The 57,056-nt window shown below is 32.7% G+C and overlaps 4 protein-coding genes and 1 long non-coding RNA gene across 5 annotated transcripts; 1 reads left to right on the forward strand and 4 right to left on the reverse strand.

Annotated features, from left to right (window-relative positions):
• Positions 1 to 2,078: 2,078 nt before the first annotated feature.
• On the forward strand, positions 2,079 to 3,586 carry LOC135142528 (uncharacterized). The gene is made up of 2 exons (XM_064074245.1): positions 2,079 to 2,137; positions 2,185 to 3,586. Exons 1-2 carry the CDS (start codon positions 2,079 to 2,081, stop codon positions 3,584 to 3,586), a joined length of 1,461 nt encoding a protein of 486 aa, XP_063930315.1.
• A 1,946-nt stretch (positions 3,587 to 5,532) lies between these two features.
• Positions 5,533 to 6,588, reverse strand: LOC135142597 (uncharacterized). The gene is made up of 3 exons (XR_010282565.1): positions 6,486 to 6,588; positions 6,001 to 6,434; positions 5,533 to 5,950 (listed from the first exon to the last, which is right to left on the reverse strand). It is a non-coding gene; the product is annotated as an uncharacterized LOC135142597 (long non-coding RNA).
• A 25,396-nt stretch (positions 6,589 to 31,984) lies between these two features.
• On the reverse strand, positions 31,985 to 32,981 carry LOC135142591 (protein takeout-like). Its single transcript, XM_064074327.1, has 4 exons — positions 32,871 to 32,981; positions 32,572 to 32,812; positions 32,393 to 32,526; positions 31,985 to 32,341 (listed from the first exon to the last, which is right to left on the reverse strand). Exons 1-4 carry the CDS (start codon positions 32,953 to 32,955, stop codon positions 32,037 to 32,039), a joined length of 765 nt encoding a protein of 254 aa, XP_063930397.1. The 5' UTR covers positions 32,956 to 32,981; the 3' UTR covers positions 31,985 to 32,036.
• A 9,759-nt stretch (positions 32,982 to 42,740) lies between these two features.
• LOC135142529 (uncharacterized) lies at positions 42,741 to 45,760 on the reverse strand. Its single transcript, XM_064074246.1, has 8 exons — positions 45,426 to 45,760; positions 44,527 to 44,925; positions 44,394 to 44,476; positions 44,062 to 44,207; positions 43,799 to 44,004; positions 43,529 to 43,740; positions 43,278 to 43,434; positions 42,741 to 43,222 (listed from the first exon to the last, which is right to left on the reverse strand). The coding sequence occupies exons 1-8, from the start codon at positions 45,643 to 45,645 to the stop codon at positions 42,741 to 42,743; spliced, it is 1,905 nt and encodes a 634-aa protein (XP_063930316.1). The 5' UTR covers positions 45,646 to 45,760.
• A 2,491-nt stretch (positions 45,761 to 48,251) lies between these two features.
• LOC135142699 (circadian clock-controlled protein daywake-like) lies at positions 48,252 to 49,440 on the reverse strand. The gene is made up of 4 exons (XM_064074453.1): positions 49,134 to 49,440; positions 48,845 to 49,085; positions 48,662 to 48,795; positions 48,252 to 48,615 (listed from the first exon to the last, which is right to left on the reverse strand). Exons 1-4 carry the CDS (start codon positions 49,189 to 49,191, stop codon positions 48,317 to 48,319), a joined length of 732 nt encoding a protein of 243 aa, XP_063930523.1. The 5' UTR covers positions 49,192 to 49,440; the 3' UTR covers positions 48,252 to 48,316.
• Between the last annotated feature and the right edge of the window lie 7,616 nt (positions 49,441 to 57,056).

The following is a 57,056-nucleotide window of genomic DNA, read 5'->3' on the forward strand; positions in this document are numbered from 1 at the left end:
TTAAAAAATTCTATTTATTTAACGCTCGTTTATTACTATCTAAAATGCCTAATTTACCGTTAGAGACCTAAAGTGTTAATTAAACGACCTAATTGTAAATTTTAAAAGGCTTAAAATAGGATTCCACGACCAACGAAGCGGACGTGCTTGCACAATAGAGATTTTCTGTGAATTTATTGCTTTCGCAGATTGTTTACAAATGGGTTGGGAATAATTTGGACACAAATTTTCAATTTCCTTCTTCAACTAAAGACAATGAGTTATTCTGCAAAGTGTCTGGAAAAGTTGTAAGTAAACATTTAAAATACCGAAGCTTGAATTATGTTCACATTTTGTTTCCTAGTTTAAGTGCGAAAAAAAATCATACTTTGAACAACACTGCAGTGGCGATGCACATAAAAAGAACGGGAATAAATCCAGTAAACAGACTTTATTAAACATTAGTTCCGACAATGATTTTACGAAATTTTGCACCGATTTATGTTTATTTACAGCAGCAAATATTCCATGGAATAAAGTTAGTTGTCCTAGTTTAAAAATTTTATGCATAAATATACAGGAAGGCATTTACCCTCAGAAAGTACACCGAGTAAAAAATATTTACCAAAAGATTACGATATGGTGAGCACTAGAATTTTTATATAAAAACTGTTTAACATAAATTTTATAATTTACAGGTAATTAAACAAATTAGAAATTCTATTGGCAATAATAATATAAGGATTAGCGCCGATGAGACGACCGATAGATTAGGAAGATACATAGCCCATTTAGTAATTGGTAAGTTATCTTCTGAAGAAGCTGGCCGTCCATTTCTACTAGCTTTGAAGCAGCTTGATAAAACTAATAGCAACATAATCTCGAGATTTATAAACGAATCATTGGGTGTGCTGTTGATAATTTTAAGCATTGAAATTATTATAATTTATTTAATTGTATAATATGATTCATTGATTTAAATGTACAAAACATCAACAAAATTAAACAGTCGCATACGACCCCTCCTCCGTTTTGGTATTAAGGGCGTTAATGTATCACTTCCAGTCCCTTCAATAAACGGGCTGAGGTCCGCGGCGTGATAGCGTCCAATTCTTTCCATCGATCCCGTTATTAAGTCGATTAATCGAGTAATAACGGTAATAAAAATCAAGTAAGCGAAGTCAAAGTGCGAAGTAAAGTACACAAGAAGTACTGAAGAAAAACCAAGAAGAGTAAGTAGTAAGAAAAAACCCTCCGAGATAAGGTCGTACTGCTCCGAACTGTTGAAGTGGCGGGAAGGCCTTTCCGCTCGAGAAGGTTTGTTGAAAATAACCAATGTCGGATACTGAAGGGTCACTAACAGACGACGGTAAAAGGAAAAGGGAAGACGAATTTCATAAGGTGCTCTCCAAGAAGTCGAAAAAAGCACACAAAACATCACCCAAACAACAAGCAAAAAAGGAAGCAAGTAAAGTAGATATGGCGGGAATCGAGGAAAACACGAAATTACTAAATCAGCTGATTGGGATAGTTGAACAAATAAGGAAAGACCAAACATCTTACATTTCCGAAATAAAACAATTGAAAGAGGAAAACCGGAAAATGATAACACGTATCGAGCTCTTAGAAACCAGACTCATGAGGGTAGAAAAATTGGAAAAGAAAAACAATATAGTAATCAAGGGCGCAGATATCCAGAATGATCCACCAAAACAAGAAGTAGCTGAATTCCTACAAAGTACAATTCAAGTCCAAGCTAAAATCATAGAAGCAACCAAGATAAAAACAACACTAGGAAAGGATATAATTGTTGCGAAACTGGGAAGCTGGGAGGATAAGCAAAACATTATGCAAGCCAAATCCAAGCTCAAAGGAACCAAGGTGTATATTGACAATGATTTAACCAAAGAAGAAAATAGAGTACAAGCCAACCTAAGGAAGCTGGCAAAAAACGAAAGAGACCAAGGAAAAAATGTCAAAGTAGGATATCAGAAACTGATCGTAGACAAGCAGATATGGGACTGGGATGGCAAAACGGAGAAAATAATAGAGAGGAATACCAAGACATAAATCCAGAAGCATCTAAGAAAACGGAGAAAATGACGACGAACTTGGCAAAGAATCTGGCAATGATTAATTCAGGGAATAGCAAGAAAACGTATATGAGAGTAGGAACCTGGAATATTAGAACTCTATCTGAGAAAGACAAGAACTGGTGGACGAATTTCGCAAGGCGAATGTCACACTCATTGCGCTGACCGAAACAAAACAAAAGGGGAAAGGTGAACTCACACTAGGTGAAGAAGTCATACTATACTCAGGAGTGGAAGAAAACTTAAGAGCACAAGCGGGGGTGGGTTGTATAATCAAAAAACAATTTAGAAACAAAAATGTTTTAGATTGGTCTGGGATATCTGATAGAATTATGTCATTAACACTGGAAATAAACAAAGATCGAAAATACAGTCTTATTATTTTATATGGTCCTAACGAGAATGATCCGAAACACGAAAAAGATTCATTTTGGGAGAACGTCCAAAGTGTCTGCGACGAGGCAAAATATCCTGTCATAATATTGGGCGACCTAAATGGAAGAGTTGGAAATATTACAGAAGGAACAGAAGACTCGCTGGGCAGATTTGGGGAAGTAACAAAGAATACAAACGGTGAGAGACTAATTGAATTTGCTATAAACAACAGTTTCATAATATCAAACTCTTTTTTCGAACACAAAGATGAACACAAATATACAAGAGAAGTTAAAAGTAGGAACGAAAAATCAATCATCGATTATGTACTAATAGAAAAAAAGCACAGAAAATTAATAAAAGATGTAAAAGTAAATAGAAATGCTGAACTCGGTTCGGACCACTACCTAGTAATAGTGAAGTTAGGAATCCAGGAAGAGCCAAGAATGATTAGAACTTCCAAGAAAGCAAAGAAAAGCACGAAAGTATATAAACTAGCTGAAGTAGAAGTAAGACGAGAGTACCAGAGGCAGATAAACACAATGATAATAGATTTGGAAAATAGAGATAGTGATTACGACCTAGAACAAATGTGGGGCTGCTACAAAGGGATACTACATAAAGCGGCAGAGTCAGTTTGCGGAACTGTGACAACAGGGGGAAGGAAGAAAAAGACCCACTGGTGGAACAAAAAAACACAAGAAGCAGTAAAGAAAAAGAAAGATGCTTGGAAAAAGTACCACCAAGTAGGGACTACAGAAGCACATGAGGAATATAAAACGTACAGAATCATTGCCAAAATCACAATTAAGAAAGAAAAAGCAAAGGAGTGGGAAGAATTTGGGGAAAAAATGGAGGAGAACAGAAAAAGTAACCAAAAACTTTTCTATGCGAACCTAAAGCGATTGAGACAAGAAGAAAACAAATCAATGAGTCAAATCATTAACAAAGAAGGACAGATTCTCAACAACCCCACGGAAATTCTCCACAGATGGAAGGAGTACTTCACCGAATTGCTCGAAGGAACAGAAAATAATCAAGAAGCATCAAACTACGATGGCACAACGGTATCAGAACCTATAGCTGAGATCACAGAAAACGACATCCACATAGACGAAGTAACATCGGCAATTAAATGATTGAAAAACGGCAAAGCGGCAGGTATTGACGTGATCAAACCAGAGATGATCAAATATATGGGCAGAACTTGCACTAAATATCTACACAAGATACTACAAAGAGCATGGAGATCAAGGAGAGTCCCCGAAGATTGGTCCACTGCAGCGATCATACCAGTACATAAGAAAGGAAATTATAAAAAATGCGGAAATTATAGAGGGATTTCATTATTAAGCGTGGCAGCAAAAATATACGAAAGAATTTTGGAAGTAAGGCTGAGATCAACAGTAGAAGATTCACTGAACGATGCACAAAGCGGTTTTAGGCCGGGCCACAGCGTTGAAGATCATATATTCACGATCAGACAATGCATGGAGAAAAATAGGAAGTATGACAAAGAACTTTACCTATGCTTTATTGACCTACAAAAGGCATTTGACAAAGTCCCAAGAAATCTTATATGGAGAGTTCTAGAAAAACATAACACCGACAACAACTTATTAGAAGCCATAAAATCGTTATACAGAAACAATTGGAATATAGTTAGGGCCCACAATATGAAATCAACTAGATTTGCAACTACAAAGGGTGTTAGACAAGGAGGAGTGCTAAGCCCACTACTATTCATCATCTTCATGAACGAAATCATCTGCAAATGCGAAGAAGAAACCAACAAAACCATAGTCGGGTATAAACATCTACAAAGACAGCAAATCGGAAATTGTACTTTTGTAGATGACATCACCTTAATAGCTAGTTCAGAAAAGCAACTCCAAAACTCCTTAAACAAATGGAATGAGGTCTTAGAAGAATCGAAAATAGCAATTAATACAGACAAAACCAAAGCCATGGTCGTGGCTAGAGATAATAAGCAAATAAACATACGTTTAGGGAGCTCGAGAATCCAGCAGGTAACAGAATCTAAATATTTGGGTACCATAATTGATTCAAATGGAAAACTGGATAGAGAAATTAATGCGAGAATATCGGCTGCAGCGGGAGTCTACATGAATCTTAAGAATGGTTTCATTAACAAGAGAGAAGTCAGTCGAAAAACAAAACTAGCTGTTTATAAGTCCATATACTTGCCTACTCTCCTCTACGGCAGTGAAACCTGGATATTAAGTGAAATTCCTAAGAAAAATCGCAGGAAAAACTCGACTAGACAAGATTAGGAATGAAACAATAAGACAGGAGCTAAATGTTAACAGTGCTATTAGAATTATTGAACAGTCCCAACTACGCTGGTTTGGGCATCTGAACAGGATGGGTGAAAATAGGCAGGTAAAGAAAGTCTGGGAAGCAAGAGGAACAGGAAAGAGGCGTGTAGGGAGACCCAGAGCAGATTGGAACGGTACCATAAGTAGGATTCTGGTAAGAAATAACACATCCTGGCAACAAGCATGAGTACGGTGCAGGGACAGAACAGAGTGGAAAAGTTTTATCAGGGATATAAAATAATACGTTTCAACACTGTAATAATTAGTATTTCTGAATTGTTAATTAGTTGAAATTTCTTAAGAATTATTTAAATTTTTGTTACCTCGACACCGAAAGGTACAAGAGGTCTATTGATTATATATATATATATATATATATACGTCAATAATAACTTTTGGCCTCGCGCCAGATTTAGGCAACAAGTAATGGGAGCATATGAAAACCACATCCTAGCCTCAAACCTGTCATATCAGTGTTCAAATTTGTATTTATGGTTGCATCATTTACAACAAGCGAATGCTTGACACGTTTTAAAGTAGGTAAATATTTGGAGTTATAGTTTAAACTATTTTCGAGTAAAAGAAAGAAAAAGTGGTATGAATCAGTTTATTCAGAAACAATTTTTTGGAATTAAAACAGCCACATAGAGGCTGAAGAAATTAAGATAATCAAAGAGAAAAGAAAACAACTTAAAACTAGGAAAGCTTACTTCGTAGTAAATGCAATTATATTCAATGAACATTTAATACTACTATAAAACACCAAAGTAGATTATTCATATTTCTTATGAAGTTAGAGATTGCAATTATTAACAAAGTTGACAACGTATGGATAAAGTTAAATATATATCTTTTAGTCAAAAGAGGTGTCTGCATAATTTGTTACAGTGTGTTTGCAGGTATATTTGTACAATGCAGCAGCTGCTGTATTCACTATCCAAATGTAATGTATAAATAATTTGTCTGGTGCAGTCTTAAAATTAGGTATTTTTACTATACTTCAATTGGATAAATATTTTTACACATATTTGTAAATTCTCGTGCTTTGCCAGTTTTAGACGTTGGAATTTTAATTATTAGCGTATCGTTTTTGTCTTGAATGCCGTCATTATTTTTCAATTTATCCATTCCACATGCTCCTACAACTTCTAATAAAAAATAAACCTAAAACATAATGATTTATAGACAATGTGATTGACCTTGTTTGAGATCACCTTTAACATCAGGTACATTTAATCACGGGCTTCTGTTAAAAATTTTGGTAAGTCTTCTCTTGTAAATATATTTGATTTCTTGGCAATGTAACCTATATTTTTTGCTTGAAAACTTGGTGTACTTAGATATATCTATGCTGTTTTTTATTAACAGAGTTGACTTTAACTACGACTATGCAGCCCAAAGTGTTAAAGATTTCACAGAATTTGCTTTTTCAGCGAAATACTCGTATGCAATGAGGTGTTCTCCATATATTTTGCATGGTTGTTTCTGCGCAAAAAAAAATTCATACCGCTTTTCATAAACTGTGGCTGAGTTTTTAGGTAATAAATTTGATATATTATCTGCCAGTTTTTGCAAGTTCGGTCGAATGCATGTAAACTGCTTGTTATTATTGCTATCCATCTCTATTTTGCAATTGCTACAGATCTTTCTGCAAGCAAAAATATTAAAAGTGCCGAAAAATAAGAGGTATGCTTCATACTTTCATTTAAAATGGACATGTAAGCTAATAATCTGTTCTGTAATAATAATAAAAGCTTATTATAGGTTATGTAGATACAAGAAAATTGTTCAAATTCTTCCATTCCGCATACTCCTACAACTTCAAATAAAAAATATACCTAAAACATTATGTTTTATAGACAATGTGATTGACCTTCTTTGAGATTACCTTTGACATTAGGTACATTAATCACGGGCCTCTGTTAAAAATTTTCGTAAGTTTTCTCTTGTAAATATATTTGATTTCTGGGAAACATAACCTATATTTTTTGCTTGAGAACTTGGTGTACTTAGATTATATCTATGCTGTTTTATATTAACAGAATTGACTTTAACAACGACTATGTAGCCCAAAATGTTGATTTCACAGAATTTTCTTTTTCAGCGAAATACTCGTATGCAAAATGAGATATTCTCCATATAATGTTTTCCATGGTTGTTTCTGCACCGAACAAAAACTTATTACAGGTTATGTGGATACACATTGTTCGCTGCCATAGAATGTCGCTGCACTTCAAGAAATCCGCTGTTGCCATGCAAGGTTGCGACGTTGCGAGATTACGCGCAAATTTAGTTAATAAATTATATTTATAAAATTAATAAACCGGATGTGTTTCTAATAACTAATAAAAAGGGTTAACAAAGAGTATAGAATTACTGCTAAACCGAAAAACAATTTATAACCTTGTAAAATGTAATTGTGGAGGTAGATAATACTAATATGACAACACCGCATTTAATTTCTGTGCCGATTTTTGAACATAGAAAAAGCACATTACTGCGCGATTTCGAAAAAAGAAACATTACTATTTTTTAGCAGCTTTTAACCTCTCTTTTTATATTTCTCCAAGAAAGGCGTACATGTCAATTTTAAAATACCAGTTTAAGTTGGAGTAAGAAATTTACTTTTATGGTTGTGTGTACAGGCACTTCTACAATTAGCAGTACAAGTTTTTGTTAATCTCTTAAATTATTTTTCTACTTATGGAGCTAATCTGGATATTTGCTTAAGGGTGTGCTTTAAATTTTAGGAATTAATATCTTGGAACGTCATGCATCGTTTCCATACATTTTTGAGCTTCTGTTTTATTTTCTAATCACTTGGAATTTCATTTCCAAAAACAAAAATTGTACTTGAAATGATAGATATGAAGCTCATTATTCCGAAACATGTAATTATAAGATCAAATGTTACTATGCATGAAATGTATTATTTGATATAAAGTAACTTTTGATATCGCATTCTTTAGATTTTTTTCATGGGTACTTTACAGTTAATAGTATCACCATGAAATTGTCTCTTAGATTTGTTTTTCTTTCTTCCGGTATTTGAATCACAATTTGATAATCTTAAAACAACGACAATTAATTTAACTTTAGCTTGAGTTGTGAACCTGAAAGTTGTTTTGTATGAATTTGTGTGACAAAAGTGTACTAAAGATGAAAATAATTACTTATACTCTTTTATAATCATTAATTACATTTGTAGCAATTTTTGGCCTCTCGTATTTTATATTATTTTATCCAAGAAACAAGCGAAATTTGAAAAACCAGTTTAATATTTTAATGGAGCAGTAATTATGAACCCAAATGTTGCTATGGATAAAAACTATTATTTGACTTAAATTAACTTTTGGAATCACAGTCTATGGATTTTTTTCGTAGATACTCCACAGTAAACAACATAATTATAAATCTGTCCCTTTGATTTATTAATTTCTCAATGCGCCGATATTTGAAAGACGATTTGGTATTCTTAAAACAAGGGTTACTAATTTAATGTTTCCTTGGACTGTGAGTCTGAAAGTTGTTTTGTATGAATCCATATGGGGTCAAAGTGTACTAAAGATGAAAAGAATGACTTCGTTTATAGCAACTTTTGGCTTCTCGTGTTTAATATTTCTCCAAGAATGTTTTTAATTTTGTAAGATATTGGGCCAATAAAACATACACCGACAACATTATTTGCAATTCTTCCAACCACCATTCATAAAATATCAACTTTTGCATCTTTAATTGAAATATTGTTCAATTCTAATCTAAACCATGAAAACTATAATAAAGAACTTCAGTCCATAAAACAAATTGCAATAAATAATGACTTTAAAGTAAAATTAATCCACAATCTAATTGACAAAATAAGATACAAAATTAAAAAAAAAAACAATGTTGCTCGTTGTTCAAAACGGACCATGATACTAAGGAAGACATAGGTGGATATTATTTTCTGGATTTTATTGAAACATTATCTTACAAAATTAAAAACATACTAAATAGAGTGAATAAAAATGTTAATATTTCATTTAGAAAAATTAATTCAACCAGAAATCAGTTACTGAACAACAAAGATAAAATTACTTAACTAGATAAAGCCGGAGTCTATCAATTACAATTTGAATGTTGAGATTGTGCCTTAAATTTTACGAATCCATATCGTGAAATAATACACCTCATGAATTTCACTGGCTTGTGTTGAAATTTCGGGTTTCCAATTTTAAATTTATTAATCTAGTACTTCGTTCCAAAAACAAAATTGTGCCCGGAATGATGGGTTAATTACCTGTTTTCACATATACGAAGCGCACGAGTCCGAAAGTTACCTAACATGCAATTATGAGGCTAAATGTTGCTATGGATGAAAACTATTATTTGAATTAAAGTAACTTTTGGCATCACAGTCTTTAGATCTTTTTTCATAGGTATTTTACACTTAACAACATCATTATGAATTTATTTCTTAGATTTATTTCTCAATCCACCAATATTTGTCTTAACCTCATAGAAAATGTTTCGTCTTATGGAAAAAATCTGAATCTTTACACTTGGGGGTGTGCCTGAATATATAGCACCGAATATTGCCTCACATGAATTTTACTGCCTCGATTTGACCAAATTTTGGGTTTCCGATTTTAGATTTAATCATGTACCTAGTACTTTAAGATATGTTAGCACATGAGTCCGAAATTATGAGGCCAAAAGTTTCTATGGATGAAAGCCATTATTTGATTTAAAGTAACTTTTGGCATCACAATCATTAGGTTTTTTTAATAGTTACTTCACAATTAATAACACAATTATGACTTTTTCTTGTAGGTTTATTTCTCTTATTTGTTATTAAAATAACTGCTGTTAAGTTAATTTTAGCTTGGGTTGTAAGTTTGAAAGTTGTTTTCTACGATTCTGTGAGGCCAAAGTCTACAAAAGATGAAAATAATTTTAGGTTAGATAGTTCACCACTCTGTCAATTATTTATTTTTATTTATACTATTTTCGTGTGGTATAGCAAGAATAATGGTCAACAATCAAGTATTTTAGGCTCAAAAAACGGCAGATCAAATTCCTGATAGTATTAACACTAATAAGTCTAAAAATTTAACCAAATATTGACTTTTTAAAGTGTTATAGGTTTACTGACGAGGTGGCTGAGGAAGGGGATGAACCCTGAAACTGGTATCACCAAAATAGTATAAATAAAAATAAATAATTGGTTGATTGCAGAACTACCTAACCCAACTTTATACCCGCGCTAATATGGAAACACACATACCAAAATAATTAGCTCATTTATAGCAACTTTCGAACTCTCGTATTTTATATTTGTCTAAGTAGCAAGTACTTAAAAAATTTAAATTATCACTTTAACTTTGAATAAAAAAATATTTTTATGAATGCGTCTACAGATTCTTCTACCATTCACAGTCTAATTTTGTACTAACTTCATACAAAATGTCTCGTATTATGGAAAAAATTTGAATATTTACACTTGGGGGTGTGCCTGAATATATAGCACCGAATATTGATTCACATGAATTTTACTGCCTCGATTTGACCAAATTTTGGGTTTCCGATTTTAGATTTATTCATGTACCTTGTACTTTAATGTATGTTAGCACATGAGTCCGAAAGTTATTCGTCATGTAATTATGAGCCCAAAGGTTCTATGGATGAAAGCCATTATTTGATTTAAAGTAACTTTTGGCATCACAATCTTTAGATTTTTTTAATAGTTACTTCATAATTAATAACACAATTATGACTTTTTCTTGTAGGTTTATTTCTCTTATTTGTTATTAAAATAACTGCTATTAAGTTAATTTTAGCTTGGGTTGTAAGTTTGAAAGTTGTTCTCTACGATTCTGTGAGGCCAAAGTCTACAAAAGATGAAAATAAGTTTAGGTTAGATAGTTCAACATTCAGCCAATTATTTATTTTTATTTATACTATTTTCGTGTGGTATAGCAAGAATAATGGTCAAAAATCAAGTATTTTAGGATCAAACAACGGCACATCAATTTCCAGATAATATTAACACTAATAAGTCTAAAAATCTAACCAAATATTGACTTTTTTAAAGTGTTATAAGTTTACTGACGAGGTGGCTGAGAAAGGGGATGAACCCTGAAACTGGTATCACCAAAATGGTATAAATAAAAATAAATAATTGGTTGATTGCAGAACTACCTTACCCAACTTTATACCCACGCTAATATGGAAACACACATATCAAAATAATTAGCTCATTTATAGCAACTTTCGAACTCTCGTATTTTATATTTGTCTAAGTAGCAAGTACTTAAAAAATTTAAATTATCACTTTAACTTTGAATAAAACAATATTTTTATGAATGCGTCTACAGATACTTCTACCATCCACAGTCTAATTTTGTTTTAACTTCATACAAAATGTTTCGTATTATGGAAAAAATCTGAATATTTACACTTGGGGGTGTGCCTGAATATATAACACCGAATATTGATTCGCATGAATTTTACTGCCTCGATTTGACCAAATTTTGGGTTTCCCATTTTAGATTTATTCATGTACCTTGTACTTTAATGTATGTTAGCACATGAGTCCAAAAGTTATTCGTCATGTAATTATGAGGCCAAAAGTTTCTATGGATGAAAGCCATTATTTGATTTAAAGTAACTTTTGGCATCACAATCTTTAGATTTTTTTAATAGTTACTTCATAATTAATAACACAATTATGACTTTTTCTTGTAGGTTTATTTCTCTTATTTGTTATTAAAATAACTGCTATTAAGTTAATTTTAGCTTGGGTTGTAAGTTTGAAAATTGTTCTCTACGATTCTGTGAGGCCAAAGTCTACAAAAGATGAAAATAATTTTAGGTTAGATAGTTCAACATTCAGCCAATGATTTATTTTTATTTATACTATTTTCGTGTGGTATAGCAAGAATAATGGTCAAAAATCAAGTATTTTAGGATCAAAAAACGGCAGATCAAATTCCTGATAATATTAACACTAACAAGTCTAAAAATTTAACCAAATATTGACTTTTTTAAAGTGTTATAGGTTTACTGACGAGGTGGCTGAGGAAGGGGATGAACCCTGAAACTGGTATCACCAAAATAGTATAAATAAAAATAAATAATTGGTTGATTGCAGAACTACCTAACCCAACTTTATATCCACGCTAATATGGAAACAAACATATCAAAATAATTGGCTCATTAATAGCAACTTTGGACCTGTCGTCCTTTATATTTGGCTAAGTAGCAAGTATTTAAAAAATGTAAATTATCACTTTAACTTTGAATAAAAAATATTTTTATGAATGCGTCTACAGATACTTCTACCATTCACAGTCGTAATTTTGTCTTAACCTTATAGAAAATGTTTCGTTTTATGGAAAAAATCTGAATCTTTACACTTGGGGGGTGTGCCTGAATATATAGCACCGAATATTGATTCCCATGAATTTTACTGCCTCGATTTGACCAAATTTTGGGTTTCCGATTTTAGATTTATTCATGTACCTTGTACTTTAATGTACATGAGTCCGAAAGTTATTCGTCATGTAATTATGAGGCCAAAAGTTTCTATGGATGAAAGCCATTATTTGATTTAAAGTAACTTTTGGCATCACAATCTTTAGATTTTTTTAATAGTTACTTCATAATTAATAACACAATTATGACTTTTTCTTGTAGGTTTATTTCTCTTATTTGTTATTAAAATAACTGCTGTTAAGTTAATTTTAGCTTGGGTTGTAAGTTTGAAAGTTGTTTTCTACGATTCTGTGAGGCCAAAGTCTACAAAAGATGAAAATAATTTTAGGTTAGATAGTTCAACACTCTGCCAATTATTTATTTTTATTTATACTATTTTCGTGTGGTATAGCAAGAATGATGGTCAACAATCAAGTATTTTAGGCTCAAAAAACGGCAGATCAAATTCCTGATAATATTAACACTAATAAGTCTAAAAATTTAACCAAATATTGACTTTTTAAAGTGTTATAGGTTTACTGACGAGGTGGCTGAGGAAGGGGATGAACCCTGAAACTGGTATCACCAAAATAGTATAAATAAAAATAAATAATTGGTTGATTGCAGAACTACCTAACCCAACTTTATACCCACGCTAATATGGAAACACAAATATCAAAATAATTAGCTCATTTATAGCAACTTTCGAACTCTCGTATTTTATATTTGTCTAAGTAGCAAGTACTTAAAAAATGTAAATTATCACTTTAACTTTGAATAAAAAATATTTTTATGAATGCGTCTACAGATACTTCTACCATTCACAGTCTAATTTTGTTTTAACTTCATACAAAATGTTTCGTATTATGGAAAAAATCTGAATCTTTACACTTGGGGGTGTGCCTGAATATATAGCACCGAATATTGATTCACATGAATTTTACTGCCTCGATTTGACCAAATTTTGGGTTTCCGATTTTAGATTTATTCATGTACCTTGTACTTTAATGTATGTTAGCACATGAGTCCGAAAGTTATTCGTCATGTAATTATGAGGCCAAAAGTTTCTATGGATGAAAGCCATTATTTGATTTAAAGTAACTTTTGGCATCACAATCTTTAGATTTTTTTGTAGTTACTTCACAATTAATAATACAATTATTACTTTTTCTTGTAGGTTTATTTCTCTTATTTGTTATTAAAATAACTGCTGTTAAGTTAATTTTAGCTTGGGTTGTAAGTTTGAAAGTTGTTTTCTACGATTCTGTGAGGCCAAAGTCTACAAAAGATGAAAATAATTTTAGGTTAGATAGTTCAACACTCTGCCAATTATTTATTTTTATTTATACTATTTTCGTGTGGTATAGCAAGAATAATGGTCAACAATCAAGTATTTTAGGCTCAAAAAACGGCAGATCAAATTCCTGATAATATTAACACTAATAAGTCTAAAAATTTAACCAAATATTGACTTTTTTAAAGTGTCATAAGTTTACTGACGAGGTGGCTGAGGAAGGGGATGAACCCTGAAACTGGTATCACCAAAATAGTATAAATAAAAATAAATAATTGGTTGATTGCAGAACTACATAACCCAACTTTATACCCACGCTAATATGGAAACACACATATCAAAATAATTAGCTCATTTATAGCAACTTTCGAACTCTCGTATTTTATATTTGTCTAAGTAGCAAGCACTTAAAAAATGTAAATTATCACTTTAACTTTGAATAAAAAATATTTTTATGAATGCGTCTACAGATACTTCTACCATTCACAGTCTAATTTTGTTTTAACTTCATACAAAATGTTTCGTATTATGGAAAAAATCTGAATCTTTACACTTGGGGGTGTGCCTGAATATATAGCACCGAATATTGATTCACATGAATTTTACTGCCTCGATTTGACCAAATTTTGGGTTTCCGATTTTAGATTTATTCATGTACCTTGTACTTTAATGTATGTTAGCACATGAGTCCGAAAGTTATTCGTCATGTAATTATGAGGCCAAAAGTTTCTATGGATGAAAGCCATTATTTGATTTAAAGTAACTTTTGGCATCACAATCTTTAGATTTTTTTAATAGTTACTTCATAATTAATAACACAATTATGACTTTTTCTTGTAGGTTTATTTCTCTTATTTGTTATTAAAATAACTGCTATTAAGTTAATTTTAGCTTGGGTTGTAAGTTTGAAAGTTGTTCTCTACGATTCTGTGAGGCCAAAGTCTACAAAAGATGAAAATAATTTTAGGTTAGATAGTTCAACATTCAGCCAATGATTTATTTTTATTTATACTATTTTCGTGTGGTATAGCAAGAATAATGGTCAAAAATCAAGTATTTTAGGATCAAAAAACGGCAGATCAAATTCCTGATAATATTAACACTAACAAGTCTAAAAATTTAACCAAATATTGACTTTTTTAAAGTGTTATAGGTTTACTGACGAGGTGGCTGAGGAAGGGGATGAACCCTGAAACTGGTATCACCAAAATAGTATAAATAAAAATAAATAATTGGTTGATTGCAGAACTACCTAACCCAACTTTATACCCACGCTAATATGGAAACAAACATATCAAAATAATTGGCTCATTAATAGCAACTTTGGACCTGTCGTCCTTTATATTTGGCTAAGTAGCAAGTATTTAAAAAATGTAAATTATCACTTTAACTTTGAATAAAAAATATTTTTATGAATGCGTCTACAGATACTTCTACCATCCACAGTCTAATTTTGTTTTAACTTCATACAAAATGTTTCGTATTATGGAAAAAATCTGAATCTTTACACTTGGGGGTGTGCCTGAATATATAGCACCGAATATTGATTCACATGAATTTTTCTGCCTCGATTTGACCAAATTTTGGGTTTCCGATTTTAGATTTATTCATGTACCTTATACTTTAATGTATGTTAGCACATGAGTCCGAAAGTCATTCGTCATGTAATTATGAGGCCAAAAGTTTCTATGGATGAAAGCCATTATTTGATTTAAAGTAACTTTTGGCATCACAATCTTTAGATTTTTTTAATAGTTACTTCATAATTAATAACACAATTATGACTTTTTCTTGTAGGTTTATTTCTCTTATTTGTTATTAAAATAACTGCTATTAAGTTAATTTTAGCTTGGGTTGTAAGTTTGAAAGTTGTTCTCTACGATTCTGTGAGGCCAAAGTCTACAAAAGATGAAAATAATTTTAGGTTAGATAGTTCAACATTCAGCCAATTATTTATTTTGGTTTATACTATTTTCGTGTTGTATAGCAAGAATAATGGTCAAAAATCAAGTATTTTAGGATCAAACAACGGCACATCAATTTCCAGATAATATTAACACTAATAAGTCTAAAAATCTAACCAAATATTGACTTTTTTAAAGTGTTAAAAGTTTACTGACGAGGTGGCTGAGAAAGGGGATGAACCCTGAAACTGGTATCACCAAAATAGTATAAATAAAAATAAATAATTGGTTGATTGCAGAACTACCTTACCCAACTTTATACCCACGCTAATATGGAAACACACATATCAAAATAATTAGCTCATTTATAGCAACTTTCGAACTCTCGTATTTTATATTTGTCTAAGTAGCAAGTACTTAAAAAATTTAAATTATCACTTTAACTTTGAACAAAACAATATTTTTATGAATGCGTCTACAGATTCTTCTACCATTCACAGTCTAATTTTGTCTTAACTTCATACAAAATGTTTCGTATTATGGAAAAAATCTGAATATTTACACTTGGGGGTGTGCCTGAATATATAGCACCGAATATTGATTCACATAAATTTTACTGCCTCGATTTGACCAAATTTTGGGTTTCCGATTTTAGATTTATTCATGTACCTTATACTTTAATGTATGTTAGCACATGAGTCCGAAAGTCATTCGTCATGTAATTATGAGGCCAAAACTTTCTATGGATGAAAGCCATTATTTGATTTAAAGTAACTTTTGGCATCACAATCTTTAGATTTTTTTGTAGTTACTTCACAATTAATAATACAATTATGACTTTTTCTTGTAGGTTTATTTCTCTTATTTGTTATTAAAATAACTGCTGGTAAGTTAATTTTAGCTTGGGTTGTAAGTTTGAAAGTTGTTTTCTACGATTCTGTGAGGCCAAAGTCTACAAAAGATGAAAATAATTTTAGGTTAGATAGTTCAACACTCTGCCAATGATTTATTTTTATTTATACTATTTTCGTGTGGTATAGCAAGAATAATGGTCAACAATCAAGTATTTTAGGCTCAAAAAACGGCAGATCAAATTCCTGATAATATTAACACTAATAAGTCTAAAAATTTAACCAAATATTGACTTTTTTAAAGTGTCATAGGTTTACTGACGAGGTGGCTGAGGAAGGGGATGAACCCTGAAACTGGTATCACCAAAATAGTATAAATAAAAATAAATAATTGGTTGATTGCAGAACTACATAACCCAACTTTATACCCACGCTAATATGGAAACACACATATCAAAATAATTAGCTCATTTATAGCAACTTTCGAACTCTCGTATTTTATATTTGTCTAAGTAGCAAGCACTTAAAAAATGTAAATTATCACTTTAACTTTGAATAAAAAATATTTTTATGAATGCGTCTACAGATACTTCTACCATTCACAGTCTAATTTTGTTTTAACTTCATACAAAATGTTTCGTATTATGGAAAAAATCTGAATCTTTACACTTGGGGGTGTGCCTGAATATATAGCACCGAATATTGATTCACATGAATTTTACTGCCTCGATTTGACCAAATTTTGGGTTTCCGATTTTAGATTTATTCATGTACCTTGTACTTTAATGTATGTTAGCACATGAGTCCGAAAGTTATTCGTCATGTAATTATGAGGCCAAAAGTTTCTATGGATGAAAGCCATTATTTGATTTAAAGTAACTTTTGGCATCACAATCTTTAGATTTTTTTAATAGTTACTTCATAATTAATAACACAATTATGACTTTTTCTTGTAGGTTTATTTCTCTTATTTGTTATTAAAATAACTGCTATTAAGTTAATTTTAGCTTGGGTTGTAAGTTTGAAAGTTGTTCTCTACGATTCTGTGAGGCCAAAGTCTACAAAAGATGAAAATAATTTTAGGTTAGATAGTTCAACATTCAGCCAATGATTTATTTTTATTTATACTATTTTCGTGTGGTATAGCAAGAATAATGGTCAAAAATCAAGTATTTTAGGATCAAAAAACGGCAGATCAAATTCCTGATAATATTAACACTAACAAGTCTAAAAATTTAACCAAATATTGACTTTTTTAAAGTGTTATAGGTTTACTGACGAGGTGGCTGAGGAAGGGGATGAACCCTGAAACTGGTATCACCAAAATAGTATAAATAAAAATAAATAATTGGTTGATTGCAGAACTACCTAACCCAACTTTATACCCACGCTAATATGGAAACAAACATATCAAAATAATTGGCTCATTAATAGCAACTTTGGACCTGTCGTCCTTTATATTTGGCTAAGTAGCAAGTATTTAAAAAATGTAAATTATCACTTTAACTTTGAATAAAAAATATTTTTATGAATGCGTCTACAGATACTTCTACCATCCACAGTCTAATTTTGTTTTAACTTCATACAAAATGTTTCGTATTATGGAAAAAATCTGAATCTTTACACTTGGGGGTGTGCCTGAATATATAGCACCGAATATTGATTCACATGAATTTTTCTGCCTCGATTTGACCAAATTTTGGGTTTCCGATTTTAGATTTATTCATGTACCTTATACTTTAATGTATGTTAGCACATGAGTCCGAAAGTCATTCGTCATGTAATTATGAGGCCAAAAGTTTCTATGGATGAAAGCCATTATTTGATTTAAAGTAACTTTTGGCATCACAATCTTTAGATTTTTTTAATAGTCACTTCACAATTAATAATACAATTATGACTTTTTCTTGTAGGTTTATTTCTCTTATTTGTTATTAAAATAACTGCTGTTAAGTTAATTTTAGCTTGGCTTGTAAGTTTGAAAGTTGTTTTCTACGATTCTGTGAGGCCAAAGTCTACAAAAGATGAAAATAATTTTAGGTTAGATAGTTCAACACTCTGCCAATTATTTATTTTTATTTATACTATTTTCTTGTGGTTTAGCAAGAATAATGGTCAACAATCAAGTATTTTAGGCTCAAAAAACGGCAGATCAAATTCCTGATAATATTAACACTAATAAGTCTAAAAATTTAACCAAATATTGACTTTTTTAAAGTGTCATAGGTTTACTGACGAGGTGGCTGAGGAAGGGGATGAACCCTGAAACTGGTATCACCAAAATAGTATAAATAAAAATAAATAATTGGTTGATTGCAGAACTACCTAACCCAAATTTATACCCACGCTAATATGGAAACAAACATATCAAAATAATTAGCTCATTTATAGCAACTTTGGACCTGCCGTCCTTTATATTTGGCTAAGTAGCAAGTATTTAAAAAAATCAAATTATCACTTTAACTTTGAATAAAAAATATTTTTATGAATGCGTTTACAGATACTTCTACCATTCACAGTCGTAATTTTGTCTTAACCTTATAGAAAATGTTTCGTTTTATGGAAAAAATCTGAATCTTTACACTTGGGGGGTGTGCCTGAATATATAGCACCGAATATTGATTCCCATGAATTTTACTGCCTCGATTTGACCAAATTTTGGGTTTCCGATTTTAGATTTATTCATGTACCTTGTACTTTAATGTATGTTAGCACATGAGTCCGAAAGTTATTCGTCATGTAATTATGAGGCCAAAAGTTTCTATGGATGAAAGCCATTATTTGATTTAAAGTAACTTTTGGCATCACAATCTTTAGATTTTTTTAATAGTTACTTCATAATTAATAACACAATTATGACTTTTTCTTGTAGTTTTATTTCTCTTATTTGTTATTAAAATAACTGCTGTTAAGTTAATTTTAGCTTGGGTTGTAAATTTGAAAGTTGTTTTCTACGATTCTGTGAGGCCAAAGTCTACAAAAGATGAAAATAATTTTAGGTTAGATAGTTCACCACTCTGCCAATTATTTATTTTTATTTATACTATTTTCGTGTGGTATAGCAAGAATGATGGTCAACAATCAAGTATTTTAGGCTCAAAAAACGGCAGATCAAATTCCTGATAATATTAACACTAATAAGTCTAAAAATTTAACCAAATATTGACTTTTTAAAGTGTTATAGGTTTACTGACGAGGTGGCGGAGGAAGGGGATGAACCCTGAAACTGGTATCACCAAAATAGTATAAATAAAAATAAATAATTGGTTGATTGCAGAACTACATAACCCAACTTTATACCCACGCTAATATGCAAACACAAATATCAAAATAATTAGCTCATTTATAGCAACTTTCGAACTCTCGTATTTTATATTTGTCTAAGTAGCAAGTACTTAAAAAATGTAAATTATCACTTTAACTTTGAATAAAAAATATTTTTATGAATGCGTCTACAGATACTTCTACCATTCACAGTCTAATTTTGTTTTAACTTCATACAAAATGTTTCGTATTATGGAAAAAATCTGAATCTTTACACTTGGAGGTGTGCCTGAATATATAGCACCGAATATTGATTCACATGAATTTTACTGCCTCGATTTGACCAAATTTTGGGTTTCCGATTTTAGATTTATTCATGTACCTTGTACTTTAATGTATGTTAGCACATGAGTCCGAAAGTTATTCGTCATGTAATTATGAGGCCAAAAGTTTCTATGGATGAAAGCCATTATTTGATTTAAAGTAACTTTTGGCATCACAATCTTTAGATTTTTTTAATAGTTACTTCATAATTAATAACACAATTATGACTTTTTCTTGTAGGTTTATTTCTCTTATTTGTTATTAAAATAACTGCTATTAAGTTAATTTTAGCTTGGGTTGTAAGTTTGAAAATTGTTCTCTACGATTCTGTGAGGCCAAAGTCTACAAAAGATGAAAATAATTTTAGGTTAGATAGTTCAACATTCAGCCAATTATTTATTTTTATTTATAATATTTTCGTGTGGTATAGCAAGAATAATGGTCAAAAATCAAGTATTTTAGGATCAATAAACGGCACATCAAATTCCTGATAATATTAACACTAATAAGTCTAAAAATTTAACCAAATATTGACTTTTTTAAAGTGTCATAGGTTTACTGACGAGGTGGCTGAGGAAGGGGATGAACCCTGAAACTGGTATCACCAAAATAGTATAAATAAAAATAAATAATTGGTTGATTGCAGAACTACCTAACCCAAATTTATACCCACGCTAATATGGAAACAAACATATCAAAATAATTAGCTCATTTATAGCAACTTTGGACCTGCCGTCCTTTATATTTGGCTAAGTAGCAAGTATTTAAAAAAATTAAATTATCACTTTAACTTTGAATAAAAAATATTTTTATGAATGCGTTTACAGATACTTCTACCATTCACAGTCGTAATTTTGTCTTAACCTTATAGAAAATGTTTCGTTTTATGGAAAAAATCTGAATCTTTACACTTGGGGGGTGTGCCTGAATATATAGCACCGAATATTGATTCCCATGAATTTTACTGCCTCGATTTGACCAAATTTTGGGTTTCCGATTTTAGATTTATTCATGTACCTTGTACTTTAATGTATGTTAGCACATGAGTCCGAAAGTTATTCGTCATGTAATTATGAGGCCAAAAGTTTCTATGGATGAAAGCCATTATTTGATTTAAAGTAACTTTTGGCATCACAATCTTTAGATTTTTTTAATAGTTACTTCATAATTAATAACACAATTATGACTTTTTCTTGTAGTTTTATTTCTCTTATTTGTTATTAAAATAACTGCTGTTAAGTTAATTTTAGCTTGGGTTGTAAATTTGAAAGTTGTTTTCTACGATTCTGTGAGGCCAAAGTCTACAAAAGATGAAAATAATTTTAGGTTAGATAGTTCACCACTCTGCCAATTATTTATTTTTATTTATACTATTTTCGTGTGGTATAGCAAGAATGATGGTCAACAATCAAGTATTTTAGGCTCAAAAAACGGCAGATCAAATTCCTGATAATATTAACACTAATAAGTCTAAAAATTTAACCAAATATTGACTTTTTAAAGTGTTATAGGTTTACTGACGAGGTGGCGGAGGAAGGGGATGAACCCTGAAACTGGTATCACCAAAATAGTATAAATAAAAATAAATAATTGGTTGATTGCAGAACTACCTAACCCAAATTTATACCCACGCTAATATGGAAACAAACATATCAAAATAATTAGCTCATTTATAGCAACTTTGGACCTGCCGTCCTTTATATTTGGCTAAGTAGCAAGTATTTAAAAAAATTAAATTATCACTTTAACTTTGAATAAAAAATATTTTTATGAATGCGTTTACAGATACTTCTACCATTCACAGTCGTAATTTTGTCTTAACCTTATAGAAAATGTTTCGTTTTATGGAAAAAATCTGAATCTTTACACTTGGGGGGTGTGCCTGAATATATAGCACCGAATATTGATTCCCATGAATTTTACTGCCTCGATTTGACCAAATTTTGGGTTTCCGATTTTAGATTTATTCATGTACCTTGTACTTTAATGTATGTTAGCACATGAGTCCGAAAGTTATTCGTCATGTAATTATGAGGCCAAAAGTTTCTATGGATGAAAGCCATTATTTGATTTAAAGTAACTTTTGGCATCACAATCTTTAGATTTTTTTAATAGTTACTTCATAATTAATAACACAATTATGACTTTTTCTTGTAGTTTTATTTCTCTTATTTGTTATTAAAATAACTGCTGTTAAGTTAATTTTAGCTTGGGTTGTAAATTTGAAAGTTGTTTTCTACGATTCTGTGAGGCCAAAGTCTACAAAAGATGAAAATAATTTTAGGTTAGATAGTTCACCACTCTGCCAATTATTTATTTTTATTTATACTATTTTCGTGTGGTATAGCAAGAATGATGGTCAACAATCAAGTATTTTAGGCTCAAAAAACGGCAGATCAAATTCCTGATAATATTAACACTAATAAGTCTAAAAATTTAACCAAATATTGACTTTTTAAAGTGTTATAGGTTTACTGACGAGGTGGCGGAGGAAGGGGATGAACCCTGAAACTGGTATCACCAAAATAGTATAAATAAAAATAAATAATTGGTTGATTGCAGAACTACATAACCCAACTTTATACCCACGCTAATATGCAAACACAAATATCAAAATAATTAGCTCATTTATAGCAACTTTCGAACTCTCGTATTTTATATTTGTCTAAGTAGCAAGTACTTAAAAAATGTAAATTATCACTTTAACTTTGAATAAAAAATATTTTTATGAATGCGTCTACAGATACTTCTACCATTCACAGTCTAATTTTGTTTTAACTTCATACAAAATGTTTCGTATTATGGAAAAAATCTGAATCTTTACACTTGGAGGTGTGCCTGAATATATAGCACCGAATATTGATTCACATGAATTTTACTGCCTCGATTTGACCAAATTTTGGGTTTCCGATTTTAGATTTATTCATGTACCTTGTACTTTAATGTATGTTAGCACATGAGTCCGAAAGTTATTCGTCATGTAATTATGAGGCCAAAAGTTTCTATGGATGAAAGCCATTATTTGATTTAAAGTAACTTTTGGCATCACAATCTTTAGATTTTTTTAATAGTTACTTCATAATTAATAACACAATTATGACTTTTTCTTGTAGGTTTATTTCTCTTATTTGTTATTAAAATAACTGCTATTAAGTTAATTTTAGCTTGGGTTGTAAGTTTGAAAATTGTTCTCTACGATTCTGTGAGGCCAAAGTCTACAAAAGATGAAAATAATTTTAGGTTAGATAGTTCAACATTCAGCCAATTATTTATTTTTATTTATAATATTTTCGTGTGGTATAGCAAGAATAATGGTCAAAAATCAAGTATTTTAGGATCAATAAACGGCACATCAATTTCCAGATAATATTAACACTAATAAGTCTAAAAATCTAACCAAATATTGACTTTTTTAAAGTGTTATAAGTTTACTGACGAGGTGGCTGAGAAAGGGGATGAACCCTGAAACTGGTATCACCAAAATAGTACAAATAAAAATAAATAATTGGTTGATTGCAGAACCACCTAACCCAACTTTATACCCGCGCTAATATGGAAACACACATATCAAAATAATTAGCTCATTTATAGCAACTTTCGAACTCTCGTATTTTATATTTGTCTAAGTAGGAAGTACTTAAAAAATTTAAATTATCACTTTAACTTTGAATAAAAAAATATTTATGAATGCGTCTACAGATTCTTCTACCATTCACAGTCTAATTTTGTACTAACTTCATACAAAATGTTTCGTATTATGGAAAAAATCTGAATATTTACACTTGGGGGTGTGCCTGAATATATAGCACCGAATATTGATTCACATGAATTTTACTGCCTCGATTTGACCAAATTTTGGGTTTCCGATTTTAGATTTATTCATGTACCTTGTACTTTAATGTATGTTAGCACATGAGCCCGAAAGTTATTCGTCATGTAATTATGAGGCCAAAAGTTTCTATGGATGAAAGCCATTATTTGATTTAAAGTAACTTTTGGCATCACAATCTTTAGATTTTTTTAATAGTTACTTCATAATTAATAACACAATTATGACTTTTTCTTGTAGGTTTATTTCTCTTATTTGTTATTAAAATAACTGCTATTAAGTTAATTTTAGCTTGGGTTGTAAGTTTGAAAGTTGTTCTCTGCGATTCTGTGAGGCCAAAGTCTACAAAAGATGAAAATAATTTTAGGTTAGATAGTTCAACATTCAGCCAATTATTTATTTTTATTTATACTATTTTCTTGTGGTATAGCAAGAATAATGGTCAAAAATCAAGTATTTTAGGATCAAAAAACGGCACATCAATTTCCAGATAATATTAACGCTAATAAGTCTAAAAATCTAACCAAATATTGACTTTTTTAAAGTGTCATAGGTTTACTGACGAGGTGGCTGAGAAAGGGGATGAACCCTGAAACTGGTATCACCAAAATAGTATAAGTAAAAATAAATAATTGGTTGATTGCAGAACTACCTAACCCAAATTTATACCCACGCTAATATGGAAACAAACATATCAAAATAATTAGCTCATTTATAGCAACTTTGGACCTATCTTCCTTTATATTTGGCTAAGTAGCAAGTATTTAAAAAAATTAAATTATCACTTTAACTTTGAATAAAAAATATTTTTATGAATGCGTTTACAGATACTTCTACCATTCACAGTCGTAATTTTGTCTTAACCTTATAGAAAATGTTTCGTTTTATGGAAAAAATCTGAATCTTTACACTTGGGGGTGTGCCTGAATATATAGCACCGAATATTGATTCACATGAATTTTATTGCCTCGATTTGACCAAATTTTGGGTTTTCGATTTTAGATTTATTCATGTACCTTGTGCTTTAATGTATGTTAGCACATGAGTCCGAAAGTTATTCGTCATGTAATTATGAGGCCAAAAGTTTCTATGGATGAAAGCCATTATTTGATTTAAAGTAACTTTTGGCATCACAATCTTTAGATTTTTTTAATAGTTACTTCATAATTAATAACACAATTATGACTTTTTCTTGTAGGTTTATTTCTCTTATTTGTTATTAAAATAACTGCTATTAAGTTAATTTTAGCTTGGGTTGTAAGTTTGAAAGTTGTTTTCTACGATTCTGTGAGGCCGAATTGTACAAAAGATGAAAATAATTTTAGGCTAGATAGTTCACCACTCTGCCAATTATTTATTTTTATTTATACTATTTTGGTGCGGTATAGCAATAATAATGGTCAACAATCAAGGATTTTGCAATTTACTTCCTTTATCGCATCCCCTTTGCTCCAGCCTTACTCCGCTCTTTTCCACTCCTTTCATCCACCCAGCTTCTCTTCCATCTTCATTCAATATTTCTGTTATACTTTCGTTTTTTCTTTAATTTCGCCCTAGTCTTGTAGCATGTATTCTAAAGTCTCTTGCACTTCTCCACACATCCTATATATTCTTCTGCTTTCGCTTAAGCAAAAGTTATTGTTTCTTTCTTCATGTCCACCCCTCTGTCTAGCAATTACTTTTTCTCCTTCGTTCTTTCTCTCTCTAGGTACCTTGGCGTTGTTTCTGATATTATCTTTAGACGAGTATTTAACCCCCATTGTACCTAGGTTCCTTTATACTCGCCATTGGACGTATTTGTCCTTGTCGCCACTTTCGAGGAGACCTTTACTTTTCCACATCTCATTCATTATTTCACACAGTCTTTCAATCAAATCATCCGTTCTAAACGTCCATACATCATTTACCAATCCATTCCTCCCTGGTCTTTTCCCTCTTTTCGACCCTCCAACTTGTTTCCATATTTTTTCCACTGTAATGTTCGGCCATTCTTTCTCTCTCAGCATTCTCGGTTTAACTCTTTTGCGCTACAATACTCTCATTTCCACTCATTAGTTTCATGAAATGGTACTTCCATTGTATTATTAGCATTTCTTCACTGATCATGTTTTTGTTTTTCCTTATTTTGGTTCTTGCTCTGATTTTATGGCTTTTATTTTATTTCTTCTTTCGGAATCTCTTCTTTTTTTTCTTCACACCGACCTGTTATTATTTCTTGCTGGACAGTACTCTTCTTTTTTATCTTTCCGTTTTTACACCTTCGTAAACATTTTCTTTCTTATGTTTTTAAATCTCTGCATCTATTAACCCGCCATTTGTTTCTCTTTTCTGATTTCTTCGTTATAAATCCTTTTCTTATTGCTGCTTTTTCAGTTGTTGTTTTTAATTCTTCTATTTTATTTTAGCTTACTTCTTTTGAATTCAATTTCCAACATCTTTTATAATGCTCAGTTCCCTTCTCCTTTTTATCTACTTCCTTATTTGTGACTCCGACTTTTCTACTTCTATCCCTCAATTTTACTTCTTATAGCATGTGGTCGGAATCAATTCTTTCTCCTAATTTAAATGTTTCGGCTTCTTCATCAGCCACTGGGTTACATATACAGGTAAATTCTTTGTCTTCATCCCCCTCCTTCACCCCATTCAAGACTACCAAACTCTTTCTTCAATTAATTTCCATAGAAATTTTCTGTCTTTATTTAAAATTTTATCTTTAGATTTTTCTGTGCGTTCTCCGCTATATTTCCTGCTTTTGTTGCCTATTTTGGCGTTAAAACCATCTCCTATCAGAAGAAATTCTTCGTTAGACTCTTCAATTTTTTCTTAAATTTTTTTCTTCAAATTTTTTTTAATTCCAATGCAATACAATATGCAAATTCTTTTTTTCTTTTATCTTTCTTTCCACTATGCGTTCCACTTCTATTACCCGCTCTTCGATTTGTTTTATATCTTTTGTCACCCCTGTTATGGATCCCCCACTTGCTTCACCCTCAACTTTTCCTTTTTCCTTGTTCAATTTATTCCCCTTACTCTTTAGTATCCATGTTTCTGTTAATCACACAAAATCAAAATTTTATGGACTCATTAAATAAATTCTGTTTATTTTTCTTAATAATGCAATATTTCAAACAAGCAATTTTAAATCCCATTTGTCCTCCCCGCTTTTCTTTTCCATTCCCTCTCTATTTTTTTTTATAATTACCACCCCTTCTCTTTATGCTTCCTTGCTCAGTTAATTCCAACTCTCTTTGTAAAATTTTTCATCCAAATTTCCCTGTCTTCATTCCATGTCCTCAACTTTCCGTTTCTTACATTCTATAGCTGTTGTGTATCTTTTTTTTTCTTTCTTACTCTCTAACTTCTTTCTGAATTTTTGGCTCTTCTACTGTCCAATTGTTTTCAGTTGCTTTATATTTTCTTTAATTTTAGATAAATTTCCAACATTCTTCTGGAAATTACTACCTTCAAACAACTTCCCGTATTTATATAAAACCTAGTCATAATATTAGCTTTGTTAAGTAAATCATCTATGCAACCAACTTTTATACTTAACAATCTTTTCTCAAACCAAAATTGTTAAAATTACTGTTAAAAGATGTCACTGGATGTGCGTGAGTCCAAATGTTACGTTGAATGTGTGAGTCACTTCGGCCTCAAAAGCTACGGCGAGGCCGAAACTTCCAATTTGAGCCCAAAAGTATATATACGTGAGAGAATTTGAGGTCGAAAGTTATCATTAACATATATATATATATATATATATATATATCTTTCTGGAGGATTTGTACAGCTTCCTAACTCGTAGGTTGTAGGAGAAGCAATTCGCAAGATCATGTAAGGACCATCCCTTTTTGGGGCAAGCTTTGAAGAGAATCCACTTTGGAGCTACTGAGAGTATGAGATTTCAGGAGAACCTTGTCACCCTTCTTGAATACAGCTAGTCGTCGTCTGGAATCTAGGCGGGTTTTATGGACATCTTGTTTCTTGCAATTTCTATCCATTGCCTCAGACAGAGTAGTAGCTAGCTTCTTTAAGTAAGGAGTTATTCTTGGTATGAAATTTTCTGCATCAATCACTTTGCGTAGATCATATACAGGATCATAAGGAGCTCGTATGTCCCTACGAAATGTGAGAAACGAAGGACTATATCCTGTAGAGTCGCAACATGTAGAATTTATGGCGAATCGAATGCTGCTCAGGTGATGATCCCATTCTGAGTGGTGATCTTGAACCAAAATGAGTCTTCAATTCGCGGTTCTTCCGTTCAACAGGGTTACTCTCTGCATGATACAAAGGAATGAACGGAGTTGTGATAACAAAACAATAAGTAATTTACTGCATTACGTCACTGATAAATTGTACGCCGTTATCAGAAATCATTTTCCTCGGAGTTCCAAACCGCAGGAATATTTCTTCGATGAGAATTTTTGATTCAGAGTCAGCTTTTACTAATGGGAAAAATTCTAACCATTTTGAAGCAATATCCTCAATTATTAGGATCCATCGATTCCCCCTGGGAGTTGCCGGTAGAGGGCCAAATAGATCTACAGCCACAACTTCGAAGCTCTGGGAAGGGGCTGGGGTGTGAAGTAGGCCCGCAGGTTGACGATTCTCTGGTTTATATCTCTGGCATTCCATACAACCTTTTATATGGCGAGCAATATATTTTCTCATATCTGTGAAGTAAAATTTTGAAGAGATCTTTTGCAGGGTTCTTTCGATGCCGTAGTGTCCCCTTGTAGGCGAATTATTGTTTTGGGCCAAAACATCTTCACGCAATTCTTTGGGAATCACTAACTGGGGATCTTCAGAGTCCACATATGGGTTGAAACGGAAGAGAACATCATTGTTCATCACGTATCCCCTCCCAGACCATCTAGACATCTCTAACGGATCTTCACCTTAGAGAGATAATATAATAATCTTGATCTCATCATCTTCCATTTGTTTCTGTCGCATAGATTTAGCATCGTAGGTCAACACTAACGAAGTAGCTCTGTACCTTTTCTTCTTCATCCGAGCAAAAAGGTCGAGACAACAGATCAGCTACTACGTTGATTTTATCAGGAGTATATACAACGTCCATATTCATGCCTTGAAGGCGGAGCGCCCAACGAGCTAAACGACCCGAAGGCGATTTTAAAGTCAGCAACCACCGTAATGGTTGATGATCCGACGCTATAACCACTTTCGCACCTTCTAGATAATGTCGGAATTTTTCTATAGCCCATACTACGGCGGTTTCTGGAGTAGAACTGCACCCAAGGCGTAACAACTTGCATCTGTTCTAAGGATATACGGCTTGGTCTGGTCGGCTTGAGCAAGGACTGGAGCGGTAGTCAATCTTTCTTTTAACGTCTCGAAGGCTCTTAATTCGGCTTCACCAAACTGGTAAGACGCATTTTTCTTAAGAAGATTAGTTAAGGGACGTGCAATTTCGATAAACTCTGAAACAAACTTGCGATACCAAGTACATGTCTGAATGAAACTTTTCAGCTGTTTGCGATTGCTTGGAGGTCTCAACATTTTGATAGCAGCTATTTTGTCAGGGTTAGTTTTAATTTCATCACTGGTCAGTATATGGTCGAGAAATTTGATTGAGTCACAGAAGAACGAGCACTTCTTACGTCTAGCAAGAAGACCAAAAAGTTTTAAACGCGAAAACACTGTAAGTCTATTATGTGCTCCTCAAACGTTTCTGAAAGTACCAAGATGTCGTCTATATATATGAACACTGCAGTGTCATTCAAACCGGATCTAAATCTGTCCATCAATCGAACGAATGTTGCGGCCGCGTTTTTCAACCCGAAAGGCATTCGATTGAATTTAAACGTCCCAAATGGAGTCACAAAGCAAGTTTTGTCATGATCTTCTTCAGCAACAGGAACTTGCCAGTAACCTGTTTGTAAATCAATTGTAAACATGAATGGTGTTTGTTTAGCGGTGTGAAGAATATCGTCTATTCGCGGCATTGGATAACTATCGCTTACCGTTGCTGAGTTTAGCTTACGATAATCTACGCAAAGACGATAGCTGTCTCCTTTTGGAGTTAAAACCACAGGGCTGGACCATGGTTACTCGCACTCTTCTATAATTTCTTGTGTTACTAATCGATTCAATTCTTCACGCAGGAATTGCTTCTTTGGTCCGTTCAGCGGGTACGGTGGTACGGAGATTGGTACAGCATTTTGTGTGTTAATTGGATGCGTAGCAAACGTAGTTTATCCCCCTTGTTCGAAGATGGCGCTATTCTTCTGAAGTAGGGTGTTTATTTCATCTTTTGTCGTGTCTTTAATCTTCTGAGTTTCATTTTGGCGTAGGGTTATGGGATTAATGTTTACGGAGTTTGTTTTATTTCCATATTTAAAAGTATGTTCTGGTTTATCTCTAAAAAACCAACACTCGTTTTGGAAATCTATACCAATGTTAGCCTTCTTCAAGAATTCTCGCCCTAAGAGCGTATGGTTCTGGGTTAAATACGGCATTATAACAAAACTAGTTGGAGTTATTTTGTCTTTTATCTTAACGTCTACATTTGTTACCAGTAGTTTCTTATCTCTAGGAATTCCGTCAGCTAATGTTACCACTGCATCCATTGTTTCAAACTTAACTTCCTTATCTTGTAACACCTTATGGAGGGTGTGACCAGCTATGTTCCATTTTGATCCTGAATCGGCGAGTCCAATTCCTTTTGCACCTTTCACTTCTAAGGGTAGGATTGGAGCGCCGCAGCTTGATTCATTTTCTAAAGATAGCCGTGAGAATTCAAAGAAGTTAGTTTACACGTCTGCTTTTTCTTTGCATTTCGGGCAGTTCCATCTGTAGTAGCCAGGAGTACCACAGCCATAACACTCAGGTTTTGATCTTGCTGATGTTGACTTTGACAGTTCTTTATTATCATTTTCTTTTCCCAGTTGGCGACACTAATTCTTTAAATGACCAAATTTTTTGCCATGTTCACAACGAGGTCGTACCTTCTTTATTCGCATTCCGTCCTGGTTTGTGTTTCTTCTTGTTCTATTTTGCGGGCACAATTAAGCAAATTTTCGAAAGAGTTTATTTCACTAGGCGTAAACCTCTTCCGGATATTCAGAGCCAAAAGTCCATAAACCATATCCAGCTGCATTTCTTCTGCGATACTATAGGGCAACTGAGCGATTAAAGTTCGAAATTTCGCAATGAAGATATCAGTGGCTTCGTGTTGTGTTTGCTCACGAGCAAAGAGTTCTCGGAAGACTGCATGAGGGGGTAATTTCTTCGAATACACTTCTCTGAGGATATTTACTGCACTCTGCCAGTCTTTCGTCGACGGTTTGATTCCTTGCCACCAAGTAGCAGCGCTAGACTCGAGCAACATTGAAAGACCACGCAGTGCATTTTCGTCACTGATATTGGTGCAGTCTTTATATATTATGATGTTGTCTAGAAAAGCTTCTACATCGGCGTCATTTGACCCATTCAATCTGGCACTACATTTAGCAAAACTACCTGCAGATCGAGTGTAAGAAATTGGTGATTTTTTTAAATATATATTTTTTTGATGTATGCTTTTTCGTTGAGCAAATATTTTTTCCTCCAGGTTTTTAACCGAAACTAAAATTTCTAGAACCTAATTCGTCAATTTTGGGCCCTAAAAATGTCTCCGTTTATTTATTTTTTAACGACCTAAAGTCCGAAGCCTAGTTATCATATAAGTGGTGTAATGTTTTGCCAACCGAGGGTTAACCGACAAGAGTATTAATCAAGGCTAGTAGACAAAAAATAACGTGGGCATATGTGAGGAAAACAAAATAACTTTGCCATGCCAATTTTACCTAAATTAAAAAGTTGTATGCTCTGGTGAACGAATTTGATGATAGTAATTTACAACCTGACAAAAAATCGCACTACAGATAAAAAGTTTATTATGACGGATAGATATCATGAACATCTTACATAACATCACATGGGTTTTCGTAGAATAAATTTGCGTCAATTATATCTATTAATTTAGTGCAATAAAAACTTTAACTGAAAGTTGACAAATCATGAGCATCTGACTTTTGAGCATTTTCTAGGGTATAGTGAACTCATGACTATTATGGCGACTTTATTGTTGGGTACTTCATTTGGTTTGGACTTCAAATTTTTTATAATCGATCGGGTATAAAGCACCCCCCCCCGCTTTGACTTTTTGTAGAAAATAAATTTAAAATTACCACATAACCGGAAGGAAATATGATTCACTGTTTTCCACCAAGACCTTGTCCCAGATTCTCACAACAAACCCAACAAAAACCAATTTCATCACACGTTTATTCAACAACTTAACTCATTACAGACAAAATATTCACGCATCACCAAAAAGCTCCCTCGTGGACACTTTCTTCAACACATTATCCAAAATCGAGCCGAAAATCTGTCCAAAAGCCTCCTCGTAACTCGTTTTAACGTCCGAAAACACCTCCGACCAGTTTTCGTTCAAAACTTGATTAATATTGTCACCTAGAGCTTTATCACCGTCAAACAAGTTCTCCAGATGGAACCTCATCAACTGCGGCGTCAAAACGAGCTTAGTACTAGCAACCTTATAATGTTTCTTCCCTTTCTTGTCGTGCTCTTCGAGCGCGAAACTAATTTCCAGCCTCAATTTATCTGAAAAACACATTATATTAATTTTGTGACTGTGTCACGCCATAAAGTTACCCATTTCGATGAAGCCGGGACCGTCGCCCTTAATGGGTAATACCAGAAGTTTCCCGTTGATTTCGTAGTGGAAGTCCATTCGCACTAGAGGCGTTTCGCAATCAAGGGTTAAGACTTTGGTATCGAAGTTCATGCTACAACAACCCTATTATCCACATTTTTGTAAAAAGGGAACTTACTCTGCTTTGGAACATTTGACTTTGGAAAAGCCGCTGATTTTGATGTCTCTGTAGTTCTGCTGGAAGGCGACAGCTCCTGAGCCTTCCCCGATTACCAGCGACGGTACATCCAGTGGTTCTAGCGTTCCTAAGCCGATTTCTTTCACGGGGTTTGCGGATTTTGATAGAGCATCGTCGATTGCGGACACCAGGCACTTGTCAAAATTGCCGTCTTTTCTGTTGCACTTTTGCAGAGAGCTTGCTGAAAAGTTCCCGTGTGATGATCAGTGTTAATGTAACTACTAATTAAGCGCACTTACGAATTTCTGCCGAATAACAAGTAGTGGCTAAGCAAAGAGCATAAAGTACGGTTGCGTAAGTCATGGTTTCGACTGTTTGTTCCATGAATAGGTTCTTCTCTTTATAGTTTGTTTACTTTGAAAAAAAAAAAAAAAGTTGTTACTTGTTTACCTTTCGGTTGGACCTGGCGAGAATTATCATAATTTGCGTTTTTTTGTTTATTTTGTGCGAAAAATTCAAGTTAATGAGTGCTGAGGTGAATTTTAATTTTTTGTTTATTTTTTTCTTTAATTGCCTGGAATTGTATGCCGAATGACTTCGTAGTAAAGAACTTGTTAATTGTGTTGGCACTTTTTGTTAATAGGCGGTTAGATAATTTCGGTGTTTGAATCCTGTTGTTATTTCATTATAATTATTTTACTTCTTTTGAACGTTCACTAACGTTGGGATTCGTATTGCAATCTAAATGTAAAGTGTGTAATGAAATGGGACAAAAAATCTAGTTAATTTTGCTCGTGGTTAAAGTACACTTCATATTATAGACACCAAGTTTTGCTAACGAAAATTACACTAAATAATATCTACTATACGCTTTACTATTTTACACCATTTAACTTTGTGTAAGTTAAAATTATCATGTTGGTGTTTATTACGTGTCTTCCTAAAACGAACTTTTCAATGCTCTTTCAATAAGATATTTTTACTAATCTGTGGTAATTATAAAGTAAATGTCTTCTATGTATCTACGTTTTATTTCTAATATTACAAACATTACAAACAAGTATATAACGAGTGATCAAAAAGTTTTTACATTAGAGTTGGCCATGGAAATATTTGTCATGTCTTTGATTAAAAGTGCAAATGTCATGCATAACTTCATTTGTATTTCAATAATTTGGATTATTTCCATGGCCAACTCTAACTAAAAACTTTTTGATCACCCGTTACATATAAAATACATATAGAAAACCAGAAAATCGTAGCTAGCCTTGAATATACTATCACCTGTCGTAGTTCTGGCATAGGACACTTTATTCAAAAATCATATTCGTGCCCAGTCATTGTAAAAATGATACACCTGAGGGTAGATAAACTGAAATAAAAGTACCAGCGTAATAGATTCATTTAAATGCTGTTTCCAAATATTTTATAAAATATTGTTACGAAATATACCCTTACGCCGCCCCGGTACGACGCCTATAGTCATCGAGAACTCTCTGGTCTTATTACGCCGGTGATGATTCATCCTTAATATGACCGAGAAGTCTAGAAGCGGTGACGTAGGACTGCGTACTGTTTAAATAAAGTTCACCTTTGGGGAACGGATTATTCAGCTAGTTGAGTCAAGAGCGTCCAGTGAAATTCGACGGAATAATTTCTTCTTCATCTCATATATTCAATATAAATAAGAGAGATTTGAAATATTTTATAATATTTAATTTTCAAATATTTCAAGGAATGGATTGTTTTTCCTAAGTTATTTTCTGAATTTAATAGAATCTCATTTGGGAATTTTAACATAGTCATTTGCAGTATTCAAGGTTTAACCCATTACCGCCCACTGTGATATAGGGTAGCCAAAACACTTTTTTTAGCATATATCTTAGAATTTTTTTACATGTGATTGTTTTCAAGAACTTTGTTCTTTAAGCTTTTATTAGATATTTTTAGTTTAATGTATTTTTTTCATAATTATTCAGAACCGATTTTCAAATAGAACATAACATATTTTCGTTGCATTTTTGTTATTGTCTGCTGCTCAATATTTTTCTTACTAAAAAGTATCTAATGCATTCAAGTTTGAAGTTCAACCATTTTGATTTTTTAAATTTCGCATGGATAACTATTGGATCATAAAAAAAAGAAATTTACATAATTTGAAAATATTTTTTAAATATTTGTAAACATTGATGCGCTTTGAAAAATTATTAGTTAGAAAATGTCATTGTGATTCGAAGGTAGAAAGGGATTTCATACTGATTTCGTGTTATCATTTATGTGTTATACGACTTGAATTTTGGACATTTATTACAGGGCACTGCTCTCACAGCGAAGTGTGTTTCGACCGACGTTACTGTCATTACTGTATCAATGTTTCGCGCTTTTTCGAAACCTGGAAACGGGTGTCCAAAGAAGCAATGGGGGAAACCCAGGGTACTTCTAACTGTCATTTATCACAACAACTTGGTTTGTTTGTTGGTATCTGTACTACGATTCTAGGAAAAGTTCGGTATTAACGAAGGCAGCAAGACAGAACAGTCTGTAACTAACAAACATGAACGGAAGCAAATAGTGTTTATATGTGAAAAAGTAATTGTGAAGAAGCAGAAATAAAACTAATTAAAAATATATAAAAAAAATAAGATCCAATCATGATCAGCTCGTTATAGTTCTGTTTGTCAATAAATCCTTTTTTCGACATTTTGAACCGATGCAATTATCGTTTCAATATAAAAATTAACACCAAAACAGAAAGTAGGTTAAGTCACTTGCTAAGTATGGATTATACAAGGTTATAATAAAGTAATGCACAGCATTTGTTTTTGACAAAAAATGCAAAAACATATCGGGCTTTTTATTTTACTATCCATCTTTTGACATGTGTTGAACTAATAATAAAAATATGGTTTTATAATTTTAGCGTTAATACTAATTATAACAACATTATAATGTACGAGTATAAAAGAATAAATCATTTATTTACAACTTTATAATCACGTGTTTAGCTAATTAATTAGAAATGTAGAAAACGCAAGAACGAGTCCTGTCCTGAGTATCGTTTCTAGGATTTTCTAGGTAAACAGCCCGGCGACCGGCTAAAAACGCTGGTGTCATAATTTTCGGTACGTTGTGATCCGATTAGGGTCGCCTTGTTGCTTAATTTTTATAATCTCCACTGTCCGGTGGTAGTTTGCAAAAACTTATAATTTTGATTGCATTATTTGATAAAGTTTATTTTTTGGCATACGAAAATGTAGTTTAAAAAATGAGAAAATTAGTAACCAACAAAATAAACTTCATTTTAATGATAAATATTAAAAAAAACAGAACAATACGTTGGAGGAAAAATTTATGTTACAGATAACTCAAATAAACTTGTCTTCCCACGATTCTGGGACTACGTGGGAAAATTTGATGTGGTGGGGTTAGTAGAGACATGGGTACAAATAGAAAACTGGAAGAAATTTGAAGAAACACTACCACAAGAATATGTATGGGAGTGTCAAGGGTCAACAAACGAAAAGAAAAAGGGGAGAGCAAGCGGTGGAATAGTAATGGGAATTCTAAAAGAAATGCAAGAATTGGAAAAAACGGACTAATGAAGAAAGTAATACCGCTCGAATATAATCAATGAGAAATAATAACCGTTTATAGCAAGAAAATGGAGGAAACCAAGTTGACATAGAAAAGGAAACAAAAGAAAAAGGAGAAGAAAAAATACTTATACGAGGGGATTTTAACGCAAGACTGGGCGATAAGGGGATAAGAATAATAGATAAAGAAAAGGGTGAGACAAGAGGATCAAAAGACAAAGCAAATAACAAAGAAGGGAAAATATTGTGGAAGGTAATAGAAGAAATGGGATGGGAAATTTTGAATGGAAACAAGGAAGGAGACGAAGAAGGAGAATGGACATACGTAGTGGCTAGGGGAAAATCCATTATAGGTTATGGGAAGAAATAAAGAGTTTCAAAGTGGGGGAAAGGATAGAATCAGACCACATGCCACTAGAAATAAAAATCAAAGGATAAGAGCAAGAGTACGAAAAACAAGAGAGAAGAAACGAAAGAAAAGAAATAGAAAAAAGAATATGGGATGAAGAGAGAAGATACAGGAGTAAACTAGAGAAAAAGAAAAGCGAAGTGAAAGAAGATATAGAAGCTATAATAGAAGAACTGATCAACCTAATTGTAGAAGCTACGGAAAATGGAAAGATATACATATGGCAAGGGAGGAATAATGGATGGAACGGAGATTGTGAGTTGAAGAGAGAAGGAGTATGAAAGAAGAACTGAGTGTAAGAGATAGGGATATAGATAAGCAAGAACGCAGATCGAGAATATCGGAGTCTAGATATATTGCAGAGTATAGAAATATAGTAAAGAGGAAGTACCAAAGTACACACACAGAGAGAGAATAAAAGAGAAAAGAATGATGGCGAGATTTAGATGTAAAAATGAAGAGAAAGAGAATAATTTTTGGATGGATGAAACTGACAGAAGGTGTAGGATATGTTGGAGAGAGGGAGAAATAATAGAGGATATGCTGGAAGGAGGTGGCAGACTGAGAGAATAGGAGGAAAGTAGAAAAAAGTGCTAAACCAGGATGGAAGAGCACTGGATTGGATGAAAGAAGTACGAAAGATAAGGGAACTAAGGCAAGGGGAACTCTTTCTTCGATTTGAAACCTAACTTAAGTCCAAATTCGTCTGCTTCTTCCTTTTACGATAGAATTCTTCTACTATTTTTTCGAATTCGCGTTATTTAACCTCTTTTTGACATCTTCCTGCATCCAAAACTGATTTTCTAGCTCTTCCCATTTCCGGATAGAATTTCTCTAGATTTTGTTTATAATTTTCTTCAACTTTTCTTCAACTAAAACTTTCAGATGGAATTCTTCTAGAATTTACTTGAACTCTTTCTTCAACTTCAGACCCTTCAGCTGAAGTTGGAATTCGTCTGGGGCTTCTTTGTTCAAGATCGAATTTTCTGTCAGCATTTCGAACTCATGTTTATTAATATTTTTTAACATTTTCCTTTTTTCGGTTTTCCTCGTTTCCCAATAAAATTCATCTAGATTGTTTACGGTTTTCTTGAACTTTTTCTTCAACTTCAAGCCTCAACTGAATTTGAAATTCGCCTGCTTCTTCATTTTAGAATTTCTCCAATGAACTCATGTTAATTAACATCGTAACATTTTCCCTTTTTAGTTCTTCCCCTTTTCTGAGGGAATTCACCTAGATGTTCTTTTATAATTTTCTCGAAATCTGTCTCAAACTCACTTTGAACTGCAACTGAGGTTCAATTTCATCTAGATTTTTTTCTTTAGAATTTTCTTCGATTAAAATCTCAAGCTGATGTTAAAATTCCTCTAACTCTTCTTCTCCAGCCCACGATAACATCGAAATTCTCTTCTTGAATTAACTTAAACTTTTTCTTCAACTTAAAATTCCAAGTCAAGTCCAATTTCGTCTAGTTTTTCTTTAATTAGGATACAATTGTTCTAGAATCTTCTTAAGATCGCATTGATTAATGTCTATTTAGTTATCATTTTCCTGCACCGTAATCGAAATTCTCTAGTTCATCTAGTTTCCAGGTAGATTTCGTCTAGATTTTTTTTTAGAACTTTCTTCAACCAAAATCCTAAACTGTTGTTAAAATTCCTCTAACTCGAAAGTTTCTTTTTGTTTCAAAAATAATTTTTCTAGAATTTATTTGAACATTTTCTGCAACTTCGAACGGCCAGTGAAGTCCAATTTCGTCTATTTTTTCTTTGTTTAAGATACAATTATTCTAAAATCTTTTTAAAATCACGTTAATTAACATTTAGTTGTCATCTCCCTGGTTCATCCCGTTTCCAGATAGTATGCGTCTAGATTTTCTTTTAGGACTTTCTTCAACTAGAATCCTGAACTGATATTAAATTTCCACTAACTCTTCTTCTTCAGCCCACGGCGTCATCGAAGTTTTCTTCTCGTTTCAGATAGAATTCTTCTAGAATTATACTTGAACTTTTTTCAACTTCAAACTCCAAATGAAGTCCAATTTCGTCAACTTCTTGTTTGTTTAAGATACAATAATTATTCTAGAATCTTCTCAAAATCACGTTAATTAAGTCTAGGTATCTTATCCCTACATTGTGGTCAAAATTTTCTAGTTCGTTCCGTTTCTAGATAGAATTCGTCTAGCTTTCCTTTAGAATTTTCTACCACAGTATTCTAGTGAAACTAATGGAATCTTACCTAACGGGTAGATAAAAATTTTGGTCCCATCCGGCGTTCCACAGGGCTCTGTTCTAGATCCCCTGCTTTTCATATCTACATCAACGATGTTATCAAAAACATTACTTTTCAGGTTTTAATTTACGCAGATAACCTAAAAATCTTTCGTCATATTCTTCAAGAAGATATATACACTTTTGAAAACTGGAGTAAATCTAACATGTTACCTATAAATTTTGACAGGATCTCAAAAGTTTTTTATTAATCTAATCAATCCATATCATTAATTGATTTTAGTACCCGTAATTTAATTATAGAAGTCTTGCCTGAATGCAGTGGTAGGTCTTAATAATAGAGACTGTCGTGACCGTACGTTAAAAAACTACGTATAAGATATCTCCTTCGTTTATGGACTTTTCACCTTCGGAACATTACATAATCAACAGTAATCATTTTAGCAACAAATTACGGAGACTATAATTAAAATAGAATATTAAATTGGCGTGTACTGCAAAATGTGTTGATTGTTATGTTGTATTCGTAGAAAATAATTATTATTAAGCATGAGACTTGGATTCTATTTATTGCGCGTTATTATTATATGAAGCGGAACATCGACCCACACATTAAAGTTCCATAAAACTCGGGGCAGCAGCTAAAACTGATCAAAACTATTTAATATGATTTTAATTTTTACTTCCCGAGCGTAAGCAAAGGAAGTATTGTAATCGAGTCCGTCGGCCGACTCTCTACTTTTACGTTTTCTCGATCTTTCATGACCCCTAGAAGACGAAGAAATAGGTCTCCCATTTCCGTCTGTCTGTCCGTCTGTCCGTCTGTCCGTCTGTCCGTCCGTCTGTCCGTCTGTCCGTCTGCCGTCCCGGATTTTTATTAGACAGATAATCTCCGAAAGTACTCGACCGATTGTTGTGAAATTTTGTACTTATACACGGAAAAAAAAATTAGTTCTGTCGACAATAATTCTGATTACACCAACTATGTTTTATAATTAATATAGGGACAACTAACTTTATTGTGCCGAGGACAATACTGACATATTTGGATCAAAATAGTTGTACCAACAATACAGTATAGTTGGCAAAATAACAATATCATATAGTCAACTCAACAATATAGATTAGGGTCGGTGCGACTTACTGCTTTAGTTATTTCAACTAGAATTGTAACTCATTTAATATTGTTGTGGCTAATAGAGTTTTTAGTTAATAAATAAAAAATCTGTTTTTATTAAAATGTTTTATTAAAAAATAAAAAATAAATGTAAACAGTTTACAATGTAAATGCAATTATTAATACGCTTATCATTACTTCATTTGTACAATAATAACAAACAAGTTTCTAAATAGGTACATTCATTAGAATTTATATAGGACGAACCTAATTTTCATTTGGTAGGTTTAAATATTATATTTTACATCCCATGTTTTTTATTTATGTAATACTTTCCATCAGGAAGCATGCTAAGATAATATCTGTTGTAGTTTTTAAGATCGTTAATTTTTATCAGGCTTCTTTTATCGGTTTTTTCTACAGCAAATGCATGATAATGTTCATAGACACCAGTTGTAAGGAATTCCGCATATATAAAGAAAATTTCATTTTGTATAGTTATAATATCTAATATTTTATCAAATAATGGAAGATCCAATACATCAACCACAATAATGTCATGCTTCTTGTATATTAGTCCTAAAATTTTTACCCACTTAAAGCGTTCTACATAATCTATATCATTAGTAATAAACATGTTAAATTCATACTCTGAAAGACATATAAAATCTGCTGGACCATACTTTACTGTTTTTGTAAATCCATTATTACAAATAAGTTTGTGACATAACTGAAGTTGATTTTTTATTCCTAACGTTAAGCAAATATTTTTCTTTGAACAACTAATATTAGCAGTAATTTTAAAGGGTCTGTGCTTCGATTCGAATCTCATAGACCAAATATGCACCAGAGGTCCGACCATACGTACAAGTAAAGGATAATGTATCATATTGTGGTGTTTCGGTTTAAGTGTCTGTTTTAATAAAACTGTATAAATATAGTGGTGTTCATAAACCAATGATTTTAAGAGTTGCTCATATTGAGGTTGAACTGACTTATCTAAAATTATGTCCAATATTTTACATAATGTCAAATATAACTGCCAATAGGTATTATTCTCTGGCACTAAATGGCCAACCATTAAATCAAACAGTGAAGCAAAGCACATCATTTCAGAAGCAGACATCTTTAAGTTATTCTTCTTTAGTTGATCTTCATTAATTTTAGGTGGAATATTTGTTTCTGATCCATAATCAAAAGCCGCAATTTTAGAATTTAACATTGTCAAACTAAATAATTTTATTTCATAAATAAAATGCTTTAATATTAAACTCAGGTCATAATTACACACTCCCTCTAACATATCATGCATTATGTCCATACTGTAATTTTCGGTAACATGAAAACCAATTACTTCGTTCCAAATAGATTTTTTTTTAATACCTGTTAAAATAGGATTATTTAACTGCAGATGGTTTTCGTAACTAATAACATTACGAAGCTGAGTTTGATCTTCTTCAGATTTTATTTGACACTCAGATTTTGTCATTGTGCAAAGACGGCAAAAATGAGTTGCGCTAAAACTCTCAACAAAATCTAGCATTGAGTTTAGTCCAAGATTGTCTCCAATACATAAACCGATGGTAAAATAAATGGTCCTACATTCTTGTCCGCAGTTAATATTTATTCCAACATTGTGCAGATAATTTAATTCGTCAATTACAATTTTAAAAACTTGATTACCAACCGTTTTTCTGTCAAGAGACTTAAACAATTGTACCAATAAAATGTTTTCTGTTAACGACTGAAATTCTGGGGGAAAACATGGAATCGAAGCATATACCGCCCCTAACTTATTTACGCCTGAATGTGATCCTAGTACATTTCCCGTTTCATAGTCATCGAAATATATGAACAATGGAAAAACAATTTTATTCTCAAATAGTTGAAATTTCGATTGCCAAAGCTCACACTGAATAAAATTTTCTTTAATGATGGTATTATCCATAAGAAGTTTGGTATATTCTAAAGTTTTTTGAAACACATTGGGTAATTCAAAAATTTTTTTTAAATTGTCTCTAAGTGGAATAAACGTACCTTTTGAAACGTAAGTATTTACCGTTGGACAACATTTTTTAGTTTTTGATTCGATGTCTTCACGTATAATAAATTCTTCAGGCTTTACATAAAAACCACATTTCTGAAAATATTTAAATCTTTTATATTCTGTTGACAACTCTTTGAAAGGATTTTGAAGCAAGTTAAAATAAAGATTTACCAAATCAATTAATTTATCCTCACATTTAAGTGTGGTTAACAAGTTAAAAATAAAAATTTCGAAAGTTTTTAAAAATGTTCCATTAAATAATTTTGATGTCATATTAACAACATTTTGAACTTCAACCCTAGGTATGCAATTATTGCTATACAAAGATGAAACAAATTCTAAGACATCGTTTTTAAAGCTTTCAGTATCAATTTCATTTTTAATTAAATGAGTTTGTAAAGGCGTGTCTGTATTTGAATTCTGATGAACGTTATTTAATGTGGTCGACGCTGATGGTAGCATTTGCAAGTTTTTATTTACTTTTTCGCTTGCAGAAAAATTTTGCCCTAAACTAGGTGTAATTCTATTGCTAGAAGTCAAGTGTTTGTCTTTGACATGCTTCCTGAAAGAATTTATATTACTCACTGTTCTGAAACAAGAATTTTCGCAACATATTATTGGTCCATCTTTAAAGGAATGCACGTGTTTTAAGTGCAATAACAATGTTTTTATGGAAAGAAATGATTTATTACACTGAAAACATATCATATTTGAAAATTAGGTATATCATAAACAAATTAAAAACAAAAGTAAAAAAGACAAGACAAAAATTTAACAGTTATTCAACTGACTCAAAAATGTATTGACGGAAATGTAATTTACATCATGTTTTGCATCGTGAATATTGTATATGTGCTGTTGAATTAACTGCCAAAGATGCTTACTTGGAGACGGATATTCTGCATTTAAAACGTGGAACATTTTGAAACATACATCAAAACATTTGACTACGCTCTCTACGCCATATAGATAAGAGTCTACTTGTAACATGCAACTTAAATTTTCAAAGTTACCTACCACAATGGGTAGGGGTTGAAATGTATCACACTTATTAAGAAATTTGTTCCGCTGCTGTTCTAGCACCACCTTCACTTCGTCTGCTGTTGGAACATGCAGTAAAAACGTCTCCTGGCACTCAGTTTTTGACGGTCTCCATCTTATTTTTTTTTTTGGATTTGATTGTGACGTACTTGATATGACACTTGTTTGGACAAGATGGGGTAAAATTAATAATGCAAGTGCATTAGTGGCATCTAAAACATATTTGTTACTATTGCAATTTATAAATGGATAAATCAGATTGTATACCTTCAGACTGACTTTCTGACAACTTTTCTAAGTAATGTTTTACATTTACATCTTTTGAATTTTTGGCTAAGCTCAAAATTTTCACGACAAAATCATTAATTTTTGCGTATAAATTGTATTCCTGATTCGGGAAAAGTTTTTGGAAATCCACTTCAAACTAAAAATAATTATAAATTTTATGTTCTACCATAAATGTAAATGAAATTCAATATATATTCCTACAAAATAATAATTTCATATAGCTTACGTACTAAAGTGTATCCAAGAGGTCTCTTAAGTGCAGGGAATGTTGTTAAATATTCAAATATTGTAGACTGACTCTCGTTGTACTTTTTTAGCCTGGTTTTGGACGTTTCCTTCCAATGTTCAATCACTTGTGGCCACGGTTCGTAGTTATTTTTTAACCACTGTACGATATTTTCATAGTTATCGTCTTCTGCACTCAATTCCTCTTCCGAGGTTTCTATAAACACAGTTGGTACATTATAAAATTTCTATTTTTATTAAAAAAAATAACCTACTGCTACTATTTCCTTTAGTCTCTAAAATACCAGACTGTCTTAATGTTCTTCTAGTATTGTGGTATTTATCAAATAATTTTCCACGCGCACACTTTTTGTATTTTCCATCCACGTTGACGTACGGTGTATAATATGTTTCAATTCTTTCCTTTGGAAATAACTGTTTAATATAGCGTGCGAGCTGAATAAACCGTCTTGAAGGAATTCTATAAAAAGTTTTTATTTCTCAGAAGCTAATGCTTTTAAAAAATAATCTATTTCACCTTTTGTCCAAATGGGTTCGCAATTCTTCTTCAATAATGATTGATACTAGATTGTTCTGTAGGGTAGGTGTTAATGACGTTTCAGAGGACTTCGTTTGCAACAACTGACGTCCCTTAACACTTTTCTTTAAACATTTTTTTAGGTCCTGAAATATATTTACTTTAAAATGGAATTGAATGGACATAACTATGTATAATTATACATATTTTTTTCTTAAGAAAGTATCATTTTAGTGAAAAATAATTGCATAGTAAATATATGTTACTTGCTTAACGATTTGCCATAACAAAAAATACAAAACAGAACAATGTAAGAATATAAATTAACTTACAAAATCATAGGTAATTGGTTCATCCCCTGCTGTGGGATTGCCAATGAAGGCATTTTGCCTTTTATAGGGAACAGGTACAAAATCTAGAATTATACATAATTAAACGAATTTTAAAATTCAAGCTCATACCTACCTAATGCTTTATCTTGAAAAAAATCCTCGTACTCTTTGGATATAATTTCATTTAACGGTGTAGATGACTGTGAAGGAGTCGAGCAGATAGAAGTAAAGCTAGCATCAGATAATAGTGGATTTTCATCGACAGCCAAACTGTTTAATGATGTCGTTGAAGCAGGTGACAACGAATTTTCCAAATTATAGAGAGGTCGTGAAATAAAATTCAAATCAGACACGCTATGGTTCCGTTTGCTGGTAGATGGACCATCAGAACTCTTGATATCCACAATACAGATGTCAGTTTTTAAACGTTTAAAGTGGGACAAAAACTTTGCTCTATCTCCTACTTTTGGAATAAGTTCCTTTATTAAATCCTTCGTTAGGTTAATAAAGGCTGCAAAATCTACACCCTGTTCTGAAAGATGAGAATCGTAATTACTAAATTGTGATATAATACTACTTATATGAAACAAGTTAAAAAGTTTTAAGGTTTTTCAAAAAGAAAAAAATGATCTTTTCATTTTTACTCAACAGCCGTAGAAATAAGGATGACGATTGTTGAGTAATAAAATAAATAATAAATAAATGATTGTTGAGTAACATGCATGGGTACTTCCATACCAAGTCCAGCAAAAGATAAATGCAAAAGCCGTCAATTATTTTGTGAGCAGTATTTTTTTTAGTATTTTAGACCGCAACCTGCAATAAAACCATTATGCATTAGGATGCATTCACTAAAGAACAAATACGGTTCTGGAAAGGTATATAAGGGTAGCGACTAATTTTCATTGACAGCTTAACACAGAGTACAGCTTCGAAAACTACTCGAGATTTTACAGCTGCAATACTCATAATAATTGGAGTCATTGCTTTTATCTTTTGCTGGACATTAACTGGAATTAAACAGGTATGTACCTTGAAAACTCTCCCATAAATGGGCCAGACCCCATTTGTCTAGGTAATCTTTAACTTCAACTTCCATAATTACCTTTTTGTAACTACAAATATTAAGAAAAACCACAAAAAGAACGAAAACACTGCACTTCTCTGCACTAACTGCGTCACACATGCACCCGTGACTACGTGACGGAAACTGAGACGACGAAAACACGGTGGTTCCCAGAAATAAAGGCATTGTTATTATAACAAAACTTCTCGGTTACGATTAAAATGTACCATTCGTAGTGGTTTCGAACAACTATGCAAACTGTAACAACATTTTTTTACTCTGCTGTTCGATCAAATGAACTAAATTGTACAGTTTTCATAACTATATAAGCGCAATTATTTTAATACTGTTGTCACGATTATGCGAAATTTGTCTGTATTGTTAAAACAACGAGACAATATCGTCCGAGCAACTATAAACCGGCCAACTATTGAGGTATAGTTGATTTTACTACGGACTGTTTTTAGAGTGTATTAAGAATATCATGTAGATGGTAAAACGTTAACCAAAATTTGTCTAATCATCCCCACCACTAATGCGATGACGTCACTTCAAAATTGTACATAGTAAATGGGTTTTCAATTGCATAAAATAACATAGTCCTACACATGTTGTTTACAACTCTGAATCGAGTTTTCACCCGAAACGTCCAGATTATTGGAAAAAAAAAATTATAAAACAACATTTTGAAATTTAATTTTTAATCTGCTAACCAGAATGCTTTGAAATGTTGCAGATGTTTTAAGGCTATAAAGAGCATCATAAATCTTTAGTCAAAAAAAATTTGCTTATCCCCTCCAAAAACTTGATGACGTCAGCTCAAAAGTTTGTGGAATAAATCATATCTAAAATGTACAAAATATGATGAGTCTGTACTTGTCATTTATCACTCCATTCATATTTTTTGGATTTACATATACAGAGTGACTCAAAAAAATTAATGAATGCGTAAATATATTTTATTGATTTAATCAGGAACTACAAAACGGAATGCTCTGACATCTTGCAGATGTTTTAAGGTTATAAAGAGCATAATAAATGTTTAGTCAAAATATATTTGCTTATCCCCTCTAAAAACTTGATGACGTCAGCTCGAAAATTTGCCGAATAAATCATATCTAAAATGTACAAAATATGATCAGTCTGTACTTGTGATCTATCACTCCATTAATATTTTTTTGGATTTGCATATACAGGGTGATTCAAGAAAATAAATGAAAGCGTAAATTTATTTTACTGATTTACTCAGGAACTACAAAACCGAATGCTTCGAAATCTTGAAGATATTTTAAAATTATCATAAGCATGGTAAATTTTTGATCAAAATGTATTTGGTCGTCCCCCCTAAAAAATTTATGACGTCACCACAAAATTTTGCTGAATAAATCCTATCTAAAATGTACAAAATATGGTGAGTCTCTTCTTGTGATTTATCATTCCATTCAAATTTTTTCGATTTGCATATACAGGGTGACTCAAAAAAATTAATGAAGGCGTGAATTTATTTTATCGATTTAATCAGGAATTACAAAACCGAATGCTTTGAAATCTTGGGAATATTTTAAAGTTATTATAAGCATGGTAAACTTTTGTTCAAAATGTATTTGTTCATCCCTCCTACAAAAATTGATGACGTCACCCTTAAATTTTGCTGAATAAATCCTATCTAAAATGCAAAAAATATGATGAGTTTGTACTTGTGATTTATCTTTCCATTCATATTTTTTAGATTTTCTTAAGAGGTGGTTCAAAAAAATTAATGAAGTCAATTTATTTTATTGATTAAATTAAAGGCAACACTTATTATTAGTATTACACCCCAACCAACCCAATTTGGTAGACACAAAATTTGTTAAAGGAAAAACTCGGTTGAAGCATAAGGGTAGCACGCTTATTTACATCGACTTTAACATTACAGACCTGCATTTGTTTTATGCGCTCACTTGGTTCCGCGAATGTGAAATAGACATGTTTATAATCAACCAATTGTGAATTTCACCGTCAAGAATTAAAATAAAACCCAATGTTTTATATAATAAACGGAAGTCGAAGCAATAAAACCGATGGTCGTTTTGTTTACAGTTTCTCTGTTTGACTCTCACGTATGCTGTTACGCTTGTCATCCTAAATTAAGAATGTTTATACATAAACGATTTTCAGTTGCCTTTCATATTACTAGACAGCGGATTTTTGTCGGGCTACGTCACGTTTAATCGGTACTAATTCCATAAATATAATTAACGATTTATTAATCAAACGGCTAAGTAAATGAGAACGGGAATTAACAGCAGAGTGCAACGAAACAGCGTTATTCTAATCTCAAATAAACGAAGTGCAGTCCGCAACCGCAATGAATTCGCATCCCGTACGAGCCGTACCGAGTTTGGCCTTGCCTAGCCCGACAGAAATCCGCTCTCTAGATATTACACACTGGCGCCGTATACGTGAGTAAATTGTTTCGTTATTTTATTGATTATAAGAAATCAATATTCAAAACGACCCAATTCATTTTCCCGAAAATTTGGGAATACAATAATTTTATTCTTAGTATTACACTACATCTATCCCAATTGATATACGTGTCCTTGCAAAAATGTTGATGACGTCATCACAATTTTTTTTTAAATTCCCACTACAAAAATGTAATGAGAAAAAAAACACAATAGGCATGCAGTCGTCAAGTTTCCGACAGCGAGGGAAGTACTGTCTAAACTCTTTAGACCAATTTTTTTGTTGTGAATTCTCTACACCTTTTCTCTTCAAGATTATGGTGTAAAATAATCAAGTGAGCATTAAAAATGGGACACATTTATTTTGTAAAACATATAAAACTACAAAAGTTCAATACAAACAAAATTCAAGCAAAAATTTCAGAAATCGGCACCTTCTCCAAAAACCTGCCAAAAATGTTGCTAAAAATTTGACCGAAAGCCTCCTCGTAACTGCTTTCAAGATCCTCCCAAAGAGCACTCCAGTTCTCGTTGAAAACGTCGTTGATATGCTTCCCTAAAGCTTCGTCTCCACCGAACAAATTATCCAACTGAAAATGGATTAATTCTGGCTTCGCAATGAGTTTGCTGTCTTTAATTTTATAATGTTTCTCGCCATCCTTGTCGTATTCTTCCAAATTGAAGGTAAACGTGAAGTGCAAATTGTCTTCAAAGATAAAAATCAGAGCAATTCTCTCCGTTAAAACGCTTACCAAGTTTGATTAGAGCGGGCCCTTGTCCATTGAACGGAATAACCAAAATCCTTCCTTTAAAATCGTATTCGGACTCCAGTCGAACTTTCGGGAAAATGCACTCGAAAGTGATCGTTTTCTTATCAAAATCGACACTAAAACCACATTAGACGTGAAACTTTTACGAAATAAATATTTACGTACTCAAATTTTGTAAATGTTGCTTTGTTGAAACCGTAGATTTTCAAGTTGTTGTAGTTTTGGGTAAACTGAGCCGCGTTGGTTCCGGGTGAGATGGACAAAGAAGGGATTTCCAGCGGTTCGAAACTGACCAAACCCACTTCTTTTAGTGGTTTAGTTAGTTGACTTAGGGCACCTTCTACAGCTTTTTGCAAGCACTGGTTGAAGTCGCTTTTGCTTCTGTCGCATTTTTGGAAAGTGGAGGCTAAAATTGTGGCTGGAATAGAGTTGAATAAGGAATTAAATAACTTACGTAGTTTTACAGAAACGCTGATTGCGAAAAAGGCACAAAGTAACACCACAGGCTTCATTTTCTTGCAGCGTGTTAACAGGACACTAAGGTTTTCACACTGGAAGACGCGTTTTTAAACGTATCCAGTTAATCACCTTCTGTTGAGTTTTTGTTATTAATTGCACTAGTCAAGTAACTAAATTACATAATGTTTCATTATAAAGTTCTTGTCTATTGTTGTAGCGTGTTTATATTATTATTTAACGTTATTGTTGCAAGTATAGACTGTGAAGGTTAAGTTCGACAATAGCTGAAGATGACTGTTGCCGAATCAAGTAATTTTCCAATAAAAGTGGTAACGATTTCAAGTGAAAGGTAAAATATGGTAAGTGACTGGATATCAACTTGTTTAACGGGTTGTACATCATGGTCAAGTGAATTACATTAACTATTATCCAATAAAAACTTTAAAAGACAACGGTATACTTTGCCACGTTAGACAGACGTTAAATAAGACCAAAAATTAAAAACATTTTCAAAATTTTTACACGAGTGGTAAATAAATAAGTTATACAGTGTGTATAAATGTTTGTTCGTCAAGTAGGTTATGAAAAAATTGTTAAAAGTGTCGTAATTAACATTTGCCGATTCTTAAGTTCAATGACAATTGGTGGTTGCCTACGTCGTAGGTGGTATTATACTTAAGTGACAATAGAAAGTAGCACTCATTTAAATTTCCGTTCAAAATAAACACTTTTTTGTGAAAATAAGTCTACACATATTAAAATAAATAGACAAAATGTAATTAAATGACCTAACTGTAAATTTTAAAAGGTTTAAAACAGGATTCCACGACCAACGAAGTGGACGTGCTTACACAATAGAGATTTTTCGTGAATTCATTGTTTTGGCTGACAGATTGTTTAAAAATGGGTTGTAAACAACGCCCTTGAGTTTAATGGTGTCGCCAACTGACAACGCTGTCCTGCATTTCATTTAGATTATAGCCGGAGGTGAATCTCTGAAAAAGCATTTTATTTTAGAAGTTTATTGTTAGTGATACTGAGTGTCTTTGCGTGTTAGTGAGTGTGCTGGGGCCGGTTTTGATTTTTGTGCATACAGTAAAGAATCCTCAAAATGCCTAAGGTAAAATCATCCATGAAAGACAAAATCAAATTATGGTTAGGAAATAATTTGGACACTAATTTTCAATTTCCTTCTTCAACCAAAGACAATGAGTTATTCTGCAAAGTGTGTGGAAAAGTTGTAAGTAAACAGTTAAAATACTGAAGCTTGAATTATGATCACATTTTTGTTTCCTAGTTTAAGTGCGAAAAAAAATCACACTTTGAACAACACTGCAGGGGCGATGCACATAAAAAGACGAGAATAAATCCAGTAAATAGACTTTATTAAACATTAGTTCCGACAATGATTTTTCGCAATTTTACACCGGTTTATGTAGGGCATTTACGGCAGCAAATATTCCATGGAATAAAGTTAGTTGTCTTGAGTTTAAAAATTTTATGCATGAATATACAGGAAGGCATTTACCCTCAGAAAGCACTCTGAGAAAAAAATATTTACCAAAAGATTACGATATGGTGAGCACAAGAATTTTTATTTAAAAACATTTCAACATAAATTTTACAGGTAATTAAACAAATTAGAAATTCTATTGGCAAAAATAATATATGGATTAGCGTCGATGAGACGACGGACCGATTAGGAAGATACATAGCCCATTTAGTAATTGGAAACTTATCTTCTGAAGAAGTTGGCCGTCCATTTGTACTAGCTTTGAAGCAGCTTGATAAAACTAATAGCAACACAATCTCAAGATTTATAAACGAATCATTGGGTGTGCTATTGATAATTTTAAGCATTGAAATTGTTATAATTTATTTAACTGTTGATTTTTAGCTTTATTGTGGCCAAAAGGAACTGAACACAAAAAAGTTAAATGGTTTGTATCAGATGGTGCTTCATACATGATCAAAACTGATACTAATTTCAAGGTGTTTTATGAAAATATAACACACTTAAGATGTATGGCACATGGGTTACATTTAGTGTCTGAAACAATTAGACTGAATTATCCAGATGTCAATGGGATAATTAGCAATGTTAAGAAAATCTTTTTAAAAGCTCCAATAAGAGTAGAGTTTTATAAAAACAGTTAACCAAATACACCTCTCCCACCTGAACCTGTATTAACCAGGTGGGGCACTTGGATTCAAGCATCATTGTTTAATGCAGAACACTTTGATGTTTTAAAACAAGTCAGTAAATATATAATGGTTTTTTACTATCATTCTTATATTGAATATTTTTAGGTTATAATGTCATTTGAAGCCACAGATGCACAAAGCATTAAAAAAGCTCCAGAATTCCTGAATGAAGCAAACGATAAAAATGAACTCTTGTATATTAAAACTCACTTTAAAATTATTGCTGATGCAATATAACAATTAGAAACTATAGGTTTAAAATTAAACCAAAGTATGGAAATTGTGGAAAAAGTGTATACATCTTTAAAAAACACACCAGGAAAGGTGGGGGAAATGGCGTTCCAAAAATTATGTTCTCTATTAAAAAAGAATCCAGGATACGATTTTATATGTTCAGTAAATAACGTAATTTGCGGTAATGGAAATGCTACCAACAATACATAGGGGAAAAGTGCCTAAAATGATCCCCTCAGGTCAAATGATCCCCATCAATTGTAAGAAAATTTGTGGCTCCATCTACCAAACATAACTGTCATTTGATTAAGCGCTCTGTAATTAGTACCTTCTGAAAGTTTGATGGCGTTCTGTGTATTCTGCACAGTTTTGTGCCAAAATATGTAAAATAAGCATCTCTGATCTAAGGTAAGATATATTTTAAAAGTCCATTACTTCCATTTGAAAGGTCTTATAGCGGTGGTAGTTGTTTTGACAGAATTAGATACATTTCAGTCGTAGGTTAGTTATGATCTTTTTACCGCATGTAAAAATTGAAGGTTAGTGTACAATTTTTGAATGCGGATATGCTACCTAAGGCGAAATGATCCCTTTTTCTTGAGGCAAAATGATCCCGGATCATTGGGCGGGGCTAGTACCTGCTAAGATAAGACTGATTTTTGCAAATCATATACCCTCTAAGAAAAGAGAGGGTGGGTGGGCGGGTCTAGCACCTGCTAAGATAAGACTGATTTTTGCAGATAACATATCCTCTAACCCCGCCCACCTACTCTTTATTTTCTTTGAGGGAATACCATTTGCCAATATCAGTTTTATCTTAGCAAGTACTAACCCCACCCACCCGCCCGTTATTTTCTTAGAATGTATGTTATTTGCCAATATCAGCCTTATCTTGCCAAGCACTAGCTCGGGCCATCCGCCCTTTATCTTGTTAGAGGGCTAGTACCTAATAAGATAAGACTGATTTTCGCAAATGACATATCCTCCAAGAAAAGAGAGGGTGGGTGGGCGGGGCTACTACCTGCTAAGATAAGACTGATTTTTGCAGATGACATATCCTCTAACCCCGCCCACCCACCCTTTAGTTTCTTCGAGGGAATACCATTTGCCAATACCAGTTTTATCTTAGCAGTTACTAGCCCCACCCACCTACTACCTGCTAAAACAAAACTGATTTTCGCAAATGAAATACCCTCTAAGAGAGGAGAGGGAGGGTGGGTGGAGCTAGTACCTCTTAAGACGGGGAAATTTAAATAATTTAAAAGAATTTTAGGGATTTTCGTGTTCTATTTTTGGGAAATTCTCAGTCTTAAGAGGTACTAATCCCAGTCACCCGCCATCACTTTTCTTAAAGGGTATCTCATTTGCCAAAATCATTTTTATCTTAGCAGTTACTAGTACCACCCACCCACATTCTCTTTGCTTAGAGGGTATATCATTTGCCAAATTCAGTCTTATCCTAGCAGTTACTTGCCCCACCCACCCACCCTCTCTTTTCTTAGAGGGTATATCATTTGCCAAATTCAGTTTTATCTTAGCAGGTAGTAGGCCCGCCCACCCGCCCTCTCTTTTCTTGGAGGGTATCCCATTTGGCAAAATTAGCCTTATCTTAGCACGTACTGATGACTAAAGTATTGTCTCAAACTCTTCCAGAAATTATACACCCCGTATTTTCGGTGCTTTTCAAACTTTTTTTGTTTATTTTTTTTAAGAATTTATTTTTTTGTTAATTTTTGAAATAAAATATTTATCAGTTATGTCATGATTTGATTTTTCTTGTTGATGCTGTCCCCTTATGGTCAAAATTCAAAGGGATCATTATGCCCATGCCGAGGGATCATTTTACCTATGGGGATGCCTAAAATGATCCTTTTGTAAGGTCCTGGAAAAACGTTAATAACTTTTTTTATAATTATCGAATCACCAATTGGCTTATACTGTTACCTAGATAAATCAATGTTTTTACAAATAATGCTACAGTTTTACATGAATAACAATCTATATATATAAAAATGGATGTTGGTATATATATCTGTGATCTATATATATAAAAATGGATGTTGGTATATATATCTGTGATCGATAGGCTCCGAAATCGTTTGACCGATCACCATGAAATTTGGCACATGTAAGTGGTTTTTCATGGAGAAGGTTTTTGTGGTATCCGCTTTGCTGTAACTAGCCACTAGATGGCGCTATAGCACATCAACTTCTACACCGTTCAACCAATTCTCATAAAAATTGGTACACGTTGGCATTTGACTATGGAGAATATTTTCGCCCTATCCATTTTGCTGTAACTCGCCACTAGATGGCGCTGCACCACATCAACTTCTGTACCAATCAACCGATCCTCATGAAAATTGATATACGTTGGGATTTGATCATGGAGAATATTTTCGCGCTATCGATTTTGCTGTAACATGCCACTAGATGGCACTGCAGCACATCAACCTCTCTGTTAAAGTATTATGAACTTAGAGAATCAGCGGCACCCATATATCTAATACTACTATATTGCTATCAGGCCTCAAAAGAGTCCGAAAACACAACGGCAGAGCAATATATCGGACCTCTTTGTCTCTCTATAGTACCAAACAGTACTGCTCATATACTCGTACTTGCTTGATTTTTAGTCGATAACGTGACTAGATGTGTTTAGACATTTCATACGTTCGCTTCTATTTTGTGTACGTGCGCACAGACCCTCGGTACTTTTCTAGACAGAAAACAATATCTTCCGTCTCCCTTTGTCCGTTAACACCGTTTTTATGTTACTTCTGGAGAGTTAGCAAGTATTAGATATATGGCGGCACCAATGACAACATTGTTTTCGTTGGTATTACAACAAAAATCGTATTGACCGCAAAAGAAAATAATTAGTGATGTTCACTGCCTACAATCCTCAGTAATAACAAAGAGTGAATTACTAGAGATTATTGAAAATGCCACCCAAAAAATCAAACTGATTCCGCGCATTCCAATGCTTCCTACTGATTTGCCCTTTACATTCAAACGACTACAGTTTCCTGTGCGTCTTGCTTTCGCGATGACAATCAACAAAGCCCAAGGGCAGTCTCTGCGCGTTGCCGGATTGAATTTAGGAAATCCATGTTTTTCGCATTGTCAGCTGTATGTTGCTTGCTCCAGAGTAGGAACTCCAAAAACTCTGTACGTCTATACACCAAATCGAAAAACCAAAAATATTGTTTTTCCCTTCCTGACATGTAAACAAAATATTCACACACGTTTGAGATGCCGCGTAACAGTGACTTTACGCACCAAATATCGCTTTACCGCCTTTGGGTGCCAAAGTAACTCAATATGCATTAGCCTGTAGAAGCTCTAATAAAAAAAGTTCTGTATAAATAATAAAAGAAAACATACTAGAACACTACTTTACATCATGTTTTGTTCAATCAAAACTTTTGAATGAGAAAAAATGAATTATTTAAAAAAAATCACATGGCGCCATCTCGTGGCTGTCTGTATTATAGATTCCTTTAGTAAACGTCAAGTCCCGAAACTGTCACTTCATTTCGGAAAATATTTTTAAAAAGAAATATTTTTTAAAATAAACTCAATGTCGGGGAAAAAATTGAATACAATTTTCGTGCGTTAGGCATTTTGCAGGTTTCGGTCCCATGCCATCCTGCGCTTCGCGTCGGGTGGCAAATTAGGACCTCAATCTGCAAAATGTTACCTACCTCACTCATTATGTAAATAACTATTACCCACTAGCGTTACGATAGATGTTAGTATTGATTAAAATGTGTTCACGTTGTTTCAGTTATATAGCGAATACAATAGTCAAAAATTTTGTTCATTCACGTGAATTACTAATACAAAAATGTGTACATTGTGTATATTAATGAAAATAAATTTAATAGCATCAATATGAGTTATCTTATTATTCAATTTTCTACAACGCATTCTGCGCTCCAGACCATACATTTATATCCACATATATACAAAGTAAATATATACACAAGCAGGACAACGTCTGCCGGGTTCCGCTAGTAATTTATATTTTTTAAAGAATTTCTCCCTTAGGGGGATCATTTTAGGCACCTTTCCCCTACATAAATAAAACGTAGATTGTTCAATATTTATCCACATCAGTTCTTGTGATGTGGAACGCACATTTTCAAAACTTAAAAGTGTTTTAAGCGATCAAAGGTGTAAATTTACAGTCGAAAATTTAGAGAAATATGTAGTTTGCTTTTGTAACTTATTTTAAATACCTGAATTAATTTTTTATTTTTTGTTAAATGCGACTTGCTTTAATTTGATCACCATTTTTTTGCGATAACTTAGAATTAGTGGACGTAAGTATAGATCGTAGCAAATATTTTTTCCTCCAGGTTTTTAACCTAAACTAAGATTTTTATAACCTAATTCGTCAATTTTGGGACCTAAAAATGTCTCCTTTTATTCATTTTTTAACGACCTAAAATCCGAAGCCAAATTATAAGCAATAAGCTTAAATCGCTGCTGTTTCAGAACTTATGTAACATCTTATGTTAAGCACTTAATTAGTTAATTAATTAATAAGACGTGTAAACTGTAAATAAATTACTATAAATAAGTTAATCGACATTTCTCTTGATTGAAAATAATTATTTTAAATACTAAATGCACTTTTCTAATATTTTTTACATTTAAATGCGCTGTGAAATTTCATTTCTGCAATATTTTCCATTTTTAAAGTCAGTCGGTGCGGACACTTGTAGTTACCTATCTAAAGAAGGATTTTTAAAATTAAAACTACCATAAAAGGAGTGGATTCGAAATTATTTGGACAAACAAAAGTCCCCGCAACTTTTTTCATAGAGTGCCCTGACATGTCAAATTTGACAGTCAGTGAAGTCAAAGTATTTGCTGTCATATTCTTTAACTATAATTGTTGTTTCTTTCCTAGTTTAAATTATGCAGCAAAATCAATAAAGAGCGCGTAAAGATATTTTGCGCACCCATTCACAAAATAAACAAATGTCACATCGAGCAATAGGAAAACTACTAGGTGTCGGTCATTCCACGGTTTCAAATGTTCTTAAAAATTTTCGCGAATGTTTGAACATTGACCACAAACCAGAAGCTGGTCGAAGACCAGGTCCTGTGTCGAAAGAAAATGCTCAAAAAGTTGTACAAACATTTCGAAGAAATACCAATTTATCAATTAGAGATGTAGCAAAGAAGGTGGATGTGTCACATTCTTTTGTACAAAAAACTAAGTAAAGAAAAGATTTGAAGCCATTCAAAGTACAGAAATGCCCTAATCATGGTAAAAAACAAAATTTGGTCGCCAAAACTCGAAGTCGAAAATTGTACACCCAATTTTTGATAAAATCAAAATGCGTTGTTATTAACGATGAAACTTCTGTCAAAGGAGACTATAAACAAATCAGTGGCCAAGAATATTATACAGCCGACTGGATGTAGACCCAAAGTACAAACAAAAAAAATTGCAAAGTTTGCA

Source organism: Zophobas morio, unplaced genomic scaffold (assembly GCF_036711695.1).
Source record: "Zophobas morio isolate AGI-343-1 ecotype UQ-CSIRO unplaced genomic scaffold, CSIRO_AGI_Zmor_V1 ptg000049l, whole genome shotgun sequence".
In the NCBI taxonomy this organism is placed as follows: domain Eukaryota; kingdom Metazoa; phylum Arthropoda; class Insecta; order Coleoptera; family Tenebrionidae; genus Zophobas; species Zophobas morio.

Excerpts from the sequence above, each read along its gene's own strand:
- LOC135142528 (XM_064074245.1), top strand. The coding sequence starts at position 2,079 with ATGACGACGAACTTGGCAAAGAATCTGGCAATGATTAATTCAGGGAAT. Across the intron at positions 2,138-2,184 it reads TCAGGGAATAGCAAGAAAAC|ACAAGAACTGGTGGACGAAT; the intron begins GTATATGAGAGT and ends TATCTGAGAAAG.
- LOC135142591 (XM_064074327.1), bottom strand. The coding sequence starts at position 32,955 with ATGGAACAAACAGTCGAAACCATGACTTACGCAACCGTACTTTATGCT. Across the intron at positions 32,813-32,870 it reads TTGTTATTCGGCAGAAATTC|CAAGCTCTCTGCAAAAGTGC; the intron begins GTAAGTGCGCTT and ends GGAACTTTTCAG. Across the intron at positions 32,527-32,571 it reads GTCAAATGTTCCAAAGCAGA|CATGAACTTCGATACCAAAG; the intron begins GTAAGTTCCCTT and ends GGGTTGTTGTAG.
- LOC135142529 (XM_064074246.1), bottom strand. The coding sequence starts at position 45,645 with ATGCCTTTATTTCTGGGAACCACCGTGTTTTCGTCGTCTCAGTTTCCG. Across the intron at positions 44,208-44,393 it reads AACCAATTACCTATGATTTT|GACCTAAAAAAATGTTTAAA; the intron begins GTAAGTTAATTT and ends AATATATTTCAG. Across the intron at positions 44,005-44,061 it reads CGAACCCATTTGGACAAAAG|AATTCCTTCAAGACGGTTTA; the intron begins GTGAAATAGATT and ends AACTTTTTATAG.
- LOC135142699 (XM_064074453.1), bottom strand. The coding sequence starts at position 49,191 with ATGAAGCCTGTGGTGTTACTTTGTGCCTTTTTCGCAATCAGCGTTTCT. Across the intron at positions 49,086-49,133 it reads CAGCGTTTCTGTAAAACTAC|CCTCCACTTTCCAAAAATGC; the intron begins GTAAGTTATTTA and ends CCACAATTTTAG. Across the intron at positions 48,616-48,661 it reads GCCCGCTCTAATCAAACTTG|ACAATTTGCACTTCACGTTT; the intron begins GTAAGCGTTTTA and ends TTATCTTTGAAG.